Source organism: Hyperolius riggenbachi, chromosome 2 (genome assembly GCF_040937935.1).
Source record: "Hyperolius riggenbachi isolate aHypRig1 chromosome 2, aHypRig1.pri, whole genome shotgun sequence".
Lineage (NCBI taxonomy): Eukaryota > Metazoa > Chordata > Amphibia > Anura > Hyperoliidae > Hyperolius > Hyperolius riggenbachi.
This window is the reverse complement of record NC_090647.1, coordinates 335,357,183-335,429,271: the sequence shown is the minus strand read 5'-3', so window position 1 is coordinate 335,429,271 and position 72,089 is coordinate 335,357,183. Positions and strand designations below refer to the sequence as shown.

Sequence of the window (72,089 nt, the reverse complement as noted above, 5' to 3'; positions counted from 1 at the left end):
TGCTGGTAGGCATTGGAGCTTATGCAACACCCCAATGGCCTGATGAGGATATGTGGTACTAAAAGAGTTTAAAATATGTTTATGGGGCAGAGTTGGTTCAGAGTTCTTTTAGCGGACTCCTCACCCATCTGCCATAGGAAGTATTGTACTAAACACACACACAGAATGTGGTAGTATTTTATTCCTTCTTTATGTTGATTAAACTATTTGTGGTTCTTCACCAATCTCGGCTAAAGATTCTTCTCAACTGAGGTGTTGCTTGAATTCTGCCTTCAACTTGGTTGAAGAATTCTGTCATTTTAAAGAACACCCGAGGTGAAATGTGACATGATGAGATAAACATGTGTAAGTACAGTGCCAAGAACACAAATAACTAGGCTGTGTTAATTTTTTGCTTTCTCTGCCTGAAAGAGTAAAAAATCAGGTATTCAAGTGACCGTTTCTGTCCGGTTTGGACTATAGTGTAACCCTCACTGATAAGAACTACAGCTATAAAACACTTTCCTGGCAGAAAATGGCTTCTGAGAGCAAAAAAGAGATAAAAAGGGGCAATAGTTCATATATTTTAGCACTGGCATACTTCAATGAATGTGTCATTGAGAAGAGACCGTGAAACAGTAAAAACTTAAAAATTAGATTTAAATATAAAATAAATCTGTGGGAAAGCTAAAAAAGTTATTTTTAGAAGAAGGAGAATAGATACAATTGTTTATCTCATCATTTTTTTTTACATCTCGGATGTCCTTTAATTGCAGCACATTGTTATCCATGTACTCAGTCTTCTGGAGAACAATCACCTTGGCCATACATAACATCATCCACACCTCAAATGCTGTGTTTCTTCAACCAAGTTACAGAAGACTGCTTTCAGTATGACAGACACTGTACAGGCAAGATTGTTAAAACAAGAAGTTAGAAGAAAACTTTGAGCACCTAAAAGAAGACTTGTAACATTAGAAAAGGCATCACTTTACTATCAAGAGAAGTAAAGGTTCCATCAATATGCAAAAAAATACATTTTATATTACTTGATGGGAAAAATTGAGTAAAGATACCTGTTCTTATAAGCTGAGCCAAGTGTGTTTATCTGATTGCTCCATTCTCAGAGTGACCAGATATCACCATAAACCTTAAGTCAAGCATGTGAGACTACTATAAAGCTGTAATTAAACAAGAGTAATAATACCAGCTGATTAATTTTTGCATTTTTGTTGATTTATGCATATAATTAGGCTCAAAATTAACAAAACCATTTTTCTTCAATATTTAATATTGATGCATAATGGTATAAAGAGAAGTCAGTAACAATCTAAAAAATAAGATAAATTAGGTGTTACAGGGGGCGGTACCAGGAGTCGTCAGAGCAACACGCATGTGAAAGAGCTCCCGCTCTAAGACCGTTGCCGAGTGATCCTGCAGACCGAATCGGGTTATTTCAACCACCGGACTGGGTTCCCAGACCGTGCCTGACACTAGAGAAGCCTTCAATTATTGCTCTACGATGAATACGAGGCAAACCGCTGCTGAAAAGCTCAAAGAGTTCGCCCGCGTGGAGAACCAAGATGGTGCCAGTAAGGCAGTGAAGGGCGCGCCTGTATCCACAAACTCTGTGGAAGTCCATCCAGATACCCCGGACGAAACAACACCGCTACCTGCACGAGCGGTGAGTAAGCAAGGCCAGATAAAGGGGAACAGAGCGGCAGACAGAACTCAGCCAAGTCGGCAGGGCCCGGAGGCGGACATAGTAACTTCCGCGGAGGCCACAATACAAGCGGCGTCTTGCCTGAGTCCTCCAGAGGAGAACTACACCAAGCCAGAAAGCGCGACTTCACCCCCATCGGGAGACACAAGTAAGCAAACCCGGGTAGAGGGGAACAAAAGGGGAGGAAAAGCCCGAATAGACCAGCCCGACACGGAACCAGAGTCAGGTATCCGGGCAGCTTCCAGTGTACCAGAAAGGCCGGGGGTTGAGTGGGGAGCGGACATAAACATTGAAAGGGAGGAAAATCAAGGAGAGATGGAGGAAGAATCTGAAGAACCAGAACCAACACTAAAGCAAGTAGCAGCCCAGCTACTGGGGGCCATCTCAATGTTAAAAACAGACCTGACAGGAAAATTAGATGAAGTTAAAATTGATATGGGCCTTATCCGCCAAGATTTGCAGAACGTCAGGGAAAGAGTTACGGACACTGAACGCAGGATCTCAGACATTGAGGACACTGTTAACCACTTGAGGACCTAGGGCTTTCTACCCCTTAAGGACCGGCCACTTTTTTTCCATTCAGACCACTGCAGCTTTCACGGTTTATTGCTCGCTCATACAACCTACCACCTAAATGAATTTTGGCTCCTTTTCTTGTCACTAATAAAGCTTTCTTTTGGTGCTATTTGATTGCTCCTGCGATTTTTACTTTTTATTATATTCATCAAAAGACATGAATTTTGGCAAAAAAATGATTTTTTTAACTTTCTGTGCTGACATTTTTCAAATAAAGTAAAATTTCTGTATACATGCAGCGCGAAAAATGTGGACAAACATGTTTTGGATAAAAAAAACCCCATTCAGTGTATATTTATTGGTTTGGGTAAAAGTTATAGCGTTTACAAACTATGGTGCAAAAAGTGAATTTTCCCATTTTCAAGCATCTATGACTTTTCTGACCCCCTGTCATGTTTCATGAGGGGCTAGAATTCCAGGATAGTATAAATACCCCCCAAATGAACCCATTTTGGAAAGAAGACATCCCAAAGTATTCACTGAGAGGCATAGTGAGTTCATAGAAGATATTATTTTTTGTCACAAGTAAGCGGAAAATGACACTTTGTGACAAAAAAAAAAAAAGTTTCCATTTCTTCTAACTTGCGACAAAAAAAAATGAAATCTGCCACGGACTCACCATGCCCCTCTCTGAATACCTTGAAGGGTCTACTTTCCAAAATGGGGTCATTTGTGGGGTGTGTTTACTGTCCTGACATTTTGGGGGGTGCTAAATTGTAAGCACCCCTGTAAAGCCTAAAGGTGCTCATTGGACTTTGGACCCCTTAGCGCAGTTAGGCTGCAAAAAAGTGCCACACATGTGGTATTGCCGTACTCAGGAGAAGTAGTATAATGTGTTTTGGGGTGTATTTTTACACATACCCATGCTGGGTGGGAGAAATATCTCTGTAAATGACAATTTGTTAATTTTTTTTACACACAATTGTCCATTTACAGAGAGATTTCTCCCACTCAGCATGGGTATGTGTAAAAATACACCCCAAAACACATTATACTACTTCTCCTGAGTACGGCGATACCACATGTGTGGCACTTTTTTGCACCCCAACCGCGCTAAGGGGCCCAAAGTCCAATGAGTACTTTTAGGATTTCACAGGTCATTTTGCGACATTTGCTTTCAAGACGACTCCTCACGGTTTAGGGCCCCTAAAATGCCAGGGCAGTATAGGAACCCCACAAATGACCCCATTTTAGAAAGAAGACACCCCAAGGTATTCCGTTAGGAGTATGGTGAGTTCATAGAAGATTTTATTTTTTTGTCACAAGTTAGCGGAAATTGATTTGTATTGTTTTTTTTCACAAAGTGTCATTTTCCGCTAACTTGTGACAAAAAATAAAATCTTCTATGAACTCACCATAGTCCTAACAGAATACCTTGGGGTGTCTTCTTTCTAAAATGGGGTCATTTGTGGGGTTCCTATACTGCCCTGGCATTTTAGGGGCCCTAAACCGTGAGGAGTAGTCTTGAAAGCAAATGTCGCAAAATGACCTGTGAAATCCTAAAGGTACTCATTGGACTTTGGGCCCCTTAGCGCACTTAGGGTGTAAAAAAGTGCCACACATGTGGTACCGCCGTACTCAGGAGAAGTAGTATAATGTGTTTTGGAGTGTATTTTTACACATACCCATGCTGGGTGGAAGAAATATCTCTGTAAATGACAATTGTTTGATTTTTTTTACACACAATTGTCCATTTACAGAGAGATTTCTCCCACTCAGCATGGGTATGTGTAAAAATACACCCCAAAACACATTATACTACTTCTCCTGAGTACGGCGATACCACATGTGTGACACTTTTTTGCAGCCTAGGTGCGCTAAGGGGCCCAACGTCCTATTCACAGGTCATTTTGAGGCATTTGTTTTCTAGACTACTCCTCGCGGTTTAGGGCCCCTAAAATGCCAGGGCAGTATAGGAACCCCACAAGTGACCCCATTTTAGAAAGAAGACACCCCAAGGTATTCTGTTAGGTGTATGACGAGTTCATAGAAGATTCGTCATACACCTAACAGAATACCTTGGGGTGTCTTTTTTTCTAAAATGGGGACACTTGTGGGGTTCCTATACCGCCCTGGCATTTTACGGGCCCAAAACCGTGAGTAGTCTGGAAACCAAATGTCTCAAAATGACTGTTCAGGGGTATAAGCATCTGCAAATTTTGATGACAGGTGGTCTATGAGGGGGCGAATTTTGTGGAACCGGTCATAAGCAGGGTGGCCTTTTAGATGACAGGTTGTATTGGGCCTGATCTGATGGATAGGAGTGCTAGGGGGGTGACAGGAGGTGATTGATGGGTGTCTCAGGGGGTGGTTAGAGGGGAAAATAGATGCAATCAATGCACTGGGGAGGTGATCGGAAGGGGGTCTGAGGGGATCTGAGGGTTTGGCCGAGTGATCAGGAGCCCACACGGGGCAAATTAGGGCCTGATCTGATGGGTAGGTGTGCTAGGGGGTGACAGGAGGTGATTGATGGGTGTCTCAAGGTGTGATTAGAGGGGGGAATAGATGCAAGCAATGCACTGGCGAGGTGATCAGGGCTGGGGTCTGAGGGCATTCTGAGGGTGTGGGCGGGTGATTGAGTGCCCTAGGGGCAGATAGGGGTCTAATCTGATAGGTAGCAGTGACAGGGGGTGATTGATGGGTAATTAGTGGGTGTTTAGGGTAGAGAACAGATGTAAACACTGCACTTGGGAGGTGATCGGACGTCGGATCTGCGGGCGATCTATTGGTGTGGGTGGGTGATCAGATTGCCCGCAAGGGGCAGGTTAGGGGCTGATTGATGGGTGGCAGTGACAGCGGGTGATTGATGGGTGGCAGTGACAGGGGGTGATTGATGGGTGGCAGTGACAGGGGGTGATTGATGGGTGATTGATAGGTGATTGACAGGTAATCAGTGGGTTATTACAGGGGAGAACAGATGTAAATATTGCACTGGCGAATTGATAAGGGGGGGTCTGAGGGCAATCTGAGCGTGTAGGCGGGTGATTGGGTGCCCGCAAGGGGCAGATTAGGGTCTGATGGGTAACAGTGACAGGTGGTGATAGGGGGTGATTGATGGGTGATTGATGGGTAATTAGTGGGTGTTTAGAGGAGAGAATAGATGTAAACGCTGCGCTTGGGTGGTGATCTGATGTCGGATCTGCGGGCGATCTATTGGTGTGGGTAATCAGATTGCCCGCAAGGGGCAGGTTAGGGGCTGATTGTTGGGTGGCAGTGACAGGGGGTGATTGATGGGTGATAGGTGATTGGCAGGAGATTGACAGGTGATCAGTGGGTTATTACAGGGAAGGATAGATGTAAATAATGCCCTGGCGAATTGATAAGGGGGGGTCTGAGGGTAATCTGAGTGTGTAGGCGGGTGATTGGGTGCCCGCAAGGGGCAGATTAGGGTCTGATCTGATAGGTAACAGTGATAGGGGGTGATTGATGGGTGATTGATGGGTAATTAGTGGGTGTTTAGAGAAGATAACAGATGTAAACAATACATTTGGGAGGTAATCTGACGGCGGGTTTGCGGGCGATCTAATGGTGTGGGTGGGTGATCAGATTGCCCGCAAGGGGCAGGTTAGGGGCTGATTGATGGGTGGCAGTGACAGGGGGTGACAGGGGGTGATTGATGGGTGATAGGTGATTGGCAGGTGATTGACAGGTGATCAGTGGGTTATTACAGGGAAGAACAGATGTAATGAATGCACTGGTGAATTGATAAGGAGGGGTCTGAGGGCAATCTGAGCTTGTGGGCGGGTGATTGGGTGCCCGCAAGGGGCAGATTAGGGTCTGATCTGATAGGTAAAAGTGACAGGTGGTGATAGGGGGTGATTGATGGGTAATTAGTGGGTGTTTAGAGGAGAGAATAGATGTAAACAATGGATTTGGGAGGTGATCTGATGTCGGATCTGCGGGCGATCTATTGGTGTGGGGGGGTGATCAGATTGCCCGCAAGGGGCAGGTTAGGGGCTGATTGATGGGTGGCAGTGACAGGGGGTGATTGATAGGTGATTGACAGGTGATTGAGAGGTGATCAGGGGGGATAGATGCATACAGTACATGGGGGGGGGGTCTGGGGGGGGGGGTCTGGGGAGAATCTGAGGGGTGGGGGGTGATCAGGAGGGAGCAGGGGGCAGGGGGGGGGTATAAAAAAAAATAGCGTTGACAGATAGTGACAGGGAGTGATTGATGGGTGATTAGGGGGGTGATTGGGTGCAAACAGGGGTCTGGGGGGTGGGCAGGGGGGGTCTGATGGGTGCTGTGGGCGATCTGGGGCGGGGGGGGGAGAAAATCAGTGTGCTTGGTGCAGACTAGGGTGGCTGCAGCCTGCCCTGGTGGTCCCTCGGACACTGGGACCACCAGGGCAGGAGGCAGCCTGTATAATACACTTTGTAAACATTACAAAGTGTATTATACACTTTGTATGCGGCGATCGTCGGGTTAACATCCCGCCGGCGCTTCCGTATGGCCGGCGGGATGTTGCGGCGAGTGAGCGGCGACAGGCGGAGGATCGCGTCACGGATGACGCGATCGCTCCGCCCATGCCCAAACAAGGACCGCCGCATTTTGTCAATACGGCGGTCCTTGCGGCGTCTACTTCCCGGCCGCCATTTGTCTATACGGCGGTCGGGAAGTAGTTAAACCTTTAGCCAGCAAACAAACAGCCCTGACTAAAACTGTAGAATTTTGGCGACAGAAAGCAGATGACCTTGAAAACAGGTCGCGCAGAAATAACATCAGGATTATAGGCCTCCCGGAAAGAGTTGAGGGAAACGACCCGTCTACATTCATAGAAAACTGGCTTACAGATGAATTCGGGCGTGAAAACTTCTCACAAGCATATGCAGTGGAAAGGGCGCACCGAGTCCCAGCATCCCCACTCCCCCCAGGCGCTCCTCCTCGCCCATTCCTGGCTGGACTATTAAACTGTAGAGATTGAGACAAAATACTACAATTGGCCAGACAGAAGCAAATCATCAAGTTTGAAAATACAACTCTAAGTCCATACCCAGATTTCTCAGTTGAGCTGCAAAAAATCCGTGCATCATTTATCGCAGTGAAAAAGCTCTTAAAGGCAAAGGAATACAAATATTCTATGGCATATCCAGCACGACTTAGAGTCATAGATGGTAACAAGATTCAGTTCTTCTCTACCCCTCAAGAGGCAACTGACTGGCTAGATATTCAGAAATCTCCACGCAGGGTGAGATGAAGGGGAATACCTCAACAAGAAGCAACTTTAAGATGGCCCTGCCTCAGTATTGGATGAAAGGAACTCTATAATAGGAATATACAACTGCGCATAGTAATAATAACCTGATTTTTAGATGATTTAGTAACAAAGCAATATAACGGTCACAATGATGCATAGGTGTTTCTTTGCAAGGTCAATTTCGGACCTGATATTACCTAAGATTTATCAGAAGGGTAATTCCCCCATAGGTTAATTTGCAGGTACCTGCAGTTATACTGTTGTATAACAATTTCCCTCATGTTGAGGAGGTGTTTATATGTTAAGTTAATGGTTGATACTGCACTGTTGGCTCTGTTTAATAATGCACTATACAGTAGTGATAGGACTAGGCTGGTCTATTTGCAAAACATGAACACAAAAGGACGCTATGACAGATATGGTTAGGCTTTTATCATGGAATGTGAGAGGGCTGAGGGCACTGCAAAAAAGAAGTGCTGTATTGGCTCAAATCAAGAAATACAACCCACACATAGTGGTTCTACAAGAAACCCACTTCATTAAAGAAACATGTAACAGGCTATCTAAATCATGGGTACAATGGGCAAGGCATTCATGTCATACATCCTTCTCCAGGGGGGGTAACTATCTTAATACACAGACGGGTTAGATGGGAGGCGCGACGAGTAATAATAGACTCTGAAGGTAGATATATATTCATAAATGCTGATATTAATGGTACCTCCTCTAATATACTTTGCATATACAATCCTCCTGGTACTACACTGGGTATTCTCACTAAGGCCCTAGCATTCTCAACTAACTACCCTAGCGCAATTACAATATGCGTTGGAGACCTTAACCTATTAATAGACCCCAACACAGACAGACTACCATCTACAGGTGGACAGAGGGATACCCCCTTACAAGAATTCCTGTCTGGTTCAGGATGGCTGGACATCTGGAAACTTAAAAACCCATTTTTGAAAGCTTACACGTGTTGTGCCTCTCATAATAACTCTCTGTCAAGAATAGATCATATTCTAGGATGTCATGGATTGGCTGCCATTACCAAGAAAGTAGAATTTAAAGTTAGAGGTGTATCAGATCATTCACCCATATATTGTGAATTATCCTGTGGGAGAACCTCAATTCAGAAAAGTAACGCTATTCACCCCTTTTGGTTAACACTTTTCAAAAAAAAATGATAGAATCCCAGATCAACTAGAACAATATTTGGATAGTAATCAAAATACAGAGAACAAACTCTTGCTCTGGGATTCATTCAAGGCGTACCTTAGAGGGTGTGTTAAATCATCAATTTCATATATAAAGAGGGACTCCCATAGAATAGAAAACCATCTCACTCAAAAACTAGAGCAAACCGAGAGGGCATATGCCCAATTACCCACTGACAATAATAAACAAGAGTGGCTACAGGCGCAGAGATTCCATAAAATTCATGTGGAAGAAAAAACTAAAAGAAAATTGTTTTTCACTAAACAGCATTATTTTGAAATGGGAAACCAATCGAGTAGTCTATTAGCACATATGGTCAAACATGATAAAGAGGGAACAAATGTACACGCGATTCAAAGGGCATACCTGTATCGGAGGTGCGCAGTATTAACACTGTCTTTCAAGAGTATTACACTAAACTGTACACCTCTACCCTTCAGATATATGGCAACGAGATGGACGATTATTTAGATAAAATTGAATTTCCTCACTTCCAGCAGGATTCAATAAACAATCTTAATAAACCCATAACCCTTGAATAACTTGAAATTGCACTCTCAGACACCCCTAACCAAAAATCACCAGGACCAGATGGTATTCCTCCGGAACTATATAAAAAATACCCCCAAATAATCCTCCCTTTATTGAACACTACATTACTGCATAGTTTTCAGGTGGACAAATTACCAGATTAAATGAATGAGGCCTCAATAGTAGTCCTTCTGAAACCTGATAAGGATCCTGAAGATTGTGCCTCATATCGTCCAATCTCGTTGCTAAATTCTGACTATAAATTACTAACTAAAGTGCTGGCAAATAGATTAAAAAAAGTCATCCTTCAAATTATCCATGAAGACCAGACTGGATTTATGCCAGGAAGGTCTACCTCTATTAACCTTAGAAGAGTTCAGGTACTGGCACAACTGGCATGGCAGAGACGGAAGGAATGGGCCTTTGCCGCGCTTGACGCGGCGAAGGCCTTTGACTCCATAGAATGGCCGTTCCTGTTTAAATGCCTGGAAAGATTTCACATGGGGGAGAATTTCATTAAATGGGTCAAAATGATCTATAGACAGCCCACTGCCAACATAAGACTCAATAACCAACAAACGCAATACTTCCCACTGGCTAGGGGAACTCGACAAGGGTGTCCATTGTCACCAATGCTATTCACAATGGCAATGGAGCCCCTGGCTATAGCCATAAGAATGGATGCAATATATAAGGGAATACACATAGGAGATCTGGATGAACGCATAGGACTATATGCCGACGACATGATATTATTTATGGGAAATATAGACATCTCACTACCAAGGGCCATTAGCATATTAGAAGAATTTGGGAATTACTCTGGGTTAAAAATTAACTGGGACAAATCAGTAGTGACAAATTTTAGTGATCAACCAATAGAGCTTGAGAAAATGGGATGCCCTGGACCACTGGTTGAAGAATTTAAATACTTGGGATTAATTATTACTAAAGATCCATCACAAATTCTACCAAAGAATCTATACCCCTTATTGGACCTAGTAAAACAGAAATTTAAAATCTGTTCCAAGCTTCCTTTGTCTGTAGCAGGTCGTATAAATTTAATTAAAATGATTCTACTCCCCAAAATTCTCTATATTATGGAGCATGTCGCGGTAAGCATCCCCAAGAGATTCTTTAAAGAAATTAATTCACTAATGTCACCATTCATCTGGGGGAACAATAGACCTAAACTAAAACTAGCTACGCTACAAAAGCCTAAAGATAGTGGTGGACTTGCACTCCCTGATATGCAATTATATTATATAGCAGGACAATTAAGGTACCTCAAGAGCTGGTTTGATTCTGAAGCAGTACCAAAATCTGAAAAACACTTGCATAATTCCTTGAGAGAATGCCCAGCTATAGGTTTCCTGGAAATGCGTTCACCTGGTCCTTTTGGGAAACTCCCGGTTCTCAAGCTCTGTCATAGGGTATAGTCCCAGATTAAAAAGATATCCGGATATAGCAGCATTATTCCAGAATCTCCTATGTGGAAGAATCCGGCCTTCCCTGAATTAATGGGGCTCCAAGATGCTAAATGGTGGGGGGATCATGGGGTGCAGCTTATACACCAGGTATATGAAAATGATGTCCTTATAACATTTGAACAGATGCAACTATATTTTAATATCCCTAGGAAAAGCTTCTATAAATATTTACAACTTAGGCATGCCTTAACCACTCAATTCCACAAAGTAGACTCCAAGATATCTGATTACTCCTTGATTGGGATACTGAAAACCCAAGGACCATCTGGCCTCATATCAACTCTATATTCGTATGCAGTGAATGTGAGAATGGGTGAAGATGTTTCATATGACAGGTGGCGAGAGGTGATTCCAGAACTCACTGAGGAGGATGTTTGGGATCTTCCCCCCAAAGTCTCAGTAGCAGCAAATGATAGGCTCATTCAAATATTCCTCCTTCACCAAGCTTATCTTACGCCCAAACGTATGAATAGAATGGGAGGTAGACAACCTGAGAAATGTCCCAGATGCAAACTACTGTCAGCAGATTACTTCCATATGATCTGGGACTGTCCACAACTTAAAAAATACTGGGAGGAAATCTTTACAGTAATTTCCCAAGTCATAGAGATCCCTATGCGACCCTCTCCTCAGATAGCTTTACTGGGAATACTAGATGAGGAAGCATGGACTAGGAACCACAGAGCTCTGGTTAGGAAAACATGCTACTTTGCTAATAAAAACATAGTATTAAACTGGATGAACCCAAGAACCCCATCCATAGGAAGATGGAAGAACCTCATTAACGCCAACCTCTCAATGGAACAAATTACCTATAAATATAGAGGATGCACAGGGAAATTTCTCCTTACCTGGTCAGTATGGCTAGATAACCCTCTCACAACGAGCACACAAGAAATGTAACTTTTCAATGTCCTTTAATAATTGGATATAGTCAGCCTAGTCCTTAACACATAATAGGTCAATACACAAACGGGAATGCCTCTCTCCAACTAGAAAGAGACCCAAAAGGTGATAGAGCTACATGTACAGTGCCCTTTTTAGTAATTGTTAATTGTCTAAGTTTCCTTTTATTAAGATACCTCTATATAGATACAAATTCGATCATTTATATAACATGCTGATCCTCTCAGATTTAATAGCAAGGGTCCAGGAGGACAATGGAACACATACTTTGCCTGCCACATTACCCTGCTGAACACACAATCAAACTATAGTTTGGCATATAACAGCCTACAAGACGGTTAGACCACTCTGTTGGCTACTCAGATAGAGCATACTATTTGTGAGTTAATATGTACTGTTAATAGATGGGAATAGAATAGAAGCTGGTAGAAATTATGTTAATAACTGAAACGACATGTACCATAATATGAAAGAGAATCCTGTAAAGAATGCAAATGTTTTCTGTATGTATCTTAAGGTATTCTTCAATAAAAAGAGTTAAAAAAAAAATTAGGTGTTAAACAAATAAAGAGCCGGACCTGAATTTCTGATAACAAAGCAGTCAAGTAAGGACGTATTCACCAGTCAGTCCCATACTCCTTTGTCATTGACTACCAGAGTTTATGATAAGAAAAAGAATAGTGTTATTTTTCTTAAAAGTCTTTTATGATCTATTGCTCTTTCGGTGTTGGTAGAAGACTTCAGAATTCTTCATCTAAGACCCTGGCTTCTTTCTCAGCAGGATACCTGGCAACTGGTGTTGTTTAAAAGAAAATTAATATGGCAGCCTCTATATCCCTTTCACTTCAGGCATACTTTAATCAAGCTCCAGAAAGGTCAACATCAAACTGCTAGAGGAACAAGAAGCTGGTATCCTTAACCACTTCGGTACCAGCAGCCTCTGTCCCCTTAAGGACCAGAGCCTGCTGGTACAGTAAAACGCCGCAAAAATCCGCCGCTTCTGCCGGTCACGCCATTCTGTCCCCGCCGCAGGCTGCTCTATCTGCCGTCTCTATGACGTCGGTCAGAAGCCGCTTTCATTGGCTCCTGACCCTGTCAATCAATGTAAGCCAATGGGATTGGCTTACAGTGATGACAGGACCAGGAGCCAGTGAAAACGGCGCCTGCCCGGCTCACAGTGCTCCGCCGTCATAGAGACGGCAGGGCGAGCAAATTGCGGCGAGGTTAAAGCGGCAAGATCGGCAGTAACGTGCGGTTAATGGGACGTTGAACCTACGTCCAAGTCAGGGCCACAGCGCCATCTGCTGGACGTAGATTCAACCTACGTCGATCCGGAACCAGTTGATAAAGAACCCCAAAGTGTTCTATATATACAGAAGATCATTTTTTTATTTTTGAAAGCTGTCAGTGTTTTAGCCTTGCCGGGTGTTTTCCTGATTGTAATCACTTAATATGTCTGATTAGGGAAGTTAGTATAGCTTGGTGGGGGGGCTCCATATTATTTTGTTTTTAACAAACAAAAACAAAAAGCTTTTTTTTTTCAATTCATCAATGCTGAATATATTCTGACAGCTGCACAGCATACACAGCACCAAGAAAAACTTATGCTCTGCAGTAAGCTCAGACAGATGCATCATATAAAGAGCGTTGTGGGAGTGCTATCACACCCGCTCCCACTTAAGATAAAATTAATTGTATTTTAATGGATTGAGTGTCCTGTAATGAACTCCAATTTATGGGACTATTCTTGGATCATCCCCACAATCTATAAAATAAATGTGAAGGAAAGAAACACACACATTAAAAATATTTTGCTTCCATTTTAATTAACATTAAAACTAATTTTCTTACTTTATTTTGAGTACTTTTTGCGTACTAGGTTCTAGAAAGTGTGTGGCATCACAGTATAGCTAGATTGCTAATTCTTTTTGGTACTAAGAGCAGCTTATTTACATGCTCATTATAGCACAGCTCCACTTCCTTATTTACATACTCATTATAGCCTAGCTCCACTTCCTTATGGTGGTTAGGGAGGTGGAATGCACAACCCCTTCCTGAAAGTAAATGGCCTGAAAGATTGGCTGCTAGCACCCTGTGCAATGCACCCTCCTATCCATTTAAACAGAGGTAACTTGGCGTCTCACAGACAAGATACAAACCCTTGAGAAAGCAGGCGTGGACTCCTGCAATACTTGTGGGGCAATCTTTGGGATGTTTCCTGGACCTCTTCCTGGCTGATAACTACAATCAGAATTAGAATCTTTATTTCAACTATGTCACAAAAAGGAAAAAATAGTGCGGCACTCCCATTCAAATATACAGTGGAAGGGATAAAAAGCAAAAAACACTCTCACCACCTCTGTCTGGATCCTTGCTGTCAATCACCTTGGGGACGTGTGCTCCGTCATGTCACAGGGAAAGAAGTAGCAAATCTTTTAAATAATAGGAAGAAAATACGTGCACCTTCCGTCCTCTGATATGCGTGTTTATTTCAGCAGTGACAAATCCATCACATTGGATCTCATATATCAGTCTTACAGTAACATACCAACTTGTGAGGCGATGGTGGTGGAGGAGGTGGGAGGCGGGTAAAGACGGTGGAGAGCGACGGCTGTTTTGTGTCGCAGAGACACTTGGTCACGCTACGTTCCACCTAAGTCGGGAAGGCGGCTAGTTCCGGACTAAAGACGGAGACAAGCCCCGCCTCTTCCGGAAAAGCCGCATCCTCTGTGATTGGAGCTTCAGGTTTGGCCGAACAGGACGGCGTCAGACGTCATACGCCTTGTAAATGCGTCCATAGAGACGCATTGTAAAAGACTACATTACCCATGGTTCTAAGCAAACAAATGAACTCCGGATCAAGTACATCCAAAGGTTGCTATAGCAACAGGAGAGGTAATAGAAATTAACCATTAGCTCAGAAATTAGGACGAGAGATACATTTAGCACATCTCATAGTCCATATTGAGTAGTCTTACCAGGATGTATTAAACAGTAAAAAACCTTTCCAGACGCCGTCATATCTGCCAAACCTTCAAGCGATCAGGATGTGTCAACTTGGTTGATTACTTAAAGTGATAGTGACTCAATAAAAGTGAACATTATAAAAAGTAACAAATTATTAAAACCACACAGAAAACTCAGTGGCTGTTACAAAAGGACCTGGTGACACCAATCTAAAAACACAGGGCTGGAAAATAGAGATGGAACCTCCACAGACCTAAACCTTATATTAAGGTATATGATATCTGTCTGAAAATCAAACCGCGACATATCACAGCGCAGACCTACAAATGAAGGAACCCCATCCCAAACTTATTATGGGTAGGGATACTGCGCTGTTACAGTCGCAGAGTAAAGACAGAGTTTGAACATACCAAAATTGCACAAATCTATGGCCGCACCACCGGGACGTCCCATCGTATCTGGATGTGGATCTCTTACGGAGAGATTGTCCAGATACCTCGACCATCTCCTGCGCCCCCTACTGGGAGGAGTTCCGTCTTATCTGAGGGACACAATTCAAGTCCTTCAGATGGTGGAGCGCGCCACTTGGGTTCCTGGAGGCAGACTGGCCACCATTGACGTGGTCAGTCTTTACAGTCGAATCCCACATGACCTGGGTATACAAGCAGTTAGACATTTTTTTACTAAAAACAAACAAGGATGAGAAATATATTGATTTCCTTTGTGAATGTTTGAATTTTGTTTTGACTCATAATTATTTTCTTTTTGATAACAGATGGTACCATCAGGTATCAGGGATGGCTATGGAGACCCCAGTGGGGTGCTCCTATGCAAATCTCTTTTTGGGGGCGTGGGAACAGTCTGCCGTGCTCTCGGATGTCAATCCTTTCCGGGGGCTCGTCAGACAGTGGTCGAGTTATGTGGACGACGTCCTGGTGGTGTGGTCAGGTACCGAACAAGAATTTACAAAATGTATGGTTTATTTGAATGATAATGCAATCAACATGCAGTTTACCTCAGAGATAAGAGATAACTCAATTGAATTTCTTGATTTGTGCTTGATTCTTAAAGACAATAAGCTATGTACAAAGGGATATAGGAAAAATACAGCAACCAATTCATTATTGCATGCTGATAGTTTTCATTCTAAAAGTGTGACAGAGGCTATACCATATGGCCAGTATTTAAGATTGAAACGAAATAATACCCTAGAGGAAGATTTTCAGAAACAAGCTAATGATCTTACTGACAGATTCAAAAGAAGGGGGTACAGTGGAAGAATTTTGAAACAAGCCAAGGAATGAGCGGACTCGCAGGACTGCATAATGTTGATATCTCGAAATAATAAGATAAAACCTAGAGAAGACAGAATGTCGCTGCTCTTCGATTTCTCACCAATGGCAGATCGAGTCAGGAAATCCATTTATAAAATTTGGCCTATTCTTAAACAGGACCAGTCCCTTGCCTTGTGCATAGGAGACTCACCTAGAGTTACTTTTAGAAGAGCACCCACATTGGGAAGTATGCTAACTAGTAGTGAGTTTGTGTCCCCTAGATCTACGACATGGTTAGGTAGAGCATTGCCTAAAGGGAACTATCGTTGTGGCCATTGTAGGTTTTGCAAACAGATGTTAACACAGAAAAACATTCAAGTTGGAAGGGAGAGAATTAGGGTAAAGGATTTTATTACCTGTCAATCTGAATATGTCGTATATGTGATGTTTTGTCAATGTGAAAAGTACTATATTAAGGGTAAAGGAATAAAATTTGCTGGCCTGGTCAAAGTGGAAAACCCATGCAGAGGAGGTGACCGTGATAGGTTACTTTTAAGAGAGGAAACAAAGCTAATCCTAAAGACTGAAGCAATGGGCCCTTTGGGCTTGAATGATAAAGTAGAAATGGCCAGTACCTTGGATCAATAGAATGGACTTGCTGTGTAGATTTATGCTGTACTTTATAGTCCTAGAAGAATAGTGATGAAAAGTTTTAGGTAGTTAAAGGTGATGGTGGCCTGAGTCAGCCATCTTTATATGGATGGTACCCCTGTGTTGCTGTTCGAACTCTGTCTTTACTCTATCTGCGACTGTAACAGCGCAGTATCCCTACCTGTAATAAGTTTGGGATGGGGTTCCTTCATTTGTAGGTCTGCGCTGTGATATGTCGCGGTTTGATTTTCAGACAGATATCATATACCTTAATATAAGGTTTAGGTCTGTGGAGGTTCCATCTCTATTTTCCAGCCCTGTGTTTTTAGATTGGTGTCGCCAGGTCCTTTTGTAACAGTCACTGAGTTTTCTGTGTGGTTTTAATAATTCGTTACTTTTTATAATGCTCACTTTTATTGAGTCACTGTCACTTTAAGTCAAGGGTTCCCAAACGTTTTGGGTCGAGGGCCGGGTCAACATACTTCAGACTGCTGGGGGGCCGGAGTTTACATAGAAGTCTTTGCGGGCCAGACAGTGATGCATACTAAGGTGACAACCTTCAGTCCAATTGGACAGCAGTGTCACCTGATGTGGAATTTGGAAACCAGTGAATTACTGCTTTCTGGCTTCATTCTATATGCGGACCACCAATATTTAAAGATGTAGCTGACCGCATCTAGAATACATTTTGTGTGTGGAGGGCCGGTAAAAAAGCCTCAGGGGGCCACATTCGGCCCGTGGGCCTTAGTTTGAGGACCCCTGCTTTAAGTAATCAACCAAGTTGACACATCCTGATCGCTTGAAGGTTTGGCAGATATGACAGCGTCGGGAAAGGTTTTTTACTGTTTAATACGCCCTGGTAAGACTACTCAATATGGACTATGAGATGTGCTAAATGTATCTCTCGTCCTAATTTTTAAGCTAATGGTTAATTTCTATTACCTCTCCTGTTGCTATAGCAACCTTTGGATGTTCATTTGTTTGCTTAGAACCATGGGTAATGTAGTCTTTTACAATGCGTCTCTATGGACGCATTTACAAGGCGTATGACGTCTGACGCCGTCCTGTTCGGCCAAACCTGAAGCTCCAATCACAGAGGATGCGGCTTTTCCGGAAGAGGCGGGGCTTGTCTCCGTCTTTAGTCCGGAACTAGCCGCATTCCCGACTTAGGTGGAACGCAGTGTGACCAAGTGTCTCTGCGACACGAAATGGCTGTCGCTCTCCGCCGTCTTTACCCGCCACCCACCTCCTCCACCACCATCGCCTCACAAGTTGGTATGTTACTGTAAGACCGATATATGAGATTCAATGTGATGGATTTGTCACTGCTGAAATAAACACGCATATCGGAAGGTGCACGTATTTTCTTCCTATCATTTAAAATAATCTTTATTTCACCAAGCACGACTGGGTCGTACCCGGAATTGGGCACAAGTAGGATAGGACATGCAGAATACATCAGAAGGAACAGAATACTATTACACATACAGAGAAAAGCTAAGCGGCATAATTTACAAAAACTTTCAATGTAAACATAAGGATTTGAGCGCATCCATTTACAATAAGCATCAGCAAACATGATATTGTTCAACTTAAAGTGGCGGGGGGGGGGGGGGGGCACTGGGGGTAGGGGAAGTGCGTGCAGAGAGTTCAGAAAGTTGACAGCTGGGGTGAGAAGCTGTTCCTGTGTCTTGAGGTCTTGGTGGAGATGGACTGATACCTCTGGCTGAAGGGAGATTACTGAAGAAGCGGTGGCATGGGTGTGGGGGATCGTTGGCGATCCTCAAAGCTCTGGAGCGCAGACTAGAGTGGTAGAGGAGCTCCAGAGAGGGAAGAGGTTTCCCTATGATTCTCTCTGCTGATCTGATGCCCTTCTGCAGTTTGTGTCTGTCGCTGGCGAAGGAACCGGCATACCAGATGTAGCCCTTTAAGGGAGGAGAGTGTGATGTGGAAATGTATTTAACATGTGTAATGTAAAATTAGCATGTTAAGCTAAAAATCGCTTTGAAGTTAGCAATGTGGAACGCATAGAGAGGGGCTTAAAGGGACACTGTAGGGGGGTCGGGGGAAAATGAGTTGAACTTACCCGGGGCTTCTAACGGTCCCCCGCAGACATCCTGTGCCCTCACAGCTACCCACCAATGCTCCGGCCCCGCCTCCGGTTCACTTCTGGAATTTCAGACTTTAAAGTCTGAAAACCACTGCGCCTGCGTTGCCGTGTCCTCGCTCCCACCGATGTCACCAGGAGCATACTGTGCAGGCCCAGTATGGTCTGTGTCTGCCCAGTACGCTGCTGGTGACATCAGCAGGATCGAGGACATGGCAACTCAGGCGCAGTGGTTTTCAGACTTTAAAGTCTGAAATTCCAGAAGTGAACCGGAGGCGGGCCGGAGCATCGGTGAGTGGCTGCGCGGGCACAGGATGTCTGCGGGGGACCGTTAGAAGCCCCGGGTAAGTTCAACTCATTTCCCCCGACCCCCCTACAGTGTCCCTTTAAGGCGAGCATTTAGTCGCATGCACTTGCGGTTGCTAGGCGACTGAGTACACAAAGCGTGGAACCTTCTAGAAGTGCCACGTGAGCAGAGCGAGAGAACAGCGCAGGCACAGAAGTCACAGTGGCGCGAGACACAGGTTGAGGGAACTGGTTTAAACCAGTGCTCCACACAGGATTTCAGTCAGTCAGGCGGCGGTGAGCGAGGGGAGCAGAGGCCCAGACCGGAGCAGCTGTAGCAGCCACCCCATTAGGCATAGCGGAGGCCTGGCGGCAGCTATCCGGACGCAGCAAGGAGAAGAGCATAGCTAGAGGGGACAGAGACCGGGCGGCCACGGAAGAGTACTACAGAGACACCAGGCCAGATCCAAGACAGTGCACAGAGAGAGAGAGAGAGACACTGTTGAGACAGATGAGTATATGTATTGCGACTTTGCCACAGACTGTGATCAGAGTAGTAGCCTGCAATTAGGTGAAAAGAGTCATAATTCAGCATGGGTTATCTGAGAGAAAGTGACAGTTAACCACAGTATACTGAATTTATCCTCTGATGAACGTGCTGAGACTAGGATCGGCATGCTTGATATAACCTTAAAGAAACAGTACCCTTGTGGTAAAAACAGTTCCTATCTGCAATTGAGTCTTAAATTGCATGAAGAAACCGACTGTGCCCAAGTTACAGCAAGTGTGAGAGAACTTTGTCGCCTAGAGAAAGTGAGAGGTCTCTGTCAAGTCCCCAATTTGATATCTAGCTCAGCCACAAGTGGTGATTGTGATTCAGAGACATTTTGCCTGTCAGCCTTTAGCAGTCATTAAGATCTATAACAGCAGAATAGTGAAGTGCATCTTTTAGTGATATCTGTTCTACCTAAGTGCAAGATTTGTGCAGGAGAGAGGGAGAAGGAGCTTTAAAGATAAAGAGAACCTGTCAGTTAAACAAACAAGTTCTGTTAACTTATCAGCAAAAAAAGGAGAAGATCTATGTTAGAGTCACCCTGCATCCTGTGACACCAAAGAAACTACTCTCGGAGAGAGAAAAGGAGTCCAAGCAGAGTTAGTGATTCAAGTGTTGCAATTGCACAAGTTGGAGCTGCCTCTAACAGCTTAAAGAGAGAGTGATCTTACTACAGAGGGAGATATTGGTTCTGTTTCTGGGTGCATTTGTTTTCTTTGTTTATTTTGTTTCTTTTCATTTATTTTACCCATTATCTGTTCATTTCATTATTTTTATTTTATTTGGTTATTTAATTACTTTGGGGCCACAGTACATATAGAGTTTGAGAAATTATCTGAGTCAAAAGAATGGAAAGTATTCTGGTGCCTTAAACCAACGAAAGAAAAGTAAGAGCTTTATCAGTACCATATTAAAGAAGAACTCAAATCCCCCCCCCCCCCATAAGGTCTTGCTGAGCAATATAGCTTGGACTTGGTATCAAGGGACTGGGATTGTATAGAACTGAAGTTGCTCAGTAGACCTGTCCTTTCCCAAGTCCCTACACAACAGCCTATGGTAATGTGATAATAAGTGTTGTATTGAGTAGTGGTTAGTGATTGTAAAACAAGAAAGATCTGTTGTAGCTCAAATTGTATGTAGGAAATGTATACATAGCCTGTCTTTTTATTCCACAGCTTCTTACAGGTGCACCGGCTGTGAAGATTTTCTGACATTATATTGTGAAAAGAGTTTATATTGTGTTTGTGTTGAGAGTTATTACTGGTTGAGGAAGTTACCAGTTGACCATTGTTAGGTCACAAATAAATTCTTGATATTTACATTTGAGTCAGTATCTGGTGGATTCCTCTCAGCCGGGGCAGAACACAAGGATAAATTGGGGTACACAGACCAGGATGGAAGAGAAGAGGACAGATTCAATTGCAGCAGAGTAGAAGCTTGTCAGAGGTTTCTGGGCCATACAGAACTTTTTCATTTGGCATTCCCTTCATCCGATGTAGTAGTATCACTACTCTTACTATTCCGCACTCCATTGCACTACTGTCTAGTACATTTGTATGCTGCTCCATTCAGATATGCATTTTAGTGGGTTGAGGCTGTACATTCAATGATTATATGTATGGGGCCGGCCCTACCATGAAGTCACCTGAATCACACAATTCAGGCGGCAAAATCTAGGGGGCGGTGTTTTTACTGGCAGGCAAACCGAGTCAATGCTGCAGTGCTGCAGCCGAGCCTCAGCCCCCCCCCCCCCCCCCAACTGCTGCCCGCTTGTGTAAAATGACTGTCTGCATATACACAAACTTCTCCTCCATGTATGCTCCTGGGGTACTCCCAGTGGTGGCAACAGTGTATTGTGGGTAGGGGCAGAGTTACAGACTCATGCATCACTTTTAGATGTGGAACCAGTGTTCGCAGCCTCGCTTTCCCAGTTGTACAGAGGGGGCGTGCTCATTTTTGCTGCTGCTGTCTGTTGCTCCTTGTGCAGGCATTCCCGATATGCATGTACGTTTTTCATTTATTCCTGTGCCTGATTTCACTTCAACTGCCTAATACATTAGGTCATTATCTTTTACAACTTTGTCTTGTCCTCCCTTTAATTTGTAAGAATTGTGGTTATTTCCCCATGATGATCTGCATAAATTGTGCATCATTCATACCTGTCATCATGGTGATTTCCATGGCAACGCACGTCATATTATTGATCACTATTTCTCTGAGCTTCGAGGATGACTTAAAGAGGAACTCCACTGAAAATAATGTAACGAACAAAAGTGCTTAATTTTTACAATAGTTATGTATAAAGGATCCCCCCCCCTTGCCACTTTTGGAGTGCAACTAATCATTGAGTATTTAGGACCAGAGATCCTGAGTAGAGATGGGCTTGTTGTGTCCTTCAATCTGGTGTGTGGTTGCCTGTCTCGCAACCCTGGCTTGTGAGTACCCAGGTTTCATATATTCTTGCATCTACTTGGCGCTATACTGTACTTTACAGTAGAAGTGGTTGGCTCTCTGCTTTTTGTATTGAAATACTTTATCTTCTCAAGGAGAATGCATGGAAAATGACTATGGAAAGTGATCAGTTTGATCATATGATTGTAGGTCTCTGAACAGTTGGCTCTGATCATGTGTTAAGGCTGATTCATTAAAGTTCAGCAGGACTGCCAGTGAACTGGTACTGTTTAACCACTTGAGGACCACAGTCTTTCTAAACCTTAAGGACCAGGCACTTTTTTTCCATTCAGACCACTGCAGCTTTCACGGTTTATTGCTCGCTCATACAACCTACCACCTAAATGAATTTTGGCTCCTTTTCTTGTCACTAATAAAGCTTTCTTTTGGTGCTATTTGATTGCTCCTGCGATTTTTACTTTTTATTATATTCATCAAAAAAGACATGAATTTTGGCAAAAAAATGATTTTTTTAACTTTCTGTGCTGACAGTTTTCAAATAAAGTAAAATTTCTGTATACATGCAGCGCGAAAAATGTGCACAAACATGTTTTTGATTAAAAAAAAACCCATTCAGTGTATATTTATTGGTTTGGGTAAAAGTTATAGCGTTTACAAACTATGGTGCAAAAAGTGAATTTTCCCATTTTCAAGCATCTATGACTTTTCTGACCCCCTGTCATGTTTCATGAGGGGCTAGAATTCCAGGATAGTATAAATACCCCCCAAATGACCCCATTTTGGAAAGAAGACATCCCAAAGTATTCACTGAGAGGCATAGTGAGTTCATAGAAGATATTATTTTTTGTCACAAGTAAGCGGAAAATGACACTTAATGACAAAAAAAAAAAAAAAAAAGTTTCCATTTCTGCTAACTTGCGACAAAAAAAAAATGAAATCTGCCACGGACTCACCATGCCCCTCTCTGAATACCTTGAAGTGTCTACTTTCCAAAATGGGGTCATTTGTGGGGTGTGTTTACTGTCCTGACATTTTGGGGGGTGCTAAATTGTAAGCACCCCTGTAAAGCCTAAAGGTGCTCATTGGACTTTGGACCCCTTAGCGCAGTTAGGGTGCAAAAAAGTGCCACACATGTGGTATTGCCATACTCAGTAGAAGTACTATAATGTGTTTTGGGGTGTATTTTTACACATACCCATGCTGGGTGGGAGAAATACCTCTGTAAATGACAATCTTTTGATTTTTTTACACACAATTGTCCATTTACAGAGTTATTTCTCCCACCCAGCATGGGTATGTGTAAAAATACACCCCAAAACACATTGTACTACTTCTCCCGAGTACGGCGATACCACATGTGTGGCACTTTTTTGCACCCTAACTGCGCTAAAGGGCCCAAAGTCCAATGAGTACCTTTAGGATTTCACAGGTCATTTTGCGGAATTTGATTTCCAGACTACTCCTCACGGTTTAGGGCTCCTAAAATGCCAGGGCAGTATAGGAACCCCACAAATGACCCCATTTTAGAAAGAAGACACCCCAAGGTATTCCGTTAGGAGTATGGTAAGTTCATAGAAGATTTTATTTTTTGTCAAAAATTAGCAGAAAATTGATTTTTATTGTTTTTTTCACAAAGTGTCATTTTCCACTAACTTGTGACAAAAAATAAAATCTTCTATGAACTCGCCATACACCTAACGGAATACCTTGGGGTGTCTTCTTTCTAAAATGGGGTCATTTGTGGGGTTCCTATACTGCCCTGGCATTTTAGGGGCCCTAAACCGTGAGGAGTAGTCTGGAAATCAAATTCCGCAAAATGACCTGTGAAATCCTAAAGGTACTCATTGGACTTTGGGCCCTTTAGCGCAGTTAGGGTGCAAAAAAGTGCCACACATGTGGTATTGCCGTACTCGGGAGAAGTAGTAAAATGTGTTTTGGGGTGTATTTTTACACATACCCATGCTGGGTGGGAGAAATAACTCTGTAAATGGACAATTGTGTGTAAAAAAATCAAAAGAGTGTCATTTACAGAGGTATTTCTCCCACCCAGCATGGGTATGTGTAAAAATACACCACAAAACACATTGTACTACTTCTCCCGAGTACGGCGATACCACATGTGTGGCACTTTTTTGCACCCTAACTGCGCTAAAGGGCCCAAAGTCCAATGAGTACCTTTAGGATTTCACAGGTCATTTTGCGGAATTTGATTTCCAGACTACTCCTCACGGTTTAGGGCCCCTAAAATGCCAGGGCAGTATAGGAACCCCACAAATGACCCCATTTTAGAAAGAAGACACCCCAAGGTATTCCATTAGGTGTATGGCGAGTTCATAGAAGATTTTATTTTTTGTCACAAGTTAGTGGAAAATGACACTTTGTGAAAAAAACAATAAAAATCAATTTTCCGCTAACTTTTGACAAAAAATAAAATCTTCTATGAACTTACAATACTCCTAACGGAATACCTTGGGGTGTCTTCTTTCTAAAATGGGGTCATTTGTGGGGTTCCTATACTGCCCTGGCATTTTAGGGGCCCTAAACCGTGAGGAGTAGTCTGGAAATCAAATTCCGCAAAATGACCTGTGAAATCCTAAAGGTACTCATTGGACTTTGGGCCCTTTAGCGCAGTTAGGGTGCAAAAAAGTGCCACACATGTGGTATCGCCATACTCGGGAGAAGTAGTACAATGTGTTTTGGGGTGTATTTTTACACATACCCATGCTGGGTGGGAGAAATAACTCTGTAAATGGACAATTGTGTGTAAAAAAATCAAAAGATTGTCATTTACAGAGGTATTTCTCCCACCCAGCATGGGTATGTGTAAAAATACACCACAAAACACATTGTACTACTTCTCCCGAGTACAACGATACCACATGTGTGGCACTTTTTTGCACCCTAACTGCGCTAAAGGGCCCAAAGTCCAATGAGTACCTTTAGGATTTCACAGGTCATTTTGCGGAATTTGATTTCCAGACTACTCCTCACGGTTTAGGGCCCCTAAAATGCCAGGGCAGTATAGGAACCCCACAAATGACCCCATTTTAGAAAGAAGACACCCCAAGGTATTCCGTTAGGAGTATGGTGAGTTCATAGAAGATTTTATTTTTTGTCACAAGTTAGTGGAAAATGACACTTTGTGAAAAAAACAATAAAAATCAATTTTCCGCTAACTTTTGACAAAAAATAAAATCTTCTATGAACTTACCATACTCCTAACGGAATACCTTGGGGTGTCTTCTTTCTAAAATGGGGTCATTTGTGGGGTTCCTATACTGCCCTGGCATTTTAGGGGCCCTAAACCGTGAGGAGTAGTCTGGAAATCAAATTCCGCAAAATGACCTGTGAAATCCTAAAGGTACTCATTGGACTTTGGGCCCTTTAGCGCAGTTAGGGTGCAAAAAAGTGCCACACATGTGGTATCGCCGTACTCGGGAGAAGTAGTACAATGTGTTTTGGGGTGTATTTTTACACATACCCATGCTGGGTGGAAGAAATACCTCTGTAAATGACAATCTTTTGATTTTTTTACACACAATTGTCCATTTACAGAGTTATTTCTCCCACCCAGCATGGGTATGTGTAAAAATACACCCCAAAACACATTTTACTACTTCTCCCGAGTACGGCAATACCACATGTGTGGCACTTTTTTGCACCCTAACTGCGCTAAAGGGCCCAAAGTCCAATGAGTACCTTTAGGATTTCACAGGTCATTTTGCGGAATTTGATTTCCAGACTACTCCTCACGGTTTAGGGCCCCTAAAATGCCAGGGCAGTATAGGAACCCCACAAATGACCCCATTTTAGAAAGAAGACACCCCAAGGTATTCCGTTAGGAGTATGGTGAGTTCATAGAAGATTTTATTTTTTGTCACAAGTTAGTGGAAAATGACACTTTGTGAAAAAAACAATAAAAATCAATTTTCCGCTAACTTTTGACAAAAAATAAAATCTTCTATGAACTTACCATACTCCTAACGGAATACCTTGGGGTGTCTTCTTTCTAAAATGGGGTCATTTGTGGGGTTCCTATACTGCCCTGGCATTTTAGGGGCCCTAAACCGTGAGGAGTAGTCTGGAAATCAAATTCCGCAAAATGACCTGTGAAATCCTAAAGGTACTCATTGGACTTTGGGCCCTTTAGCGCAGTTAGGGTGCAAAAAAGTGCCACACATGTGGTATCGCCGTACTCGGGAGAAGTAGTACAATGTGTTTTGGGGTGTATTTTTACACATACCCATGCTGGGTGGGAGAAATAACTCTGTAAATGGACAATTGTGTGTAAAAAAATCAAAAGATTGTCATTTACAGAGGTATTTCTCCCACCCAGCATGGGTATGTGTAAAAATACACCACAAAACACATTGTACTACTTCTCCCGAGTACGGCGATACCACATGTGTGGCACTTTTTTGCACCCTAACTGCGCTAAGGGGCCCAGAGTCCAATGAGTACCTTTAGGCTTTACAGGGGTGCTCAAAATTTAGCACCCCGCCCACTTGCCAGGACAGTTAACAAACCCCACAAATGACCCCATTTTGGAAAGAATACACGCTAAGGTATTCCATGAGGGCCATGGTGAGTTCATAGAAAATGTTATTTTTTGTCACAAGTTAGCGGAAAATGACATTTTGTGAAAAAACAAAAAAAACCACAAAACCACAATTTCTGCTAACTTGTGACAAAAAATAAAACATTCTATGAACTCACCATGCACCTCACGGAATACTTTTGGGTGTCCTCTTTCCAAAATGGCATCATTCGTGGGGTCTGTCCTGGCATTTTAGGGTCTCTGCAATCATTACATGTATGGCCAGTATTAGGAGTTTCTGCTATACTCCTTATATTGGGCATAAGGGTAATGCACTGTGGGCTGAAAGGAAAAATTAACGTCAAACAATCAATCAATGTGGATGAAAAAATATCTGCCAAAAAATTTTGGAGAAAAAAAAAAAAAAATGAGGAAGGCGTCTGCCAGGACATAGGAGCTGCCGCCCCAAAAATCCAAACCCACCAGCTCGTATGCCCTGGCAAACCTGATTTATCCATTCACACCGATCGATGTGGATGAACAAATCATTGCCAGAGTTCTTTTTTGATACAAAGTGTTTGCCAAAGCATATGAATCCCCAACACCACTCCTCGGCCCATATGCCTCGGCAAACGTATCTTTTTGACTGCGGAGGAGAAATCTCGTCCTGCAGCGCTGCATGCACCGACTTATGTGTAAGCTGACAGACGCGCATTGTTCTGTCAGGATGCACCATCAGTGCTGCAGCTGATTGGTCGGTCTGGATAGAAAAAAGAGAGAAGAAAAAAGACAAAACAATACAAAAAGGAGGAGAAGGCGTCTGCCAGGACATAGGAGCTGCCGCCCCAAAAATCCAAACCCAGCCAGCTCGTATGCCCTGGCAAACCTGATTTATCCATTCACACCGATCGATGTGGATGAACAAATCATTGCCAGAGTTCTTTTTTGATACAAAGTGTTTGCCAAAGCATATGAATCCCCAACACCACTCCTCGGCCCATATGCCTCGGCAAACGTATCTTTTTGACTGCGGAGGAGAAATCTCGTCCTGCAGCGCTGCATGCACCGACTTATGTGTAAGCTGACAGACGCGCATTGTTCTGTCAGGATGCACCATCAGTGCTGCAGCTGATTGGTCGGTCTGGATAGAAAAAAGAGAGAAGAAAAAAGACAAAACAATACAAAAAGGAGGAGAAGGCGTCTGCCAGGACATAGGAGCTGCCGCCCCAAAAATCCAAACCCACCAGCTCGTATGCCCTGGCAAACCTGATTTATCCATTCACACCGATCGATGTGGATGAACAAATCATTGCCAGAGTTCTTTTTTGATACAAAGTGTTTGCCAAAGCATATGAATCCCCAACACCACTCCTCGGCCCATATGCCTCGGCAAACGTATCTTTTTGACTGCGGAGGAGAAATCTCGTCCTGCAGCGCTGCATGCACCGACTTATGTGTAAGCTGACAGACGCGCAATGTTCTGTCAGGATGCACCATCAGTGCTGCAGCTGGTTAGTCGTTCGCTCGGTCCACCTGGAAGGTTATTGGATGGAAAAAGGAAAAAAAATACAAAAAAAAAAACAAAAAACAGGCAAGCAGCAAAGCAATTACTTCATTAACATTAATAAACTGAACTTTTTTAATAAAAACCTTAACATTGCAAACTAAACATTAGCTTCTTTGCTTACCTGTTTTTTGTTTTTTTTTTGTTTTTTTTAACTTACCTCCCGAGGACAAACCTCTCCTCCCCCATGGGACAATGTGCGAAGTGCAAATCGCACAGAGTTGTGGCGAAGTACATTACGCATTTTGTCCCAAGTGAAAGGAGAGGTTTCTGGCAGCCCTGTGTATTACGCTCTCTCAAAACCAGATGTTTGGTTTCACACTGCATATTGACATATCCGGTGGGTCGAGCCCGCCGCACCGTATCGTCCAAAACAGACCTTCAGGGAATACCACAAGAGTAGCATTCGGCCTAGTAATGAACTGCGTCGCCATAGACTAACATGACTTCCGGGCCGATCGAAATTGCCACAGAAGCCACGCAGTAACGTAGGCATGCACTAGTGTTAAGTCAAGCACTTCCGGCGTAGGGGGGGACCGCAAAGTGTGACTTTCGCTAGGCATTTTGCCCTAACGCATCGCAGCAGTGTGAAATAGCACTGAGAGACCCTTGTGTGCCTACCGCTGTGTCTGTAGTTCCCTACTCTCTAATAGTGTACCTGCTCATGGTACCTCTCAAAACACTCCCCTAGGCATAGTCCAGGCTTGTCAGGGCAGCGGGGACAATAAACAGTGGTGTCACGCCTTGTTCCAGCCCTGCTGCAGACACGACAGCGTTTTCTTCGGATTCGGTGACCTGGGGTACTTGGAATCGGATAGGCGTAATGCCTTCCATGCAGCCTGCTAGTTGCATCTTGGGGTTGGGCCCGGGCACCTCCTGGATACAGGAGTTCCATAGTGATCTGTCTCTGAAATTGTAGAAACGATCCAGTTCTCCCAGCCTTACTGTAGAGAACAAAGCTGTTGTAAACTGCCAATTGAATTAAATAAAAGGACACTTTTTTATACCAGCGCCTTGTTTTGCGGGAAAGTAAATAGGGCGCTAACCTCTGGTCATTGAAGTCCACCCCTCCCATGTTGGTATTATACTCGTGGACGACAAGGGGTTTTTCAATGACCTCAGTTCGCCGTTGAATTTGGACTGTCGTGTCTGCGTGAATGGTGGACAGAAAGTAAACGTCCCTCTTGTCCTTCCATTTCACCGCGAGCAGGTCGTCAGCACTCAATGCGGCCCTCTGCCCCCGTTGAAGTTTGGTGGTAATGAGCCGTTGGGGGAAGCCCCGGCGACTATGCCGCACGGTGCCACAGCATCGGATTCCTTCTAACTTTAAGTGCTGATAGAGGGCCACACTTGAGTAGTAATTGTCCACATAAAGATGGTACCCCTTCTGGAACAAGGGTGACGCCAAGTCCCACACAACCTTTCCACTGCTCCCCAGGTAGTCAGGGCATCCGACCGGCTCCAATTTGGAGTCTTTTCCCTCATAGACTCTAAAATAAGATGTATAGCCTGTGGCCCTTTCACAGAGCTTATACAGTTTCACCCCATACCGGGCGCGCTTGCTTGGGATGTACTGTTTGATGCCAAGGCGCCCGGTAAAACGTATGAGGGACTCATCTACGCAGATTTGCTGTTCAGGGGTATAAGCATCTGCAAATTTTGATGACAGGTGGTCTATGAGGGGCCGCATTTTGTGGAGCCGGTCAAAAGCAGGGTGGTCACTTTCATGACAGGTTTCATCATCATTGAAGTGCAGGAAGCGCAGGATGTTCTCAAATCGTGTCCTGGACATGGCAGCAGAGTACAAGGGAACATGTTGTGATGGGTCTGTAGACCAATAAGACCGCAACACATTTTGTTTGATTTGACCCATGTTTAAGAGAAGGCCCAAAAAAATTTTAAGTTCGGAAACTTGGACTGGTTTCCACCGAAATGGCTGGGCAAGGAAGACATTCGGATTGGCGGTTAGAAATTGTGTGGCTTTACGGTTGGTCTCTGCCACGACTAGGTCTAAGAGATCCTGGGTGATGAACAGATAAAAAAAGTCTAGGGGCGATCCTAGATTATCTGTCATCACCTGGACTCCAGACTGGGCGGTGAAAGGGGGCAGTACGGGTGCGGCGGTATCAGGGGATTGCCAATTTGGATTTGCCAGCACCTCTGGTAAACTAGGGGTAGTACGGGCCCGTCTACTTGATGGCTGCGACTGGGGTGTTACTACACGTGCCACCGAACCAGTTTCAACTTCCACGCTGGTGCTCGCCACTTCACCAGGGTGTACGGAAGTACTGGTTCTAGGTCCAGGAGATGTTGTGCTGCCTGCCCCACCATGAAATCTCAGACCAGCACGAGCACCACTCTGCTGCCCTTGAGGCTGATCCTGCGCCACCTGCGGTCCAACGACATGGGGTGTGGTACGGCTGGCTCTAGCCGGGACTTCAACCTCGTCATCACTATCGGTCAGTGAGCCACTGCTCAATTCAGGTACAAACTCTGACCCAGATGATTCGTCGAATGGTTCGTCCCAATCGTCCTCATCCGACTGGGCCATGTACCTGAGAACCTCATCATCGGAATACCCCTTTTTTGCCATGGTGGACTGCTAAATTTAGGGGGTATTCCTCTGAGACTACCCAGAAAAAAGAGCACCTACTTAGCGAAAGGGAGTATTTGAGCGGTAGAAAGCTGTGATCACTGAGTTTTGATTAAAAAAAAAATCAAAACTGATGTTTACAGTGCACAGCTAGTGTACAGTGGTTTTTGCAGTGATCAGAAAAAAAAATTCTGTCACTGCGGTGGGGTGGGCTGAACGCAAGTGCAGGCGAGCGATCAGACCTGATCGGGCAAACACTGCGTTTTTTAGTGGATCCTAGTGACCCTAATAGATCTGACTGCGATCAGTAATGATCACTTACAGATACTATATAGTAACAATGTTGATTAGCGACAGTGATGACGCTAATTAGTGACTGTGGTGCAGTGGGCTGAGCACTAACTGACACTAACAAAGGGGCCTAGCTAACTGGCCTAACTGCTAACGCTAGTGATACTAAAAAAGTGACAGTTTCCACTGATCACTGTTTTTAGATCACTAGGATAGTGACAGGGGGGTGGTGGCGAGTGGGGAATCAGAAGCAATCAGAAACAATCACAGGCCAATCACGGGACAATCAAAGCCAATCACAGGCCAATCACGGGACAATCACAGGCCAATCACGGGACAATCACAGGCCAATCACGGGCCAATCACAGGCCAATCACGGGGCAATCACAGGCCAATCACGGGACAATCACAGGCCAATCACGGGCCAATCACGGGACAATCACGGGACAATCACGGGACAATCACAGGCCAATCACGGGACAATCACAGGCCAATCACGGGACAATCACAGGCCAATCACGGGACAATCACAGGCCAGTCACGGGACAATCAAATACAATTACGGGACAATCAAATACAATGACAGCACAATATGACAGCACAATCAAATACAATGCACTGGGAAGGTGATTGGGGGGGGGGGGGGTCTGAGGGCGATCTGAGGGTGAGGGGGGTTGATTAGGTGCCCGCACGGGGCAGATTGGGTCCTGATCTGATGGGTGGCAGACACAGGGGGTGACCGATGGGAGGTCAGTGAGTGATTACAGGGGAGAATAGATGTAAACAATGCACTGGGGAGGTTATCAGGGGGGGGTCTGAGGACAATCTGGGGGTCTGGGTGGGTGATCAGGTGCCCCCAAGGGACAGTTTAGGGTCTGCTCTGATGGGTGGTGGTGACAAGGGGTGATAGACAAGTGAGAGACAGGTGATAGACAGGTGGTCAGTGGGTGAGGCAGATGCAGTACAGTATACAGTATACAGGGGTGGGGGGCTGGGGGGGTCTGGGGGGATCTGAGGGTAGGGGGGGGTGATCAAGGGACCCTAGGGGGCAGTTAGGGACCTAATCTAAATAATAGCGTCGGCAGATAGTGGCAGGGGGTGATTGATAGGTTTATTAGGGGGTGCTTGGGTGCAAACTTGGGTCTGCTGGGGTGGTCAGGGGGGGTTCTGAAGGCTGGGGTGGGCGATCGGGGGGGTCTGTGGGTGTAAAAAACCTGTTCTGTGCTTGCTCTAACAGGGCTGCCTCCTCCTCCGAGATCCGTGCGAAGATGCGTGCAGAGGAGGAGGAGGCAGCCTGTATAATACACTTTGTTACGTAAACAAAGTGTATTATACAATACTATTGGCCAGATCGTATTTTTAAACCCCGCCGGCGCTGCTAATTGGCCGGCGGGGTATCGGGCAAGGTGGGCGGGACCTTTCGCCGCGGGGAGCGCGCGTCATAGATGACGCGATCGCTCCCCGGACACGCCTTAAGGACCCGCCGCCGTCAGGCGTATTGCGGTCCTTAAGGCGTCCACTTTGCCGCCGCCCATGGGCTGTGGGCGGTCGGCAAGTGGTTAAAGGACCACTATTGTGAAAAAGTGTAAAATTTAAAATAAATATAAACACATATAAATAAGAATATGCTTCTTCTAGAGTAAAATGAGCCATAAATTACTTTTCTCCTATGTTCCTGTCACTTACAGTAGTAGAAATCTGACATTACCAATAGGTTTTCGGCTAGTCCATCTCTCCACAGGGGACTCTCAGCAAGGCTTTTATTCTTTATAAAGACATTCCGTGAAAAAGATTTATACAAAGATGCTGGCCAGCGTCCCTGCTCACTGCATATTTTTTTGGCAGCTGAATGGAGCAACTGCCATTCACTAAGTGCTTTTGAAAATAAACAAAACACTGAGAATCCCCCATGAGGAGATGAGCTGGTCTAAAACCCGACGGTTCTGTCAGACTTCGGTTCTCTCAGACTTCTACTACTTACTGTAAGTCACAGCAACATAGAAGAAAAGTAATGTATGGCTCATTTTACTCTAGGAAAAATTTACTTTTTATTTGTATATGTTTACATGTACTTTAAATTTTACAATTTGTACGATAGTGGTCCTTTAAAAGGAAATAAATATGGCAGCTTCCATATCTCTCTCACTTCAGGTGTCCTATAAGGGCTCGTTTCCACTAGTGCGGTGCGAATCCCTGGGATTCCACCGCTGGCGAAATCGCATGCGGATGCGATTCCGCGTGCGTTTTTTGCCGCGAATTCGCATGCGATTTCGCATAGGCAGGGTCTATGCGAATTTAACCATGTCACTGCCTGACTCAATTTGTATTACTTTTCATGCGAATTCGCACGCGAATTCGCGGCAAAAAACGCACGTGCGTTTTCCCTATTAAATACATGGGCTGCGATTCGCCTGCATTCCTCACGCAGGCGAATTCTGCAGGCCCTACCGTGCAGAAAAATCCTGCACAGAAAAACGCACGAAAACAATGACAAGTGGAAACAGTCCCATCCACTTTCATTGCCTATGCGAATTCGCATGCAGGCCACGCATGCGAATTCGCCCTAGTGGAAACGGGCCCTAAGAGATCATTCTTAAAAGTATATACTGAAAAAAATCTTGCTTTAGTTTGTGGTTAGAATTTGTTGGCTGGTCTGTTACACAAAAGTGTGCTTATTTCAGAAGAAGACTACAGATTTTGGGGGAATCTAGCCTGGTAATAGTAAAAAAAAAAAGCTTTGGGTAGAGCTGCAGCAGCTAACCTTACAGGTTAGGTCAGGTCAGGTGGCAGGCTGCCTGTAAAGTCTGGGAATTCATTAGAAACATGCAGGGACCTGTGCAAGTGTCTTTGCAGATTAATTCCTTCTGTATCTTAAAAAGATGCTATATGACATCTTACTTTACCTACTGGATTAATTATGCAACTATAAAGGGACATCTGGGATGTTGTTTTCTATCATTTGTGATTTAACTTAATAAGACCTATTATGTGCCATACCCTGGCACCTGAATGATTCGAGAATTTATACCATTAATTCTAAACCTTTCTGTCTGATGTACTCCAAGCAGGGTCAGGCAAGAGCTTAATCCCTCCGCAGTTCACAAGCTTGAAATTAATTAAATCATCAAAATTATTTAAATAAGCCAGGTTGCAAGAGACCCATCTATCAGTCAAAATAATGGCTGAACAAAGTTCATTTATTTCACTCAGCATCGGTCATCACAATATTGCACAGATCTGAAAACAAAAAGCTAGAAGTCTCCTCTATGATGGGATGGACCAACAAAGCAAAGTAACATAGACACAGGCGTAGCAGCAAAACATAGCAAATTCCCAAGAGTACAAACCTTTGTACACTAAAATTATTCTTCCAGATCCAAAGATGATCACCTGATGATCACATTATGTGATGCTAACACAAACAAAGGTAGCCATGCTCATCCTGCTGGGGCTTCAAAAAAAACTCACAGCGCTGCGTAATATGTTGGCGCTTTATAAATGCTATAAATAACATATAAATAAATAAGCTGGAACTCTAGTAGCAATAAAATAGACTAGGGGCTTGATTCATCAAGTTGCACTGCTAAAACAGCGCAACTTAATGAGAGGAGCGCGAGCTCAGAGCACGCAATGCTGCCATAGTGCAGCGTAGTGTGCGCTGGTAACTTACATTTGTGCCATGTAAATAACAGCCGCTCCTTTCGTCCTGCCCTGAGCCCCAGCGGATCCAGTCGCCTTTCTTGGATGTGATCCCAGCGCTTTGATTGGCACAATAGATTGCCTGTCACTTGATTGGGGCAATCAACATGCGGGGATCACGCCCATTTACTGCTCTGCAACCGCCTAACGCCGATGAGCGGTCACAGAGTGGTTCCCCCAGGACTGCCTAAAGCCGATTGGCGTCAAGAATGGTGGATTAGCAGGGAACGAGCATGTGCATGCGTACCCGTTTCCTGCACATCAACAGAGCGGGGATCTGTTAGCAGCCTGCCAGCCGTGATCAGAGCTGGCAGGCTGCAAAGATAAAAAGATACATAAACAGTTGGACAGCGCTGTACATGGGACAGCCTATCCCTCTGATTGGCTCAAAATCTAATCCCTCTTATAGTTTAGTTACAAGGAGTGCGTGTTAGTTACCAGAGCATGCTATGCTGTACTACCGCAATATAGTGTTCGCTGAGCTCACGCTACTCTCATTAAGCTGCACTGCTTTAGCAGCACAGCTTGATGAATCAAATCCTAGGTTGTAAAAATGGAGGATTGTAGCTTCCAAAATTACTTGTTCCAAAAAAACAACTATTTTCCTTGCGTTGGAAGACATCCATGGCTATAATTACGGTACTAGGTAATGTCCAGTAGTGTTGATCCAGGGATTGTATTTGATTGCCATCTGGAGTCGGGAAGGAATTTTTTCCCTTTTGGGGCTAATTGGACCATGCCTTGTAAGGGTTTTTTGCCTTCCTCTGGATGAGGGAGCAGGCTGGTGTGGTACTTTGTTTTCTGGTTGAACTCGATGGACGTATGTTTTTTTTAAACCCAAATAACTACAGTGATGTGAAAAACTATTTGCCCCCTTCCTGATTGCTTATTATTTTGCATGTTTGTCACATTTTTGTTTCTGCTCATCAAAACCCGTTAACTATTAGTCAAAGATAACATAATTGAACACAAAATGCAGTTTTAAATAATGGTTTTTATTATTTAGTGAGAAAAAAAACTCAAAACCTACATGGCCCTGTGTGAAAAAGTGATTGCCCCCCTTGTTAAAAAAAATAACTTAACTGTGGTTTATCACACCTAAGTTCAATTTCTGTAGTCACTTCCATGCCTGATTACTGCCACACCTGTTTCAATCAAGAAATCACTTAAATAGGAGCTATCTGACACAGAGAAGTAGACCAAAAGCACCTCAAAAGCTAGACATCATGCCAAGATCCAAAGAAATTCAGGAACAAATGAGAACAAAAGTAATTGAGATCTATCAGTCTGGTAAAGGTTATAAAGCTATTTCTAAAGCTTTGGGACTCCAGCGAACCACAGTGAGGGCCATTATCCACAAATGGCAAAAACATGGAACAGTGATGAACCTTCCCAGGAGTGGGCGGCCGACCAAAATTACTACAAGAGCGCAGAGAAAACTCATCCGAGAGGCCACAAAAGACCCCAGGACAACATCTAAAGAACTGCAGAACTCACTTGCCTCAATTAAGGTCAGTGTACTGTTCACGACTCCACCATAAGAAAGAAACTGGGCAAAAACGGCCTGCATGGCAGCTATCCAAGGCGCAAACCACTTTTAAGCAAAAAGAACATTAAGGCTCGTCTCAATTTTGCTAAAAAACATCTCAATGATTGCCAAGACTTTTGGGAAAATACCTTGTGGACCGACGAGACAAAAGTTGAACTTTTTAGAAGGTGCGTGTCCCGTTACATCTGGCGTAGAAGTAACACAGCATTTCAGCAAAAGAACATCATACCAACAGTAAAATATGGTGGTGGTAGTGTGATGGTCTGGGGTTGTTTTGCTGCTTCAGGACCTGGAAGGCTTGCTGTGATAGATGGAACCATGAATTCTACTGTCTACCAAAAAATCCTGAAGGAGAATGTCCGGCCATCTGCTCGTCAACTCAAGCTGAAGCGATCTTGGGTGCTGCAGCAGGACAATGACCCAAAACACACCAGCAAATACACCTCTGAATGGCTGAAGAAAAAAAAAATGAAGACTTTGGAGTGGCCTAGTCAAAGTCCTGACCTGAATCCTATTGAGATGTTGTAGCATGACCTTAAAAAGGCGGTTCATGCTAGAAAACCCTCAAATAAAGCTGAATTACAACAATTCTGCAAAGATGAGTGGGCCAAAATTCCTCAAGAGCGCTGTAAAAGACTCATTGCAAGTTATCGCAAACGCTTGATTGCAGTTATTGCTGCTAAGGGTGGCCCAACCAGTTATTAGGTTCAGGGGGCAATTTCTTTTTCACACAGGGCCATGTAGGTTTTGAGTTTTTTTTCTCACTAAATAATAAAAACCATCATTTAAAACCATCATTTGTGTTCAATTATGTTATCTTTGACTAATAGTTAACGGTTTTTGATGAGCAGAAACATTTAAGTGTGACAAACATGCAAAAGAATAAGAAATCAGGAAGGGGGCAAATAATTTTTCACATTACTGTATGTAAAAATGTATTGCAGCGATTTATGTGCATGCATGCATTCCCTTCCTTTGCAGATTAAGAACCAAAAATTGCCTCAGCTTGAATTTCAGGCTCAAGAGTATGAAGAGTTTGCTTGCTTCTTGCTGATGTAGGTAGAATTGGGACCAATTCTAAGGATGGAAGAGCCTCTATATTTATAACCTAATTACTTTTATTGCTGTGAGTGTGTGTCATTATGTGGGGCTACAATAAAAAGAGATCTCAGGATGATTGAAGGCCTGTGTTGTTTTTTTCACGGCACACACTCCTCCTCCTTTGGGAAGGGGGGTGTCTGTAAATAATCATCAGCACCAGGTTTCAAATACCATAGGTACGCCACTGCATAAACGTAAGCAAGTAATAAGGGGCTATCCTCATCTACTTCCACATATCGTACAGACATGAAAATTTTTTGTGAAGAATGATATCAACCTATTACTACAACAGCGCAGTGGCGTAGTGGTTAGCTCTCTCACCTTGCAGCGCTGGGTCCCAAGCTCAAATACCAGCCAGGAAACTATCCGCACAGAGTTTGTATATTATCTCTGTGTCTGTGTTTGTTTCCTCCGGGAGCTCCAGTTTCCATACTCCAAAACATACAGATAAGTTAATTGGCTTCCCCCTAAAATTGACCCTGGACTACGATACTTACACTACACAATACATACATGGACATATGACTACGGTAGGGATAAGATTGTAAGCCGCTCTAAGGGACAGTTAAGTGACAAGACAAAATACTCTGTACACTGCTGCGAAAGATGTTGGTGCTATATAAATACTAAACAATAATAAAATAATAATACCTCTCGGCCACTACAGCCTATCTACCACTACCTGCCAGCCACTACAATCTACCTTTCACTACCTGCTGGCCACTACCATCTACCAATGACTACCTCTCGGGCAGTACAATCTACCGATCACTATGCCAGCCACTAGAATCTTACAAAGGTTAACTGCCAGCCACTAGTTTAATGATCAATACTTGTCCGCTACTACAACCTGTCTATAACTACCTGCCAGCCACTATGCAGGAGGGGGGGTGACACAGGTTACCTTGCCTGTGGCACCAAATTGGTACGAAACTGGTACGAAACTGGTAAATTGGTACGAAACTGGTACGAAACTGGTAAATTGGTACTCCTTCACTCCGCTGTATAAACACCGTGAGGAAATGCAGTTATATGGAATCAGTAGGATGGTAAGGAGGTGGCAGCTAAAAGTATGCAAATTAAAGTTCTCCTGTAAATTAGTCATAATGTGCTAAAACATTGGAACTATATAACATTTAAAGTGTCTTGCTAAAAAGGTACAACGAAGAGCAGTGAACTGACTTGTTTCCAAGAACTCAACAGTGTAGGAAAATTACTGTTTTTATTGTTCAATTCCACTGCACCGGGCTGGTCCTTCACCTGTAACTGTCATTCTATTACAGAAAGCTCTAAAACAAAGAAAATGACCTGATCCATGTCTTTAGTGTGTTGCTTTGAAAAGCATTTATGGACAATAATGGAGCCCTCGTAAGCTATGTGTTATTAGCAGCTATTTGACGTGCAGTTATCCACAAGATGTACTTGGCTTAGTCTGTCATATATACAGTTATATATATATATATATATATACACAGCAGTACTGGCACTAACAGTGCTGATTAGAAACGCTGCTGTATCACGTCAAGCTTGCATCTATACGAACGAACGACTGACTTCGCCCCTCTACCTAGCAGCATGTTATCACCGTAAGATACATAACACACTTACCCAGGACACGCCTACCAAGCATGGCTCCTGCTTTCTACTGGCCCATCTGCGCTGGATGCTCCCGCCCTCGTTTCTGATTCGATAGTAGGCGGGAGTGACGTACAGGGAAATGGCTGCTGCACGGTATCGCCGATTTCTAAAATTATGCGAAGAATGGCCGGTGGACGAATCCAGGCGGGGCCGGGACTTGGGAGCTTATCTGAGGCAGCGGGTGGCGCAAGTGTTTCGGGAAGGAGAGAACACGCAGGTACATGCTATGTGGAGAACACTGTACATGATGCCAGGGTCAAAGGGACACGTGACCACAAGCGACCGCAAGGGGGCGGCAGATAGTCCATAGCGTGGCAGGGATGTTATTAATTTGGCATATCCGCCAGAGGTCGCTGCGAATGTTGGTGTAATTACTATAGAGTGGCGTTTGCCACTGTGTGTTGCAGGAGATGTTGCAGCATCAGTGTAAATGTCTGGAAAGCTTTGGGGAATCTTGTCAGCACTTTGAGCCCGGGCACAGTTGCTGAGCTGATTTCAGCAACTACACAGGAACATCAGACAGAGCACACATCTGTGCTGCACTGCTGCATGCATTGATGTTTGCATTGTAATGCTGCCCTTTTCAATGCTAGGCTATTTGTGGTGCCCTAGTGGGAAACCTCACATGGAACAGCATACTGAGCAGTTTCTTGGGCAGGGTGACTGCCCTGGGCGCAGACCAGCAAGTAGAAGAAGGGGGGCAGAAGGATATAACCGCTAGGGACCTGGTGATGTGCAGTGCAGTAAAATGGAAGAAGATGATTACCAGTGCAATCATCTTCCTTGACTCCTGGGCTGCTTGCGTCAGACATCAAGTCATCATCATAACGTCACCACCGCATGATGACTAGAGATGGCCCGAACCGTTCGTGGGCGAATCTCTGTGGGCACTGTACTACCGGGTCGCTATAACCCGGAGTAGTACACCTGCGCTAGCCCGGTGGTGCGCGTCTTTGATAGCGCGCCTGTTGCTGGGCACTCTGCGCATGAGCATGACCACATGCGCAGAAAGTGCCCGGCAACAGGAGCGCGATCTAGGACGCGCACCGCCGGGCCAGCGCAGGCGTACTACTTCGGGTCATAGCGACCCGGAAGTAGTACAGGGTGAGATGATCGCCGAAATCTTTAATGATGACGCATGATGTCCTGTAGCGATACTGCAGGTCGTCAGTGTGCAGAGCCCATGGAGGAGTCGGCTTTCCAGGCTCTCTTTGCCTGTGTGTTCTCCTGGTCCCTGCTTCCTCCTGGATGAGCGGCTGGTCACTAGTAAGTAGGCAGATGTACTTGTGACCTGTGGCTGTGTGACTGTCCCTAAAGAGTAAGGGTTCCCGAGTACTCAGGGGTGGGGGACACAATTTTTACACCCTCGCCCTGGGTGCAATGTAGCCTAGAAACTGCCCTAAGGGCCCGTTCACACTGCACGCGTTTCCAGTCGCGTTTTGGAAACGCGTGCAGGTGGCCGCTACGCACGACATCAGACATTGCATAGAGTGCAATGTCTGATGTTCACACTGCATGCGTTCTGGACCTGTGCGGTCCGGGAACGCATGCTGCACGCAGATTTTGCTAAAACGCGTGGCTGTCCCATTCACTTTTCAGTGATGGGATCAGCCACGCAACGCACACAAACGCGGATGGCCATGCGTTTGTACGCGTTGCGGTCCGCACGCGTTCCGCACGCATGGCCATCCGCATTTGTGATCTGAACGGGCCCTAACAGGATACCTCACAACTTTTGGAGCCAGCAAAAATGGGACGCTAAGGTCTGTTTTCCAATATGATATGCAATCACTATCCCAGTCACGTTTCAAACCAATTTCCACTAATGCAATTGAGCTACTTTACTCCAATATAGTAGAACAGAGTAACCAAGCAGCTCAGGGTGACCCAAACCACTAGGAATGTATAGGGGGACAAAAGAGCCCGAAAAGCCCTCCTACTAATAAGCAATGCTTGGTGAAATTTGCCTTCTTAAAACTTTAAAAAAAATTCAGCTATAAGTGAACATTTGTGGTTACCCACAATGCACCACTACTGAATATTCAAACTATCCCTTTATCCACTAAGAAGGCAAATTTCATCAATATAGTATAGCTCAATCGCATCCAAAACGCAACAGGATGACAATTGCGCTTGGGCCAAAATCGCGCTGCAATCGGATCGCACTAATGGAAATGGCAGCTGCAGTTTCCATTAGTTTTACTGTACCCTGTGTTTTGCGATTTGTTAGCAATCTGAATCCGATCGCAAAAGCAGGATAGTGGAAAAGGGCTCTAAGCCCTGCCACATCTTTAGCCATACCCCAACTTTCTGTGCACAGGGGGCGCAGCCAGGGAGAGAGCTGCACAGTGGCAGCTCTGGAAATCCTGCTTGAATGCCCCTAGTGGGCGGTTTGAGCAGGGAATCCCCCTCTTCCCATTACCCTCTGAGATAGCGACAAATATTGTTGCTAAATTTGGGGGGGCTAATGCGCGGTGGTGGGGGCACACAGAGGGATGTCATGAGGCAGAGAACATTTCTCTGTGTCCCATCTGTCCCCCAAAGTACTTCTCAAATATATCAGCACACCGAATTCGTTGGAAACACGCTTTTTATTGAGCCATCAGTATCGACAAGAAAGTAGCTGACAATTGTTTTGGGGGCCTCGCAGGGCCTCCTTTAGCGAGACCCCCAAAACAATTGTTGGCTACTTTCTTGTGGATACTGATGGCTCAATAAAGAGCATGTTCCCAACGAATTCAGTGTGCTAATATATTGGAGAAGTACTTTGTGAAGTGATACCTGCCTAGGTCACAATAGCAGGCACCCGATCCTCACAGAGGCGTGCCCATCCACAGCTTTTCAACACGATCATCTGCCCCCCAAGGAACCGCCTCGGGATCTCTTTAACAGTGGGCTAAGTAGGCCTGCCCAGCACAATGTTGGATGAAGCCCCCACTCCATTAATAAAATAGGCAGTGTCACTTAACATAACTAGGCAGAGATACCTGGCCTGCTGCCTGGTTATTTGGCAGTTCCCCTGTAGCATTCTTCTAGTTGATCCCCTCCCATGCTCTCACGGGCCTTCCATTGAGGCACTACAACTTCCTGCATGCCCCCATAGAGGCATCACAGTACCCAGCATGCCCACCATTGATGCACCACAGCTCCCATCATGCCCCCATAGAGGCTCCACTGCTCTATGGGGTTATGCTGGGAGCTGTGGTGTCTCTATGGGCTCATCCTGGGATCTGTGGTGTCTCTGTGGGCTCATCCTGGAATCTGTGGTGCCTCAATGAGGGCATGCTGGGAGCTGTGGTGCATCAATTGGGGGCATGCTGGATTTTGTGGTGCCTCTATGGGGGCATGCTGGGTGCTATGGTTCCTCCATGGGGCATGCTGGGTGCTGTGGCTCAATGCTAATGCTGGGTGCCTCTATGGGGCATGTAGAATGCTGTGTGGTGCCATGCTGGGTGCTTGTGGTGCCTCTATTGGGCATGCTGGGTGCGCTGGTGCCATGCTGGAAGCTGTGGTGCCTGGAGTTTCTATAGTTAGCATTCTTCATTGTGTGTGTGTCCTCACTGTTGCGGCCAGTGAAGTCAGCCAGGATCACTTACACAGGGTGACAGCCAGTCTAAAGATGGCAGCCTGCATATTAGGGCTGCACGATTTTAGGGAAAAATCGAAATTGCGATTTTTCTCTCAGAAATTGCAATTTCGATTTTCCCTCGATTTTTTTTTTTTTCACATCCTGCTTTTTCGCACGTTGGGGCAGTGGTGGTGGTGGGGGGGTTGGGGGTGTGTTGGTTCACCACGATCCGCAATGCCCAGTCCGCACTGCCCGGTTTGCTGTGTGTAATACCGTGCTTCTGGCCCCGCTGTGCGCGGATTGGCCAGAAGCAGTGAATATGTATAAGTGTTAATGAGCGGGGGGGCGGACCCACTCGAGCGAGCAGCCGGGCACATTCAGCATTACCAATCACTAGCTAGCAATGGAATGACGGCAGCGGTAGGCGGAGCTGTACAGAGCATACAGCTCCGCCTACCGCTGCCGTCATTCCATTGCTAGCCAGTGATTGGTAATGCTGTATGTGCCCGGCCGCTCGCTCGAGAGGGTCCGCCCCCCGCTCATTAACACCTATACATATTCACTGCTTCTGGCCAATCCACGCACAGCGGGGCCAGAAGCATGGTGTTGGTTCACCACGGTCCGCAATGCCCAGTCCGCACTGCCCGTTTGCTGTGTGTAATACCGTGCTTCTGGCCCCGCTGTGCGCGGATTGGCCAGAAGCAGTGAATATGTATAGGTGTTAATGAGCGGGGGGCGGACCCTCTCGAGCGAGCGGCCGGGCACATTCAGCATTACCAATCACTGGCTAGCAATGGAATGACGGCAGCGGTAGGCGGAGCTGTATGCTCTGTACAGCTCCACCTACCACTGCCGTCATTCCATCGCTAGCCAGTGATCGGTAATGCTGTATGATGTGCCCGGCCGCTCGCTCTAGTGGATCCGCCCCCCCGCTCATTAACACTTATGCATATTCACTGCTTCTGGCCAATCCGCGCACAGCGGGGCCAGAAGCAAGGCAGACAGCGGACCGAAAAACCGAAAGTACTGACCATCAGCAGATCGTCTTGCCACGAACCACGGTTTCGGTTTTAAACCGAAAAACCGTGCAGCCCTACTGCATATCCCCTTCTCTACATGTTTCTATTAATAAAGGTATTATAGGAAGACACCTCTATGGACCCTAGTTATGGTTCAAACACTGCACAAAATTTCGACACACAATACATGCATTTATACACTAAGGCAGGGGTCACACTGGCTTCAAAATGCTTGCTCTTTCCACAACATGAAAATACAGATGCACACAGATCACAATGCACAATCGCAGCGCAGTGGGAGCAATGTGCGCTTTCCTGTGGTGGCCAAAAAAGCTGGCACTACTGCTTTTTCTTTTGCACATCACATGCAATTCCCTATGTCTGGCAGTCCCAGCTGGCTGCCGCACAAAAATGTAGATTCGTCCGCGGAAAAAATCTGCCGTTTTTTACCCTTCCCTCAGGCAAATACGTTTGCTGTGAACAGGTCCTAAGCAATTCACTTTTTCTCCTAAGTTTTCGCCTAGGGCATAATTTTTTATTTTGCCTTTAAAATAACTTCATCAGTTTGCAAATTAAAAGGTACCAAAAGGAAGGTGAAAAAGTACTATTAAAATGACTGGTAGTTTGAGTATTTTCTTGCTTGCTTGTGGTCTAAAAGGCATTTTATTGACAAGATGTGAAAATAACACCTAGGGTCCTTATGAGGTAATAAGAGACTGCGCACTTGGAAGAAAATGTCCATTACTAGACAAGTGTAAGGGTGTCCAACCTTTTGGACAGGCTACACTCTCTATTTGGTTTGTTCCATTTTGTTCTTAAAGTGGACCTGTACTCAGAACTTCCTCTCTGCTCTATATGATATGCAACAGCATAATAACCTTTAAAGAAAAACATTTGTTATAGTTAATACAAATCCTGCAATAAATCTGCAGTGTTTTTCCTTCCAGCTTTTATGGAAGCAGACATTTTGTTAACATCCTGTGTTTGCCAATTAGCTCACTACCATGGCAGGTGCTGACACAGCTGAGGGAACAAATTGCAACTTGTGCTTAGTCACAGGTGTGTGTGTGTGTGTGTGTGTGGGGGGGGGGGGGTAATTAGACAAGCTAAACACTCTAAATACATATACAGTGCATTTCTATACGTTTTCCTTCTGTCCTGTGCAAGAGTTCAGGTCCACTTTAAAAAAGGTAACTGCGCGCTAACATTTGCAATTATTTATTACATGTACTGTTTGCTCACATACTTGTTCACAATTTTTTACTTACAAATTGTACTAAAAATGTAAACAAGTCCTTGCCACCACTCTCACGATCAGTCTATTACTATCCTGGAAGATGCAAAGTACCATGCTGCCTTTGTAAGGCACCATTCCCACTATAGCACAAAATTGACATTTTTTCTCCATTTTGCCGCATTGGAAAACTGACAATCGATGCATCCTATAGTTATTATAGGATCCATTCACTCTTGTCAGTCTGCAATGGATCCGTTGCAGTAGCAGAACACAGAATTAGAACCTGCATGATAGTTACCGGACAGCAGATGCATTTCCCATAAAAGCCTATGATGAAAACACATCTGCACTGGACCACAACTGACCATATGACCGGACACTACACTGTCTGCTCCTGTTGGCCATTGGAGATCTAGCTCTAGTGTGAACCGAGAAAGTATCTCTGAGTTAATACTGTACTTCCAGCATGTGTCCAAAAAGTTGGGTACATCTTTTCAGGACAACAGGCAGAGCTGCACAAATCATTATTTTATAATGTAAGCATTTTGTGCATGCAGATCTTCCGGTTTATAGAACACCAATAGTTTCTAGTTTTACAGAACCATTTAATCCAGATTCCTGACAGCTGTTTTAGCCTGTATCAGTGCTGGATGTGTATTTTATGATTTTGTGCATGTAGAGCTTGTGGATGTGAATATTGTGGGTACTTGCTTCCTTTGGAAACCTCCATTTACACATTGGTAGGTTGAAAGTCTTGGATTTCATTATACCCCGTGTCGGTCTGATGCACTGTTCCTTAAGCTGGCCACTAACGGTCCAATTTCTAGCGAAAAATCGTTAGAGCGATCAGAAATTCTGATCGGATGAAAAATCGTTCACTGCACCATCAACTAACCAATCATTGCTTCCTATCTATCACGACCACCAAGAAAATCAAAATTTTCGTTCGACATTTTTTTCACTCGTTCATAATCGATTGTGTCCATCAATGGCGATTATTTACAACCAATCCGATCAGAATTTCTGATCGCTCGAACGATTTTTCGCTAGAAATTGGACCGTTAGTGGCCAGCTTTAGTTAGGGGGTGTTGAATGAGAGGCATCCACTCCTTTTAAAGTGATATTCCCCATTTTACTGGGCTGTGGGCCCAGTTCTCACTTCACTCGGACATCTTTTTATTCTAACTCTAGGATCCTCACGCACTCCCTGGGTTTCGGGCTGGAAACTGGGGTTGCCAAGTTAGTGCTGCGGGCAGCCAGGTGCAGTAGACACCCTCATTCAACACCCTGTAGCTCAGGGATGGTGCATCGCACAGACGTGGGGCATAGTGCAAATGAAAGCCAAGATTTTCAACTTTACAAAAATGCATCAATTTACGAAGGGGAATACATATCTTAAATAGGGGAAGTCAAATAATACATAAGTACCATATTATGTTTTAGAGCATACCGGTAAACTTGTAACAAATAGTGAAGGCTTTGTAGTGAAGGGATTGAAGTACAAATTCCTCCTGCCCTGGAGGAGAGATGCTGTGTTGTTGTGCACTAGTAACCTATTTCCCTCATTACGCGGAGCGTAAGGCCGGTACCCACCGCACAATCTCCCTGATGATTTTTCCGAAGATCTGTAATTCTTTTTGAGTGACGAGCAATAGTTTCCGTGATCTCACAACGTGGGTACATGCGCGCCATCATGCATTGTTTAGCGTTGTGCGATGATGATGACGGATCAGATCCCCAAAGACTCAGCGTAAAGTAACGCGAGTGCTTGATTTCCCGTTTGTGCCTGTCGGGTTATCTTGTTTAGAGTTGCGTGACTTTCCCCGCAGGGTTATGGATAGGGCAGTGCTCATTGTTGGAGGACCTCACTGGATCCTTCTTCCTGCATTGCTGCAGTATGTACAGTAGCAGTGCCTATATGGTCATGCTTCTCGAGAGAGGCTTGGAACAGAGAGTAAATGAATGGAGCAATCATCAGAGCATCATTTTTCGGCATCATTAAAGTATTTTCAGGCATAAAAATAAGAATTGGGAAATTAAAGTGTGTTTATATATATATATCTGTTGGAAATTCTGCTATGCATGTTATTTTCACAGGAAATGTGAATCTTGTGAGACTCAGCATGGAGGAACTTTAACCCAGGATTGAACTTCATCCCAATCAGTAGCTGATACCCCCTTTCCCATGAGAAATCATTACATTTTCAGGGGAGGTCTGTATGGCTGATATTGTAGTTAAAACCCTCCCATAGTGGGATGTCATGACCTAGGTCCTGACAGTTTGCTGTCTGTTAACCTTGTTGCATTGTGGCAAATAACAGCTTTTCCAACTACCAAGCAAGCAATTTCTCCCTTTGTGCATAGAACTCACAGGAATGAACATTCCGCAGATATCACCTGGCAGAACTAAAGATTTTGCCTCCTGTGATAAATTTCAAAATGCAACACTCATCATCTATAAAGTAATATAGTAAAAAAAATAAGCAATTGTATTTATGATGTTATTTTCACTACAGTTCCTCTTTAAGTCATGCTGCTTTTTGTGTGTGGGTGTATAAAATAAGGAAAGTCAATGGAAGGAGGCTATAATGAGTCAGCATGTCACAACTGATGGAAAGACAAGAGTTAACAGCTGTTGTCCTCCAGCGGTTGAGATAAAGAGCACTTCTAATATGTGACAGGAAAAATGTGACAACTTGCACATGTTAAGTGCCTGCATTAGCAACTAGAAATGAAAGACCTCTGTATGTGGGCAGAATATGTCTTTGATCTGATAAAGTAGCTTGACAACAAGCTGCTCATGGTGGTGATGTAGTCTGTCACAGTAGCCCCTTCAGTCACTCAGAACCTGCATTCTGGCTGGCTTTTTTTTACCCACCACTGGTGAAGGTTTGGAACCATATAGCTAAAATTCATTGCATGACTGACTTTACTTATTCTGTGTAGAATTTTTTGCAGCTTAAGCACCATATTAAGCAAAATGTGTTTGTTTGTTTGTTATGGGTTACTGGTCTTCACACGCTGTTCTTCATGCCGTTTGTGCTGAATAAATGTAATTGCTATTAGTTCTAGTTATGCTGGGAATACACGATGCGTTTTTGCGTTCGTTTTTGCCGTCGTTTTCGCTTTCGATCGATTCTACTCTCGATTCACTGCTCGATTCCCCTCTCGATTCCTTATCTTTTCTTATCAATTACATTCACTTGAATGAGGAGAATCGAAACGAAAGTAGAATCGACCAGATCCAACAGGTTGGAATTTATCTATCGAACCCATCTATCTAAAGTAAAAACTTAACGTGTATTCCCAGCATTAGTTTATTAGTATTGAGCAAACAGGTCATAATAATTCTGGTAATATTATTTATGCCTAGATATTTCCAGTTACTGATATCAGAAATATAGTGCTGTGTTCCAAGTTCCATTCTTGCTGTTTTGTCTCCTACGAGGTCACTCTGTCCTTGCTACTAAGTTCAGTTTCTGTGGCCCTGCCATCTGCTTCTACTGCACCATCACAAAACTAGTCTTTTTTTCCTTCTTTGTGCTGGAATTGCCAAACATTCAGTTGGTTTGAGTACTTTGGGATAGGCCATCTAAACTGTGCAAATACTGTTTGGTTCAGCACCCAGCAACTGGTGATTTACCACACGCTCTGTTGCTAAACTTCCAAAAATTGGGCTGTCCGCACAGGTACGTCAAACATAGAAAGTAACTGCCGCACCACCCTTTTATTCTAAAAAGGCATACCTAACTACTAAAGAGGTGGGAACAGCTAGGAACAGCTACCCCAAAGTACCGGTTTATATTAAAGTGGAAAAGTTAACTTACTGGAAGCGCTCAAGTATGCAGATAAGTTTGTGTCCAAATAGGTAAACTGCATGCTGAGTCAGCAAAACCCCCTACACAAAACCACCCACGCCATGGGTGAAAATAGTGACCAGGGTGAGTCCATATCTGACAATGCAGGGACCATCATCACTATGAACAGGAAAGCTAGACAGATATGCCCCACTTGTCATTTAATAGGCATGTTAAAGTATTTCTCGTTCGAGTTTGTGATGATCTGGAGAGGCTAAATCAGAGGCCATCCATTTCTAGTAATCTCTCAGCCAAGGAGAGACTTGTTCTGGATAAGATCAAGAGCTTGGCTAATACAATCAAGCCAAGCGACAAGACGGGCAATATTGTAATGTGGAAAAAAGAAGAATACCTGCGTGAAGCCAACTGCCTATTTGCAGGGGGGGGGGGGGGGGATCCAAAAAAGAACAGGAGGGACTAACATTGGAGGAGGATAACTATACCATCCTTCTTATACCTTTTGCTGAAAATGCATAAGGGTATTATTGCTCCCCCTGATAGACCCATTGTGGCAGTGCTTGATGGTCCCTACCAGAACCTCATTAGGTTGGTGTTTCTAAACCTTGAAGGGGTTGGTGACTCAGCTCCCTACTTATGTACAGAACACAGGTGGTCTTTTGTGTAGCATTGAGGGTTTTTATGTTGCTCCTGGATGACTTCTCGGTGGGAGTGGCTATGGAGTCACTCTGTACCTCTATCCCCGATAGCGGCAGTCTGAGAGCAGTTGCCTATTACCTGGCTGAGTCTAGAGGTGGTAGTCCCTCAAGGAACTAGTTCATGGACTGTGATGGACTGGAGTATCTGTTAAGGGAAAGTTGCTTCATGTTTAATTTGGTGGTACTTTCTCCAGACTAGGGGCACCTTGATGGGGGCAATGTGTGCCCCCCTCCTATGCTCGGCCTCTTTAGAGAGGCGCAAGGTATACAAGCATCGGATTTGGGGGCCCACGTTTCTCTCTCTCTCTCTCTCTCTTTCTCTCTCTCTCTCTCTCTCTCTCTCAAATATATGGATTACGTGCTCCTGGAGGGGGGGGGAGGGGAGCAAAGAGTCCTTACATTTCTTTTATTGAGGAACTTAAAGAACAGCTATCAAAGAAGCTGTTCTTCTTAAAAACCCACATACCTATAGAGCTTTTAGCCAGTTTAGAAAGCTTTTCAGGAGTCTTTCATCACAGCCGGTGTGAAAAAAAAGCCTTGTTTACCAGCTGTTTGTAACAATTTGTGTTGGGATCGGGCTAGAGCTATACCATGCAGCTAGGTTCCACTTCTCTGTCACTATTCACAGAGGAATAATTTACTGTTTGTTTCTGCCCTGCCTTCTTTGTCACAGATCATATGAGAACAGCTGACTGATTTTTAGATACAGAGAAGGATCTGAAAAGAAGGACCTGCATTTTTTTACTTACTTGGATACTTCCCTTTAACCTTTCAGAATGAGCTATTCCTGGCTGTAAATGGTTTACTTTAGGCTGCAAGGCAGAGAGAGAAACAGGAACACACAGAGCAACAGCTGATGATTATTTACACACATTTGAAGCTATATTTCTGCTTTCTATCAATCTGAACAGATTCCAGTCACAGTATTACAGCCAGTAAAGATTGTTTTTGTATGTTGGATGTTATGGACACTGTCCTCCATAGTAATTCCCACAGTGAAAATTGTTCTCTGTAAATCTAATATCTTTTTCACATAAAACATAAAAAGATAAAAAAAAACCTTTGTATTTGCTAGTAATTATTGGAAATAAATGTGGCTTTTAGAATTTGAGTTACTTTGATATTAGTCCTTTAACCAATATGATTCCAATGTCAGGCTCACTTATACATGGGACACGATGAACAGGACTCTCCTATAATTTCTTGATCTGTGGCTCCACAAGGGAGTCTTTGCAATGTTTGTGTTCAGTGATTCTTCTATTCTGTCCTTCAGACCCCAACCTCAGAGTGCAACAGTGGCAGAATGCTGCATGGCCCAGCAAACAAATACCCCGTTTAATATGGACACTGCACCCCTCTTATTCCAACCATAGAAGTTCTGGGTATAAAAGGTGCTTTGCAGCTTTGTTAGCAGAAGATGCTCTCATTAATTTCTCAGACCTGCTTTGTCTGCAGCTGAAGGGATGAAGCACCCATCTTGGTAAGGGATTTGGCTCTGTAGCAATCTGTGCATATACAAACCTTCACACCATTCATTTGACAAGAGAAGGGTTTTGCTATGGCATGACGTTAGATGAAGATCCCTCTCAGTATGGGTTTATTCATTAATTGCCCATTTGTTGTGTGAATGCAAATGACTATTAATCTTAGGTTATTCATTTTAATTACTGGCAGTAAACCTTCAAGTGGCATATTTCATGAGTAGACAAAACAAATTTGTACATTCATGGAACCTGCAAGCCATTGATACACAAGTTTATATTCTTAACCTGAGTGCACAGCAAATAAGTGCTATTCACCGAGCTATGGTGCTCTGCTACACTGTCTTACCACCCACCTTCATATCTTGGTCTAAGCTACAGCTGTGGACAGAGTCTAAGGCCACATACACACATCAGACCATAGTCTTTTGAAAATGAAAGATCACAGACCAATATTACCCCCTTCCATGTAGTATGAGAGCCATACCTTCACAGTCTTTTCTATGGAGCTGAACGCCCCATCAGAAAAAAATCTTTGCAAGATGCTGCACACACAGATGCTGTACAGACACAAAAGATCAGTATCTGCAAAAGATTTGTTCCTGCCAAAAATCCATTCCTGCAAATTGCAATGATAGTCTATGAGATCTGCAGATCATCATACACACATGATTTAACTGACATTCATTTGCAGATCAGATCCACCAGGATGGATTTTCAGATCTGCGGATGATTGCTTGATCTGCAGATGAATGTCAGTTAAATCATGTGTGTATGATGATCTGCAGATCTAATAGACTATCATTGCAATTTGCAGGAATGGATTTTTGGCAGGAACAGATCTTTTGCAGATACTGATCTTTTGTGTCTGTACAGCATCTGTGTGTGCAGCATCTTGCAAAGATTTTTTTCTGATGTGGAGTTTAGCTCCATAGAAAAGACTGTGTAGAGTATGGCTCTCATACTACATGAAGGGTGGTAAGATTGGTCTGTGATCTTTCAGTTTCCAAAGACTATAGTCTGATGTGTGTATGAGCCTTTATAGAGAGATGGTGGGTGTCTGTTGACAGCCTAATTATTTTGGGACAAGTCGTAATGCCAGCATTTTGTGATCAGGGCCAGGGATAGCACCTATTCATAGTAGGTATGGGCTGCTTATTGTTTCTGCATGGAGTGAACACTGGAAGTACTGTTTGAACATATACATTGGAAAACCTATTTAATGAATGTTGTTTAATGTTGTTCTCGTCCAAGCCCTATTTCATGCAGCCTTATCAATCCCTGCCATGTACTGATGAGGACCAAAAGTCCGAAACAGGCTGTCTACATGTGGGTTTGATATGGCTGTGTAAAACTTAAAGCTATAGGCTTGCTATAAACCAGCGGTTCTGGATGCTTGCTTGGCTTCACAAGGGCAAAAAGGGATAATTTGCATATTCAGTAGGGCATTGTGGGTAACCACAAATGTTCACTTATAACTGAATTATTGCAAATTTCCTTCTGTTTTTAGAAGGCAATTACACAAAGTTATTTAATGAAGTGAGAGGTCTTCCTGTAATCCTGTAGTTCCTGTAGGACTGCTGAATTATTTGTATAATAGAGTTAGCAATATTAATGTATTAGCTTAGTATGGCAATGAGAGTCATTGCTACAAATTCTACGTTTTACCATAAGCGTTCTTCCAGTCCTGTGGGAAATGTGAGCAGTTACGAGTGCTGTCACTAGTGCACCGTGAAAAATTAATTATTGTTTGCAATTACTCTCTTCATTGTAGATTCAAGATCCGGAAGTATGTGACCAAATGTATGAGAGCCTGAACAGGATAAACAGCAATTACTACAGAGAAAAGGTAATACAGTGCATGCTACATTATATCCTGCTGTTGCAAAGAATGCAATTACACTTAATCGCCAAGAAATGACGATGGACAAAAATAACTACATATCACGGGCACACATATAAATAAAATCCTTTTAGGTTGGGTGTTACACGTTTAGAGCCATTGATGAAGTGAACCAGTGGGGCAATCTCTGTAACCGTGGTCTTTGTCCTGTAATCAGGCAAATGAGCTGAATCCTTTGTATCACCCACCTGGTTGGCAAAGACTAAGCAAGTACTGAAGGTAGCAGGATCGGGGCACATGATACAGGCTGGCAGATGGAGGGATAGTTGTGGAACGGGACTGATTGTATGCAACACTCAGGATAATCGATAGAAAGATTAAGGGACACGTCAGGAAGAAATAACAATTGGAAGACAAGGCAGGGTTGGTAATAGGGTATGGCACCAGTATCTGTAACTGTATGGGAGCCTGCAAGAAGTAATATAACTGATGCTCAGGTACCGAGGAGGTGACAGGAGAATCCTTGCGTAGGTTTGCCTTGTTTATTAGGTGATGGAAATCATGAAGGAACTTGTGCTGAATTTCTCATAAGCATGCACTAGATGGACTATGCTTGCCTAAACATAAGGGATTTCTGTAGCTGCCCACGAGCAGCAGAACGAGTAGGAATGTAGTCAGGCTAAATGACTTATGACTTGAGACAGGATCCAGAGGCACACACTGCCAGGAGCAGGATAGCATCACATAGGAGTCATCCAATACACTCTATGGCCTGAAACACACCAGAGGAGTTTTTCTGAGCGTTTTGAGTTTTTAAATCTGCTGCTAATGTTATCCTATGTGTCTGTGCACACTGGAGCAATGAGGTTTTGTAAAAAACCCCATAGCATTACATTGGGAAGAGCTTTTAGAGGTTTCAAAACCTCTTCCCAATGTAATGCTATGGGTTTTTTTTACAAAACCTCATCGCTCCAGTGTGCACAGACACATAGGATAACCTTAGCAGCAGATTTAAAAACTCAAAACGCTCAGAAAAACTCCTCTGGTGTGTTTCAGGCCTATGACAGTTTTGTTCTTAAGATGTTTTGGACAAGTGTAACATGTTCCAGTACCGAAACAGCAACAGAGTATATGATGAACGAAGCTTGATTGGAGGGTTCCTTCAGCGAGAACCGCTTGTTAGAAGTCAGTAATTCAAGAGATGTCAGTATATTTTATTAAAATGTTTAAATACAACTTTTCCTGTTAGAAAAACACTTGGCCCCATCTCTTGCAACTTTAATTATAATGTGGTTCTTTGACCAATGTAGAAGTGACCTCGTCTCATTTTACTTTGCTTTTGGCTGTCTGAGTCTCTGGAATTAATTATTTCCACCACAGTCAGAGGTAAAGGTCCCACCCCCTTGTCTTCTGCTGCTTAAACTTGTTAGAAGTTGCTTTTAAGTATTCGTTGAAAGTCGTTATAAATGTGACCTTCACAACTCTCCTTATTGATTGTTCTATTTCTTACTAAAGTTAGTTCATATGAAATATTCTGGAACCTCCCTCAAGTGATCATTTGCAGTCTGCACACTTAACTGAGCAACTGCTGAATGAAAAGAGAAAACTTTACGAAAGTGCATACACCTTTAGGCTTCTTGCACACAGGGACGTTACAGGCGCACGTTAGTGCAGCCTGTAACGCTCTCCCAACGCACAGCAATGTAACACAAGTGGGCTGTTCACACTGCCCACGTTGCGTTACATTGTAACGCAGCAAAGTGCTGCATGCTGTGCGTTCTCCGCGACTAAGCCACGTTAGACTGTTTGCACATGCTCAGTCATGTTGAGGAGGAGGGGAGAGCGGCCGGGCACATGGCTAATTAATATTCACTGCACTCAGTGACGTGCAGTGTTTACTTCCTGGAGCGGCCGCTCTGTGCGGTGATTGGCCGGGCGGGATCACGTGATGCCGCATGCGTCCAAGAGTACGCATCACGGCATCACGGACGCCAGAGTGAGCTGCACAATGCGGCTCACTCTGACATCCACACTAGAGAGCACCAGGCGTTGCGTTAGGGGCACGTTATGTGCCCTATAACGTCCCCTAAATGCAACGTCCTGGTGTGTAACTAGCCTTAGAAAATCCCTTGGGCAAGTTAGAAAATCTTGTGTAATTGCTTTTTCCAACTTAAAGTGAACCCCAGACTAAAAATCTACTCAGCAGCACTGAAAAGGCTTTGTGTTTCTTTAACAGTTTCACTGATGCTGTGCAAAGCATGATGGGATTTCTGATGTTGTTGTTCTTCTGATGTTTTGGAGCAAATTTGTTTTTTTTATTTTGAATTTGAGATTTGAAGCCTAGCTCGCGCAGCTGGGAGGGGTGATCAGGACACAGGACAGTTGGAACTGTGTCTCATGCTCCCTGTCACCTCCTTGCAACCAAAAATTTGGCTGCCCCATGAAAAAGATCGCTGCCCCCATGAAATCACAAACATTTGCCTGTTCTTTTAAAGCAGAGTGGGTAAGAAATTATATTACCTATCTATCTTAATTAACATAGCTAATCTAACTAAATGACAGTATATTTGTTTAGGCTGAAGTTCCACTTTAACCTATTTTAGTTCCTGGACGTAGAAACTACGTCCAGGAACCATGCGCGCTCCCGCGGCTGATCGCGTGCGTGCACGCACGTTCCGGGCCTGCGGTTCGTTAGCCAGGTAATCGGTGAATCAGGCTATGATGCCCGATCACTGATTCCTCTCCCCCGCTGAAAAAGCGACAGCTTCTCTCGGAAGCTTTGCTTTTTCTGGCTGTAGCGTCCCCCATGCGTCTCTCTAATCGTATGTTACGCTTAGAGTGACGTCATGTAAACAAACTCATGGCCGCCATCTTGTGGCCAAAAAGTAAAACTACAACTAAAAGGAAAAAAAAAAAACTCCACACCCATTTACATTATAAAAGTATTGTTTACATCCCACCCTCCCAAAACTACCCAAATAAAATGTTTGTGTCAAGTAGATGAACTGCGCTCTCCACCTTCCTATAAAACAACATACAAATGGCACATAGAGTGACTCCATACACATGCACTTTGCCACATACAGTCAATCACCACTGTGACAATTGTGCTCGTGTCACACTCGTGTATCCACTCCAAATATAGATTGCGCTCACCAAATAGCAACCACCTCAGAATCAGGTGGGTCTAGCGTATTTTTCATACATAAGCTCCAGGCATATTTAAAATCTTCAATGATCTGTTTAATGTCACTTCGCTCCTCTCCGGAATCATGAAATTGTAAAACACATAAAATACATCATAGTGTAAAACTGCATAAAAAAAGCACGATAGCCCGCGCAATGAATGCGCACTCACTTATATCTTCTTGTCATATGGCACATCAAATAGGCGGCAGCGAGATCTGTCCTGGCCTCCGGGCATGGGGTGAACGGCGTCCCGTTTCCCTCCTGGTAACCCTTTCGCCTGGTCTGCGCTGACTCGCGTCCTCCTCGCTAAGCTGTTCCTCAAACACTTCCTAGTGCAGTGACGTCAGACGCGCCGGCCGTAGCTCCGCCCTTCGCGTTTCGTCTAGTCAGACTCATCAGGGGCTGACGTCACTGGCGCGCTCCGTCCTCTTATACTGCACTACTAGTTCTATTGATGGAAACTTAGATGGAAAATATGTCCCCAGACTTAGGACTCCAAAAACATGGATGCCGGCTTAGGTGGCCATCCTGATTCTAAAATCAAAATTTCAATATTCAAAATAACTAAACTAATTCCTACTTGTCTATATGAAAGCTGCCTCAGTATTTCATTGCGCTCTTACCTGTTGAATTACTAATTTGTATTAATCCCTTTGATACTGGGATCACTCTAAAAAACTGACAGCCGTCTAAAAACATATTCGCCCGGAGGGTGTGACAAATCGCGCTGTCCCCCCAAATCAAAATACATATCCCCCCCCCCCCCCCCCCGTACTCATTATTAAACCACACATCATTCTTCCCATGGTAACTTTACTAAATAATGTCTGCACTGCCCTTCAGTGGCACATCTATACATTTTGTGCTTCCATTTGTGACATGTTAAATCATTATCTCCATGGTAACCTCAATAAATGATATATTGCACTACCCTCCAGTGGCCAATCTATGCAGTTTATGCTTCTATTTGTGACGTGTTAAATCATAACCCCCATAGTGAACCTTAATAAAGGATATCTGCACCGCCCTCCAGTGGCCATTGTGTGCAATTTACGCTTCTAATTTTTTTACATGTTAAATGATACAAGGTCTGTTTTGGCCTGTATTTACAACCTGCTGTGTATTTATTACCGTGCTTAGTGCGATATGTGATAGGTGCCCCATATCCACAAATTAAGGGCTATGGTACTCTAGTGGCTGTTTGGGGATTCAACATAAATTGATGCCCTGTCATCAACCTTTCCTCCTCCCCAGCACATGTGACCCTTATTTGCCGGTTCACATTATACCCCTGCATATAATCCACCCCCCTCCTCCCCCCCCCCCCCCCCAACTGTCATCGGTACCGTATCAATAATCAGTCGTGATATAACAATTAAGGTCGAACTCAATGTTCAGGCCCCTTGGGTGTAGTGTTCCTAAATTATAAATCCATTTGCCCTCTGCTTTTGAAATTTCTTTCAGCATGCTAGATCCTCTCCATTTCTTAACATACTTTTCAATACCCATGAACTTGAGGCCACTTGGGTCTGACCCATGGGCTATTCTGAAGTGGTTGGAGACACTGTGTCTGCAGACCTTTAGATATATTGTATATGTGCTGCCCTATTCTTTTATAAAGGGCTCTGGTGGTCCTCCCAATATACTCCATCCCACATGGGCACCACAGTATATAAACTACCCCCACCGTCTTACATGTAATACACTGCTTGATATTCCATACTTTGCCAGTATTTCTGGACGTCACGTATTGCCCTCTATTGGTGGTGGCCTCTTTGCACCCCTTACAACTTCTACATGGAAAAAAGCCATTTTGACCCAGTAAATTACTGGAATTAATTCTGGGGGGGTCAATGAAGCTGGTGACCAGTTTGGATCTCAAATTTGGGGCCCTCTTATAGATGAACCTCGGTTTATCTGGAATTGCCTTCTGGAGGGTGGGGTCCAACTTTAATATATTCCAGTTTTTTTAGATAATTTTTTCCAGATCTCTGTACTGGTTATTATAGTCCAACACTATGTCAAACTCCCTCCATTTTCTTTCTGCCTTATTTTTATTCTCCAGTAAACTTTCTCGTGGCATTTTAGCTATCTCTTCCACTTCTTTCTGTAACACCCTCCTATCATATCCTTTCTCCATAAATCTTTTTGTTAATATTTTACTCTGTTCTCTATATTCCTCTACTTGGGAGCAATTACGTCTTATCCTCATCAGTTGGCCTCTAGGGATGTTATCCAGCCATCGATTGTGGTGACAACTTTCTTTGGGAATGTAGCCATTTTTATCTGTGGGCTTGAAAAATGTACTAGTCACCAATTCTGTGCCCTCAACCCTAATCACCAGATCCAAAAATTCCACTTTTTTAGCATCAATATTAAGTGATAATTTAACCTCTGGCCAGTGCTCATTCATCAAAGTACAGAACGAATCTAATTCTCCTCTTGGGCCTCTCCAAATCATGAAAAGGTCGTCAATGAACCTATTCCATGCAATGACGTTCCCTGCTCCATTTAATTGTAAAATCTCCTCCTCCCACTTCCCCGTATAGAGGTTTGCCACACTGGGGGCAAATTTGGCCCCCATGGCACAGCCAGTGTTCTGTAAGTAGTAATTATTTTGATACCAGAAGTAGTTGTGGGTTAATGAATATCTCAATATATCCAAAATAAATTTAACTTGTACCTCTTTCAAATCCCCACCTGACTTTAAGGCCTCACCCACTATTTTTATCCCCTGTTCATGTGGGATAACAGTATATAATGAGGTTACATCCCCCGTGACTAACAAGTCTCCTGGCTGTAAAGTGATGTTAGACATTCTCTGTAAAAGGTGTTTAGTGTCTTTCAAAAGAAAGCCGGCATCCATGTTTTTGGAGTCCTAAGTCTGGGGACATATTTTCCATCTAAGTTTCCATCAATAGAACTAGTAGTGCAGTATAAGAGGACGGAGCGCGCCAGTGACGTCAGCCCCTGATGAGTCTGACTAGACGAAACGCGTAGGGCGGAGCTACGGCCGGCGCGTCTGACGTCACTGCACTAGGAAGTGTTTGAGGAACAGCTTAGCGAGGAGGACGCGAGTCAGCGCAGACCAGGCGAAAGGGTTACCAGGAGGGACACGGGACGCCGTTCACCCCATGCCCGGAGGCCAGGACAGATCTCGCTGCCGCCTATTTGATGTGCCATATGACAAGAAGATATAAGTGAGTGCGCATTCATTGCGCGGGCTATCGTGCTTTTTTATGCAGTTTTACACTATGATGTATTTTATGTGTTTTACAATTTCATGATTCCGGAGAGGAGCGAAGTGACATTAAACAGATCATTGAAGATTTTAAATATGCCTGGAGCTTATGTATGAAAAATACGCTAGACCCACCTGATTCTGAGGTGGTTGCTATTTGGTGAGCGCAATCTATATTGGGAGTGGATACACGAGTGTGACACGAGCACAATTGTCACAGTGGTGATTGACTGTATGTGGCAAAGTGCATGTGTATGGAGTCACGCTATGTGCCATTTGTATGTTGTTTTATAGGAAGGTGGAGAGCGCAGTTCATCTACTTGACATATTCTGACATCTGGAACCCTGACACAGCGATCCCACTACAAATTACAGTAAACTTGGCTGCAGTAAGCTCTGAATATCAACCTGTGGAAACATTGAGACACAGGAACTGTTTCTGGAAACTGCAGTATTGGACTGATAAGATACAAATAACTGAGAAGGGGATTTGGGAGATTGGTGTTGCAAATTGTGATAGGATTGAGTGGGCAGCGCAGCCTTGTATATTCATTGTTATTCCATTAATAGTACCAGCTATTAGAGGGCAGCAGCAGCCTAAAATATTTAATTATGGATGTCTTCAGCATGCGGAACCGAGATTCGATTGATCTCAATCTGATATTTTCTAAGGAACCAGGATCTGTACAAAAAATAGAAACGATGGAAACCAACTTTAAAAATCTTTATAGCCTTATGACGAAAGAACAGATAGCGTGGTGGGACATTGCCAGCTATAATAGATATATAGAGGAAGATCTGGTCCCCAGGAGATATAGATGGGACATATTGGCTAATGATGGGGAAAATAGTGAAGTAAATGACAAAGAGTTGGGGGAGTTTTTGAATAAAAGTGCAGTGGACTTGCTGAGGATCTTGGTCAAACGTAAGCAGCATAGGTTGGAAAGAATTGAGAAACAGATTGAGGACATAAAAACTAACATGCAACCATATAAAGAAAGAGAAATATATAAAAAAGAAATGGAAGTAATGGTCTCTAAGCTAACGCAAAACGAAAAAGAAGTGATGGAGGTCAGGCAAAGGAGATTTATTAATGATTGGGGGGAATATAAAAATAAAACAGCCTACAAATGGCAGGGTACAAACAAACTAACACCCCCGGAAGGGAATGAACCCAAAGCACAACCTGCCCCCCAAGGATCCGGGGAAACAGGGGCGAATATAGCCCCACAACCGGGCCCTGTCCCAAAGATGCCCCCTAAAGAGCAAATAAGGCCCAATCCCAACCCTAGGTATGATGGGCAGGATACACCTAAAAGATACCCCAAAGTAAAGCGTAATCATTGGGAACTAAATAGATGGGAAGAGCAAAACAACTATGAATGGAACTTGCCCCCACCCAGAACTCAAAATAGGGGGGGACCCCAACCGGGGGGAAATCCACAACCCAGGGGGGTACAACCTAGATATGGGATTCGACATTATAATCTAAGAAATAGAAATCCCAATGAAGAGCGAGAACCCAGAAATTACAATAAGGTTCCCCTATCCAATAGATATGAACCATTGGAGGATTACAATGAGGAAATTGAAAATGAAGAGCGTTTTTTAGGGTTAGACCAGAGAGATGGATGGGACTATCAACAGACACAGCAGGACAACGATTGGGGAGGGGGACAAGGAAGAATAGACGAGGGAAGAGAGGGGGGATCAAACAACAGATGAGATCGAGACCAAAAGGGACGGGAATTTTCAACATCAGTGGGATTCCCCTCAATAAACAGCAGTTGACTCTTCTAGATAAAGGGTTAAACTTTGCCCCACCCAAAAAATTAAATAAGTTCGAAGCATACATTGGCATTAATAAATATATAAGAACCCTAAATGTGAAAAAATATTTTTTGAACAAAACAGCCACCACCATACAGAGGAATAACCCACCTCAGGAATATGTGCATACCCAATTAAAGGACAGATCTATGTTCAACCCCCAAGATCTCACAAAGGGAGGAACAATAGAAACTTTTAAAAAGGCAGTCCTGCATGAGTTGGAAACATTGAATGTGAAGGCCCAGAAAAATACTAAAGTGTATGGTGAGCAGATCAAGCAATTAGTAGAGGAAAAGAATTTAGTGCTAAAACCAGCAGATAAGGGGGGTGGGTTGGTAATTTTGAATGCTCTACAATATAAAAGTGAAATGACCAGGATCCTCAGTGATGGGAATACATATGTGACCTTGAGAAAGAATCCTACGTTGGATTACAAGGAGGTGTTAAAAATTAAATTATTAGAGGGGGAAAGAAATGGCATTATCTCCACTGAGGAATTAAAGTATCTCCTGCCCACTAACCCCCGGATACCGGTTATATACTATAACCCGAAAATTCACAAAGACGTCGACAATCCACCGGGGAGACCCATAGTCAGTGGGGTGGGATCTCTTACACAACGTCTGGGGGAATACATTGATTGGTTTTTACAACCTGAAGTAGCCAAATTGCCCTTTCTTTTGAAAGACACTAAACACCTTTTACAGAGAATGTCTAACATTACTTTACAGCCAGGAGACTTGTTAGTCACGGGGGATGTAACCTCATTATATACTGTTATCCCACATGAACAGGGGATAAACATAGTGGGTGAGGCCTTAAAGTCAGGTGGGGATTTGAAAGAGGTACAAGTTAAATTTATTTTGGATATATTGAGATATTCATTAACCCACAACTACTTCTGGTATCAAAATAATTACTACTTACAGAACACTGGCTGTGCCATGGGGGCCAAATTTGCCCCCAGTGTGGCAAACCTCTATATGGGGAAGTGGGAGGAGGAGATTTTACAATTAAATGGAGCAGGGAACGTCATTGCATGGAATAGGTTCATTGACGACCTTTTCATGATTTGGAGAGGCCCAAGAGGAGAATTAGATTCGTTCTGTACTTTGATGAATGAGCACTGGCCAGAGGTTAAATTATCACTTAATATTGATGCTAAAAAAGTGGAATTTTTGGATCTGGTGATTAGGGTTGAGGGCACAGAATTGGTGACTAGTACATTTTTCAAGCCCACAGATAAAAATGGCTACATTCCCAAAGAAAGTTGTCACCACAATCGATGGCTGGATAACATCCCTAGAGGCCAACTGATGAGGATAAGACGTAATTGCTCCCAAGTAGAGGAATATAGAGAACAGAGTAAAATATTAACAAAAAGATTTATGGAGAAAGGATATGATAGGAGGGTGTTACAGAAAGAAGTGGAAGAGATAGCTAAAATGCCACGAGAAAGTTTACTGGAGAATAAAAATAAGGCAGAAAGAAAATGGAGGGAGTTTGACATAGTGTTGGACTATAATAACCAGTACAGAGATCTGGAAAAAATTATCTAAAAAAACTGGAATATATTAAAGTTGGACCCCACCCTCCAGAAGGCAATTCCAGATAAACCGAGGTTCATCTATAAGAGGGCCCCAAATTTGAGATCCAAACTGGTCACCAGCTTCATTGACCCCCCCAGAATTAATTCCAGTAATTTACTGGGTCAAAATGGCTTTTTTCCATGTAGAAGTTGTAAGGGGTGCAAAGAGGCCACCACCAATAGAGGGCAATACGTGACGTCCAGAAATACTGGCAAAGTATGGAATATCAAGCAGTGTATTACATGTAAGACGGTGGGGGTAGTTTATATACTGTGGGGGTTATGATTTAACACGTCACAAATAGAAGCATAAACTGCATAGATTGGCCACTGGAGGGTAGTGCAATATATCATTTATTGAGGTTACCATGGAGATAATGATTTAACATGTCACAAATGGAAGCACAAAATGTATAGATGTGCCACTGAAGGGCAGTGCAGACATTATTTAGTAAAGTTACCATGGGAAGAATGATGTGTGGTTTAATAATGAGTACGGGGGGGGGGGGGGGATATGTATTTTGATTTGGGGGGACAGCGCGATTTGTCACACCCTCCGGGCGAATATGTTTTTAGACGGCTGTCAGTTTTTTAGAGTGATCCCAGTATCAAAGGGATTAATACAAATTAGTAATTCAACAGGTAAGAGCGCAATGAAATACTGAGGCAGCTTTCATATAGACAAGTAGGAATTAGTTTAGTTATTTTGAATATTGAAATTTTGATTTTAGAATCAGGATGGCCACCTAAGCCGGCATCCATGTTTTTGGAGTCCTAAGTCTGGGGACATATTTTCCATCTAAGTTTCCATCAATAGAACTAGTAGTGCAGTATAAGAGGACGGAGCGCGCCAGTGACGTCAGCCCCTGATGAGTCTGACTAGACGAAACGCGTAGGGCGGAGCTACGGCCGGCGCGTCTGACGTCACTGCACTAGGAAGTGTTTGAGGAACAGCTTAGCGAGGAGGACGCGAGTCAGCGCAGACCAGGCGAAAGGGTTACCAGGAGGGACACGGGACGCCGTTCACCCCATGCCCGGAGGCCAGGACAGATCTCGCTGCCGCCTATTTGATGTGCCATATGACAAGAAGATATAAGTGAGTGCGCATTCATTGCGCGGGCTATCGTGCTTTTTTATGCAGTTTTACACTATGATGTATTTTATGTGTTTTACAATTTCATGATTCCGGAGAGGAGCGAAGTGACATTAAACAGATCATTGAAGATTTTAAATATGCCTGGAGCTTATGTATGAAAAATACGCTAGACCCACCTGATTCTGAGGTGGTTGCTATTTGGTGAGCGCAATCCATATTGGGAGTGGATACACGAGTGTGACACGAGCACAATTGTCACAGTGGTGATTGACTGTATGTGGCAAAGTGCATGTGTATGGAGTCACGCTATGTGCCATTTGTATGTTGTTTTATAGGAAGGTGGAGAGCGCAGTTCATCTACTTGACATATTCTGACATCTGGAACCCTGACACAGCGATCCCACTACAAATTACAGTAAACTTGGCTGCAGTAAGCTCTGAATATCAACCTGTGGAAACATTGAGACACAGGAACTGTTTCTGGAAACTGCAGTATTGGACTGATAAGATACAAATAACTGAGAAGGGGATTTGGGAGATTGGTGTTGCAAATTGTGATAGGATTGAGTGGGCAGCGCAGCCTTGTATATTCATTGCAAATAAAATGTTTAATATAAAAAAACAAAAACAAAAAAAACATTACATTAAAAAAAATGTAAATATTTACCTAAGGGTCTAAACTTTTTAAATATCAATGTAAAGATGAAATATTTCTATATTTGTTTATTTTAAACTTGTAAATAGTGATAGATGCAAAACGGAAAAAATGCACCTTTATTTCCAAATAAAATATTGTCACCCTACATTGTGATATGGACATAATTTTAACGGTGTAATAACCAGGACATATGGGCAAATACAATACGTGAGTTTTCATTATGGAGGCATGTATTATTTTAAAACTATAATGGCTGAAAACTGAGAAATAATGATTTTTTCCAGTTTTTTTTCTTATTCTTCCTGTTAAAATGTATTTACAGTAAAGTGACTCTCAGCAAAATGTACCCCCCAAAGAAAGCCTAATTGGTGGTGGAAAAAACAAGATATACAGTAGATCAGTTCATTGTGATAAGTAGTGATAAAGTTATAGGCTAATGAATGGGAGGTGAACATTGCTCAAGTGAAAAAGACGGAACAAGAATGGGTTAACAAGCTGGCACCTTTGTAATGTTCTACATAGAACACCTGGGAGTGCTCCATTTAGTGAGACTGCATGTGGAAATCTGAATTACTGAAGTAACGGTAGCTGGGTAGTGAAACTAGTCTAAAGACATTCTTTGGCCCAAATGATCATTCCTGGTAGTTTTAAGCCAGCAATCTGATGTTTGTACAGGCTTCACCCTTTTTACCTAGTAATCCTCCAGGATGGGCAGGGCGATAAATAGCACCTGCCCTCTAATAATAAAGTGATGTCAGTTCCTTCCCAAGTGCAGATGTTTTCTTTGGGTAGAAACGCATGCCCAAGCACAAAACTTCAGAGGGACTGCTGCTCATCACAGCATCACTGGACGATGCCGCCAACAGAGACAGATGAGTCTTAAAAGAGGTTCTGCAGTCATCGCCTTAACTGCTTCCCGTCCACCTTATGGAGGGTGGTGGTGGGACAGCGGCTCTCTCAGGTCTCAGCGACGCCATATGGTGTCATCTCATGAGGAGCGAGATTTGACGGGAACTCATGCTCGCATGAGCGCGCGTTCCCGTCAGCATACACTGCTGGCCCCAGCGATCAGCCTGACAGCCAACGATCGGCGCTGGCAGGCTGTTTCTTTTATTTATTTAATCAAAAGTATTTATATAGCGCTGACATCTTACGCAGCACTGTACAGAGTATAGCCTTGTTACCTAACTGTCCCTCGGAGGGGCTCACAATCTAATCCCTATCATAGGCATATGTCTATGTATATATAGTGTAGTGTATGTATCTTAGTCTAGGACCAATTTGGGGGTGGGGAGACAAAAAAATAGTTGTTGTTTTTTTTCAAAAATGTAGGTCTTTTCTGATTAATGAAAAAAAAAATAGTAGCAGCAATCAAATACCACCAAAAGAAAGCTCTGTTTGTGAGAAGAAATGGGGGTAAGATTCATCTGGGTGCTAAGTTGTATGATCGAGCAATAAACCTTTAAAGTTGTGAAGTGCGGAATTGTAAAAAATGGCCTGGTCACTAGGGGGGGGGGGGGGGGGGTATAAACCTCTGGTCCTCAAGTGGTTACACTAGCCAGGGGGGTCTGGTGGGTGCTACTGGCAACACTGGAATAGTCCTGATCAACCACTTTCATTGAATGCATATGATGATGTGAAGACACTACTTCATACCTTCAATGCACGGCTTTTTGAAAGGACTAGCACAAAGAGCAATAGGTAAGCCTGGAAACTTTAAGTAAGAGGAATACAGAATCTACGATATTTATTCATTTATAAACCATGCCAATTGCCTGACTTCTGTGCTGATTGATGCTCTGCCTCTAATACATTTTATTAAGAGCAAACAGAAAAGCTTGCAGAGTTTATTTAGTGATATGTTGTAGGGAGAGATTTCAGTAACCAGCCCCTACCATTCAGACCGGAATAACTAAAGCTGGATACACATAGGGTTGCCAGGTGTCCGGTTTTAGACCGGACAGTCCGGTTTTTGGCCGCTGTGTCCTGTCCAAAAAGGCATGTTAAACCGGACAATTAAGATGTCTGGTTTTATGCCTTTTGCCACTTGCCGCCACCCGTCTGCCAGCGCTGCGTGACCGCTGATTCGCTGCCTGGCTGTCAGTCAAAGGCACAGCCAGCCAGCTTACGCGGCGTAAGTTACGCCAGCTTAAGTACCGCCCCCGAGCCCGCGCTTTCCGACGTTGCTACGGCAACGCCAACGCTGCGTTGCCAACGCACGCATGACGTGCGTCACTCATGTCATTTGCAATGCGATTCTGCATCTGCGAAGGAAGCAAGGTAAGGTCAGGAGTCTGGAGATATGGTGAGTGAGTGACCCATAATTCTCTGGTTGTATTTCCGCTCTTTGTGTGCATTGGCTCCGCTCTATCTCCCCTCCGTATAGTCCAGGCGTGACTTTCAATCTCATTCAATCTCGCCTGCGCCCGCTGCTTACTATACTTTACACTTGAATTCATACTATTGTACAACGCAATTTATACTGTTATACTGTTATATTTGTTATATTTGCTCAAAATGTGTACATACATGTATGCGCAGATTTATATTTTAACTTTATGCCTATGTATGTCCACTTTATTGTTCTCAATAAAAAATTTTGGTGGGAAAAAAAAAATAAATTTTAAAACTTCCCGCAAGAAATCGACCACTTCACTGTGCAAAAACGCCATAAATGCATTGCATTATTTGCATAGTTTTCCAGTTTTGTAATAGTTTTTCTGCTCTGTCTCTTATTATGTGCATTTACTGGTGAAAAGCGGTCTCTTATTATGTGCATTTACTGGTGAAAAGTGGTCTCTTATGTGCATGTACTGGTGAGGACAGTTAGTGACATGGCTATGTACACTGTAATGTGCTGCAGAAGATGTCAGTGCGATATAAATACTGTAAAAAACATTTTTTAAAAAGCCCATTGCTTAGCCCCACTCTACATAAAAGTGCGCTTCTGACTCCGCCCCTAACTCCACCCCCTGTCCGGTTTTCTCCATCAGCCGACCTGGCAACCCTAGATACACACAATGTCATTTTTGCGTCATGGACTGATTGTTCGATAATTTACAGCATGTCTGATCTGCTTCTGATCAAGAAAGGGGTCACTTGTGCAGTACTGATCAATGCTATGGGGAAACCCAGATTACCTAGAAAACATGTATTGATGGAAGCTTTAGGAACGAATCCAAGTAGGGATTGTACTGCAAACCACAATTTACCGGCACTTGCCCCGTTTTTCTTCTTTTGTATAACTTAGAGAGAGCACAATCACTTAGTGAGGTTATTAAGTGTGGGGAAGAGAACAGACAAAATTGAGTTTTCCGCAAGCTAAGTACCCACGTGACGATTTTCCCGCCGACCGAGGATTTTTGAGTGGATACAGACGCATGACGTAACGCAGCTTAGCGTCGCAATAACGACTGTCATGGCGGATCAGATTGCTAAGATCCTCGACTCCCATGCAAAGTACCGCAATTGCTTGAAGTCCCGTTCGCTCCCGGCGTGAAGCGTCGCATGACGTAGTGCGTACCCACCGATAGGAAGAGGCATCCCTGATGACCATTGTCAAGGGGACGTCGCAAAACCCGTCGGGTGGTGAGTACGCAGCTTTAAAACGACTCCACTATGGGTGGAAGTAAAGGGCAGCTAGCAGAGTTCTAGTCAACGATTTGTGTAAGTCTTGCTGCTAAATAATAGCTCCATAGATTGGGTAAACCAATCCCACCTAACAATCTGTGTTGATACAAGACATTGGCCTGAACCCTTGGTGGTTTATTATTCTAAATATTAGTAGACCTAAGCCTGTTTAAAAGCGGGCTCTAGGTCTCTCTCACCGCCACATGTCAGCGCGCGCGCGCGCACCCGCCACGAGAATGCACGCACCCGCCCACACTCCCTGGTCCCGTCCTCCTGCAGTCCCACCGGCTATGCATGCGCAGTAGCTAAAACACATGGGACACGGGTACAGGAGGATGACGCAGGGACAGTTAGAGTTTAATTACGTAGGATATCGGTTTAATTTCAACTGTATAAAGGCCAGATGATTTTTCAAAAGGGTACTAGCAACATTCTGAAAATATACGATATGTTGGGCATTAGAATCATTTTACAAGTGCCCCAGCCATGATCCCTGATATTTAGACCAGTCATATAAATGGCTCAAAATACCCCTGAACAATTGAGGATAGTTGGCTTCATACATTTTACCACAATTAGGAGTGAGATAGATACCCAAATATTCATATTTGTGTTTATGCCATTGGAAATCGAAGTTGGCTTCCAGTAAAGTAACTTCTTGCCCTGGGAGATTAATTGCATTGCAGTTGATTTGGTTGTGCCACCTTTCAGTCCTGATAAGGTGGTAAACCATTCTAGGATTTGGAATAATATAGGGAGTGATGTAACCAATTGGGAAAGAAACAAAAAAACATAATTTCTACATAATAGTGTACATGGAGGTGGGACCTTGTAGCGGCAGCTAGTGGTTCTATTGCCAAAGCAAAGGGCACCACTCCCAATTGAATTTTTTTCAATATAGTCTAGGTTTGAATTTACACATGGGATTATAATTACTGTTGTGGGATTATTGTAAAAAGATGAATTGGCCGACAGAATAGCCCTTCTTAGACTGAAGCCTGGTAGTGCTGAATGTAAATATTAACAGTTAAGAGTCAAATTCCTTACTGATTTCTACTTTTAACAGCAGGAATCTGGAATTAGTAAGGTCTGCATCTGCAGCTCTAATGGGAACCAAGCCTTAGGTATAACTAGCTGGTCGCCCGGCGTTGCCCGGGTATGTAATTGGCTAGTGTTAGCTCTGCCCACTTTTTCTAATCCTAACACACAATTACTCAATGATGACCTAGTTTGTGAGCTTTGCGGTCTTTGGCATCAATAATTGGCATTGAAATGAAATAAATCTAATTGGCTGTGGCCCCACTCCTTTGAAAATCAATAGGTGAATTTTGATTAGCTTTTGTAGGCTCCACCCACTTTTCTGAATATTAATCCCAGTCACCCAGTGACCAACTGTGCAAAGTTTAAGAAACCTGCCATTGACAGACAGTTTAAGAATGGCTGCAGTTTTCATTCTAGCAGTGAAATTTGTATTTTTCTCCACCCACTGATGTCCTAATCTTTCCCCGGTATGTATTTGGCTGCTGTTGCCTGTGGCCACTTTTTCTAACCCTAACACACAATTGTCAATAGTCAATAACCTGTGGTCTTTGGCATGAATAATTTTCATTGAAATGAAACACATTTCGCTGTTAGTGGCCCCACCCCTTTTCTTAGGGCCCGTTTCCACTCTCGCGGAAACGGCCGCGAATCCGCAGAGTTTCCCCGCAGGCAAATCGCGCGGGGAAACTCTGCCATAGGGGACAACGGCGCCGCCGGCCGAATCGCTTGCAGTAGCGATTCGGCCGGAAACCCCCACAGAATTCGCGGCGGAGGCTGCGATTCCCATAGCCGTGCATGGCACGGCTGATGGGAATCGCCTGCGATCCCGCCCACCCGCTCAGTGCCGGCGTGCGTCTACGAGACGCACGCCGCACTAGTGGAAACGAGCCCTAAATATTTAACCCCAGTCACCCAATGATCAACTGTACCAGGTTTGAGGCTTGTGCCATTAACAGTGCACAAATGGCAGCAATTAAATATCTGCCTTGAAAATCAATAGGTGAATTGTGATTGTTTTTTGTAGGCTCCACCCACTTTTCTGAATATTAATCCCAGTCACCCAGTGACCAACTGTGCAAAGTTTAAGAACCCTACAATTAATAGTGTAAGAATGGCTGCAGTTTACATTTTCCCAGTGAAATTTGTGTTTGTCTCTGCCCACTGATGACTCGGCATTGCCCAGGTATGTATTTGGCTGGTGTTGGCTCCGCCCACTTTTTCTAACCCTAACACAAAATTACTTAATGACCAAGTTTGTGAGCTTTGCGGTCTTTGGCATGAATAATTTGCATTGAAATAAAATAAATCTGATTGGCTGTGGCTCCACCCCTTTTCTGAATTTGAACCCTAATCACCCAATGGCCAACTGTACCAGGTACAGGTGATTAACAGTGCAAGAGGCTTGTGCCATTAACAGTGCAAGAATGGCATCAATTAAATATTCCCCTTAAAGATTAATAGGTGGATTTTGATTGGCTTTTGTATGCTCCACCCACTTTTCTGGATATTAATCTCAGTCACCCAGTGACCAACTGTGCAAAGTTTGAGAACCCTACCATTAATAGTGTAAGAATTGCTGCAGTTTACATTTTCTCAGTGAAATTTGTATTTGTCTCCGCCTACTGATGACCCAGCATTGCCCGATTATGTATTTGGTTGGTGCTGGCTGCGCCCACTTTTCCTAACCCTAACACACAATTACTCAATGACCAAGTTTTTGAGCTTTGCGGTCTTTGGCATCAATAACCTGCATTAAAATGAAACAAATCAGATTGGCTGTTTGGGGCTCCACCCCCTTATATAAATTTAAACCCCAGTCATGCAATGATCAACTGTACTAGGTTTGAGGCTTGTGCCATTAACAGTGCAAGAATGGCAGCAGTGAAATATTCCCCTGAAAAATCAATAGGTAATTTTTGATTGTTTTTTGTAGGCTTCACCCACTTTTCTGAATATTAATCCCAGTCACCCAGTAACCAACTGTGCAAAGTTTGAGAACCCTACCATTAACAGTGTAAGAATGGCTGCTGTTTACATTGTCCCAGTAAAATTTGTATTTGTCTCTGCCCACTTATGACCCTGCGTTGCCCGCTTATGTATTTGGCTGGTGTTGGCTGTGCCCACTTTCCTAACCCTAACACACAATTAATGAATTACTCAATTACCAAGTTTGTGAGCTTTGCAGTGTTTGGCAACAATAATTTGCATTGGAATGAAACAAATCTGATTGGCTATTTGTGGCTCCACCCCCTTTCTGAAATTGAACCCCAGTCACCCAATGATCAACTATACCAGGTTTGAGGCTTGTGCCATTAACCGTGCAAGAATGGCAGGTTTGAGGCTTGTGCCATTAACAGTGCAAGAATGGCAGAAATATTCCCCTTGAAAATCAACCAACTGTGCAAAGTTTGAGAACCCTAACAGTGTAAGAAAAACAAAAGTTTGCTTTCTTAAAACAGAAAGAATTTGCGATAATTCAGGTTGGAGTGAGCTTGAGATGTCCCCCAGTGCATCACTGTTGAATATTTGCAAATTAACCATTGTTACCCTTAGAAGCTAAACACACCTCCAGAACTGCTGGAATGCAATGATGTGTCAACTTATTAATTTGTACAGAGACATAATAATCCAACATGCATACAGACTGTTTTGGATTGTTTGATCCTCATCAGTGCATGGCATGGATTAATTTGGCTCTATGCAGTAGGGCTTGTAACACCGAGAGGTACAGACTAACCAGCAAGCTCATGGTGACCCAGAACTCATTGGAGTGTGTAAGGGACTACAATGGTCCTAAAAGCCCCCTTACTAAGATGTTAAGAAAAACAAAAGTTTGCTTTCTTAAAACAGAAAGAATTTGCGATAATTCAGGTTGGATTGAGCTTGAGATGTCTCCCAGTACATCACTGCTTAATATTTGCAAATTAACCATTGTGCCCTTAGAAGCTAAACACACCTCCAGTGTAACAGTGTAAGAATGGCTGCAGTTTACATTTTCCAGTGAAATTTGTATTTGTCTCCGCCCTCTCTTTGGTTATGGGAATAAAAAGTATCCTATACTTTATTCCAGGTAATGTACTATGTGTGTGCCAAATTTCATTCAAATCCGTTCAGCTGTTTTTGCGTGATCGAGTAACAAACATCCAAACATCCGAACTTTCCCATTTATTATATTAGTAGGATTGTTTCAGGTAACAAAGTGTAAAGTTTGTACACAGAAGTGTAATACTATGTATTGCAGATCTGTGTGAGGGACGGTGGTGCTTTTGGTATTTGATGCAGTTTACTTACTAGTCTCCAATTATCCTAGG

At 43.7% G+C, this 72,089-nt stretch overlaps 1 protein-coding gene across 1 annotated transcript; it reads left to right on the top strand.

Annotated features, from left to right (window-relative positions):
• The first annotated feature begins 38,883 nt into the window (after positions 1–38,883).
• Positions 38,884–59,259, top strand: UQCC2 (ubiquinol-cytochrome c reductase complex assembly factor 2). The gene is made up of 3 exons (XM_068266142.1): positions 38,884–39,061; positions 52,437–52,511; positions 59,230–59,259. The coding sequence occupies exons 1-3, from the start codon at positions 38,924–38,926 to the stop codon at positions 59,257–59,259; spliced, it is 243 nt and encodes an 80-aa protein (XP_068122243.1). The 5' UTR covers positions 38,884–38,923.
• Positions 59,260–72,089: the final 12,830 nt, after the last annotated feature.

Coding starts and splice junctions, on each gene's coding strand:
- UQCC2 (XM_068266142.1), top strand. CDS start 38,924: ATGGCTGCTGCACGGTATCGCCGATTTCTAAAATTATGCGAAGAATGG. Junction 39,062..52,436: donor GGGAAGGAGAGAACACGCAG/GTACATGCTATG, acceptor TCTTCATTGTAG/ATTCAAGATCCGGAAGTATG. Junction 52,512..59,229: donor GCAATTACTACAGAGAAAAG/GTAATACAGTGC, acceptor GTTGTTTTATAG/GAAGGTGGAGAGCGCAGTTC.